This window comes from Euwallacea fornicatus, chromosome 12, assembly GCF_040115645.1.
Source record: "Euwallacea fornicatus isolate EFF26 chromosome 12, ASM4011564v1, whole genome shotgun sequence".
Taxonomy (NCBI): Eukaryota; Metazoa; Arthropoda; class Insecta; order Coleoptera; family Curculionidae; genus Euwallacea; species Euwallacea fornicatus.
This window is the reverse complement of record NC_089552.1, coordinates 682,335-754,423: the sequence shown is the minus strand read 5'-3', so window position 1 is coordinate 754,423 and position 72,089 is coordinate 682,335. Positions and strand designations below refer to the sequence as shown.

General features: G+C 46.2%; 1 protein-coding gene across 7 annotated transcripts; it reads left to right on the top strand.

Moving 5' to 3' along the window:
- The first annotated feature begins 18,010 nt into the window (after positions 1-18,010).
- On the top strand, positions 18,011-71,386 carry bi (bifid). Of its 7 annotated transcripts, none has more exons than XM_066288108.1 (11): positions 18,011-18,197; positions 24,138-24,628; positions 28,671-29,088; positions 29,199-29,359; positions 43,359-43,472; positions 45,102-45,255; positions 57,308-57,334; positions 63,613-63,759; positions 65,344-65,420; positions 67,407-67,600; positions 67,690-71,386. In XM_066288108.1, exons 3-11 carry the CDS (start codon positions 28,771-28,773, stop codon positions 68,424-68,426), a joined length of 1,929 nt encoding a protein of 642 aa, XP_066144205.1. In that variant the 5' UTR covers positions 18,011-18,197; positions 24,138-24,628; positions 28,671-28,770; the 3' UTR covers positions 68,427-71,386. The 7 variants fall into 7 exon arrangements, with proteins under 7 accessions (XP_066144205.1, XP_066144208.1, XP_066144203.1 ...); XM_066288106.1 differs by lacking the exon at positions 43,359-43,472 and adding an exon at positions 43,198-43,311 and having other exon boundaries at positions 18,012-18,197; XM_066288109.1 differs by lacking the exon at positions 43,359-43,472 and adding an exon at positions 43,198-43,311 and having other exon boundaries at positions 18,013-18,197; positions 67,413-67,600.
- The last annotated feature ends 703 nt before the right edge of the window (positions 71,387-72,089 follow it).

Sequence of the window (72,089 nt, the reverse complement as noted above, 5' to 3'; positions counted from 1 at the left end):
ACGAAAAGGTGTTTGTTTTTCTAAACGATACGTCTGCCTCGGCGGCGCGGCCAGGTACACGTTCTCGGACATTAGGGTACCCGAGTATCATGGTACCCCATTATTAGGGTTTGGAATTAGACAGATGTGAAGGATTCTGTTTACATAACAAGATGACAGTGAGGAATTGACGAGCCCTTGTGAGAAGATCATTTAATTTTGGAAAAAAGGGCCAGCTTGACGAGCTATTGGGGTTGGCGCGCAGCAGAGGGTCCAGAAGGATGATATAATTGAGCGATTATTGAGCACACAAACCACTGCTCAAATGCGCAACCGGAAAATGCCGAAACCCATTCGTATGCCCTAAGGGGCTAAAGTTCTCTCGATCGAGCAATTCCAAAGGACTGAGATGATGCGCTCACAGGTTTCGACTGGAATTGCGTACCGTCACAAACCGCAGATTCGGACAGCCCCGAAACAAAATGTCGAGAGGAGCCAGATCCGGCGATCTCGCCGGCCATTCTGCGTAAAGTAAGGCCACTTTCCAATTGGTAAAGCCAAACAAAGAGGAAGCTCTATCCTGCGCTGATACTGTTTGTGCCGCTGCATTTCGAACTCAAGCGAGTGCTCCTTTACTTCAATAAAACTTCCTCATTTTTATTCGAACGACAAAATCTCCGGAAGTGACGGAATGGCGCACGCATCGCACCCGGAAGCAAAAATCCGTCACAGCGGCGGCTGCTGCAATTGTCCAAAGGGAGATTTCCCCCTTCATGGGACAAATTTTTATGGTTTTCTACATTTCCAGAGACACAGATATACCGGGACCGATAAATCAACACGGACCGAAGCCCTGGAAAAGCGACCGCGACTCCATTTGACCGGTCCTCGTATCGGACCCTAACTCGGCCGCAGTTAAGGGAAAAACGCGCTGTAGGGTGGCAAAAATCACGGATGTGACTTGCAAAAAACACAAGTTAATGTACCGAAACCGTGGCTAATTGTTATTGGTTGTTAAAGCCACGTGACCCGATGAGGGATGACACCGGTACAGTGAATATTCGAAATTAATGGGAAAATTAGAGCGGACCGCGTTATTAATAGGTTTTTCGTATAAATCTCGTATTCATGATGGGAACGGGAAGTGAGTAATGTGCCCCAACGTTCCGTTGACAGTGAGAGTTAAACTTGTACGTTACACGGAGGACTAAAGTATTTAGTCGGTTTTTTGTTGCCCGATAGGAGGCGCCACATGGTATAGTCCACCTGCACTCGAATAGCCACAGTTTTTTTGCAGCTGACATTTTTTAATAAAAAGTTTTAATGAGTAATAAAAATAATACAAGTTGGGAGACACTCAGTGGGTCCCACAATTTTATTGCTGAAAAACATAAATATAAATAAAATAAAATACACATAAAATTCGGTTTTTAATAACCGCTGTCAGGTTTTTAAAATCCGCTCCCGATAAATCTTTTGATTTTGCCGTCATGGAGATGTGTCCATTGTTTCCCAAGTTTCGTTTTGCATGCATTGTTTTCTTGTCTATCGCCGTTCGAGGGATAAATTTCAGGGTTTATTTTATCAACTCGATAGCAAAAATTCGAAATATAAAGCTCGTTTTTTCATACCGACTGCCCTAAGAGCACGACTGCCGGATAAAAACGAGCGAAAAGTTACTCAAAAGTGAGGTACCAAGGAGCTGCGGCCATTTAGATTGCGCTACGTGCCGGCAGGCAGCGCCCCCTGTGCGTGGCGGCGGCGAGCAAATGCGTGAGACTCCCCCCGTCGACTTTCTCCGTATGCAAAATCCATCGGAATTCACGAATGTATTTTTGGGAGTCGGTGCCAACGAGCCACCTTTGACGGGCATTCGGGCACCGACACGTGGTACCTCTAATTCTAAAAAGTACCAGCAACCGTCCCCGGCACTCACTTCAATCCTCGCATCGAAACCTTTTTCTCACTCGATTTGCTGCGTCTCCGTGTAAGTTCTCTATCTCGGACGGGCTCAAAGGGCCTAAAATTACAAATACCTGCCTGCTACAAGACAGGTTCAATCAGATAGAAACGTACAGCGAGTCCCAAAAAAGGTAAAAGATACCGTTTCGAATTGTTTTACACGGCCCGCCAAAGTGTCCATCGATACGTAAAATTTTAATCTTTGGTGTTTTTAAATCACTTTTTGGGTTCTTAAGGTAGATGATACATCCAGATATCGTTCTTCGGCTATCAGTACGATTCTTACGGATGGGTGCTCCTCAGAGAAATTGATTAGCCGACGAAACCTGATGTGTGAATTGGGATTTTTGTTGTTTCCAAAAGTCACCAGGGAAAATGATGATTTTGTCGATTTCACCACTTCCATACGTTTCATCCCCAGTTGTGGGCCGAGTCTAAGGGAGATTGCAATTTTGATCGTTCTAAAGCGTCCACACACGTCATCGTCAGTTGTGCGCGTGTCTCAGACTAAGCTAAAGGAGACGATAATTTCGATGATTCTATAGCTCCCATGCCTCCGGCCACCCTTTGGCACCATTCGCGCCTGTCTCAGCTATAGAAATCCACCTGGTTCTACCATGCAGAATGCTAGCGGGGGCATCTGAAGCGAAGAATTCGAGAAATGTATCAGGCCCAAAACCTTAATCTAAAGGACACGGTGTTCTGTAATGTTTTACACGACACAAAACCCACGAGATAACCATCTGCCGAAAGTCTTTTGTCTCTGGTTTATAATTAAGAGTATGACAGTCCGAAAGTGTCCCGACCAAGATGGATCGCCAGCCGAGGGATGACGGCATTTTTCTCATTTTTTCTCTCGACTTCTATGAGGCCTGAGATACCCATCAAAGCACGAACGACGTGCACTTGTCATTTGCAAAACCGGGAAAATAAGGCGGCGGCCACCCATTTCCGCACCAATGCCTCTTTTCCGCACGTTAGATCCGAATGCCTTTTGATCGTTTCACTTTCAGGAGCCGTCACATCGGCAACCGTGCATGAAACGAGCCCTATTCCGTGCGAGGTTGCCGTCAAAGGTCTGGAGCTGAAAGGTCAACGAAGGGTCCAGAAGGGATCGGCAGTCGCCCTGGAAACCGAGATGCGTCTTTTCTTCGGCGATTTTTTCTGATGATGGACACAACGTCTTAGGCGAGCCCTAAGGGATGCGACGGGGATGTTCGGTGCAGTTGGGGTCCGGCCACGTATTCACGGACTGGAAAAGAGAACGTCGACTGTAGGAGAGATAAAAATGTGTCGTCCTGAGGGCCGGCTCTTGGACGTCCCGTCTAACTGCGAAGGTGCGGTCGAGGCGGGCAATCGTCAGTTTCTTTGTCAATTACGGAGGTGCTTCAGATAACTGTCCTCACTTCAGCTGTTGGTAAAGTCTTAGCTGCAGCTTGAAAGCACTTGATCTGCCAGCTGTCGCTGTCTAACTGGACATTAGAGAACTAGTCCTTAGATGGGTGCCGTTAACCTACAGTATCAATACGTTGAAGATTTTTTTGTTTAAGGGTTATGATTTGGATAATTTTTGCTTGATAGGCCCTTATAAATTAATTAATGTAAAACCATGGGCCAAAGTCAATGGTTTTACGGCCGGAGCTTGGACGCAGCCAAGGTGCGTTTACGTGAATAGGACCCCCTGTATATAAGCTGGTGGTGGCGTCGAAGGGCAATTAAATTATCTTTAAAACGACGTATCACGTCCCTACACCTAAATCGTCGTATTTCGCATACAAATGCAGTCTTGTTTATGATCGCCGCGCATAGGAATTTTTGTGCTTTTTGGCGAAGGCGCGCACAATGGCGGAAAAAAACTGAACACATGTGCGGCTTCAAGGAAGTGTGACGCATCAAAACATCTCTCCGCAAACCTAAAAACATCGATCGGGCCAAATCGTCATATTTCGCAAACAAATGCAGGTTTGTTTATGTTTTTTTTTTCCGTACGGCGTTACTTTGGCGTTTTTGCCGAAGGCGACCGCGGACCGTCACAATGATGGGAAAAATGCATTCGTTCGAGCGATCGGGCGCGTTCGTGCGCCCTCGCACCGAAGCTCTCTCGGTTTTGCTGCTGAACGTGAGGGCTCAGTAGCTTACCCCGCCAATGGCGTAGTCAACAAATTAAATCTTATGACAATGGTCGAAAGTAAATGCGTTACTCCGCATTACCTAGTAAATATGCACAGAACGCCCGCATACGCAACCGAATTTCCTTTAAAACGAGCGATCGTCAAGTTCCCACACCTTAGCCATCGCATTCCAAATTGCTCGTTCTCCATGAGCTATGTGGCGAAACTGCAACGAGGACTTGCCCAATGGAATGCGCCCTGACTTAGTAGACGCCTGGTCGAGGGGATGGAATTGGTTGGGAAACTGATGGACGCTTTTAGAAAGCGTTGCGAGCCTGTTAACCTGCTCGGACATGCCGGAATTGAAGTGTCCATGACAGAGTTTGCCGCACACGCATCATGAAAACGACCGAAATGTGCGTAACTGCAGCCCTTCTAGGGCCGGCCTTAGCAAGTCGGGCGCCCTGGGCGAAATTCTCAATACTCACCCACATTTCCAAGAAAACCCATTGACCAAGAAAGCCCACCGCAAAACCTCATCCCCGTCATAAAGTCGACAATGAGGTCTACCAATTATTCATCGAAATAATCCATGGGCGAATTAGTCAGGCTCTGTCTGGAACATTCATAACAAATCAACCCACTGCTCCTTTGCCTATATGCAGTGTCATAAATAACTAGAGACCCGACCTTTGTAACGTGGCACCTATACAATCCGAAGTCAAGCTTTTTGTTTACTTTACCTACTGCTGGGCAAATCCTGGAATTACTAAACCAGTGTCATAAAATTTGCTCTGTAAACACCTATTACAAATAAGGCGATAATAGCCGGTAATGGAGGTATCAGTTGCGAAAGTGGCTTTAGTGATAAAGGAATGTTTAGGGCCGGACAGGTTGCGGACAGGTAAAATATTTGTATAACCCAAATAAAAATTCCTACCGGGTCGAAAGGATATCATTGGGGCCACCGCAGATGCACGATTAATAGGAAAATTATTATCTCAATTACAGATCAATGACGGACTTCATCAGGGACCACGCAGCCATGCGGATCGGGAGGGCAACGGACCGCGACCCGGAGGGTGCCATCCCGGAGAAGAGTGCAAGACGCGACGGAAGACCCGAAGACGGACGCGTCGGGGACCGACCGGGAAGAAGAGGCATTTGATAAATCACGTCCCGACGACAGCCCTCCGGGGTTAACTCCCAAAAGTCGGGGTATAACCCGTTCGCTGCCGTAATCCTAGGTGCCCACGTCGGGGGAACTTTTCCGGTATTTGAATTTCATCGCCGCTTGCCGACAACCTGCAAGGGAGAATTTGACGAGAGGAGAGGCGTCCAGGAGGACAGAGGAGCGCCCGAGGAGCGAGAGAGCTTAGAGATAGCTCCCGAGGAGCGTCACCGATTCGCCCGTGGACACTCGCGAGAGTGAACTAGGGGCGAGTTTTCCCCGAGATACGGGCGGTCCGTGGTGATGGCGGGAAGCGTCAGTCCTGCTTGGTTGGAAAATGCCGCCAAGGAAGTTGGCGCGAGGAAAGCGATTTCCAATAAAACGTATCGATTTGACTTGTTCATTCTCGAGTCATTGGAGTCTCCACGAGCTTCGCCGGCTGACGAATTGACGAACTCAGAGCTTTGCGTAATCTCCGCAAATGGTGACCAATTTTCACGTGTTTAACGTTTAAAAATACTGCAGGCGATTCATCATTTTAATCAAACGTCAGAAGTGCATCTCCTTTTAATTACTGACTCAATGCAAACAAATACCACAAAGGCCAGCTGTCGGTCTCGAAACCGCAAAATTTATGTCAGACTATAAATTTTCCTCAGGACTAAAATATTTCATCACTCCTGAGCGTCCCATTCGACTGTTAAAGCTCTTAGAGCTGCTGGAGCCAGGAGCTTCCTTAAATCGCGGTCTCATCATTAATAAGCGAACTGCTTAAGCGGGAACGTTTCACGAATTTTGCGCTTAACGTCCGCCATACTGGCGAGAGCAAGTTGAGCGTCTTTATTAAAGAAATATCACTATTAATTGTCCCTTTCACCTCTAGGAGCTTCGAGGTTCACGGCCACATCTTTCGGTAATTTTTTACCAAAAACTGACAAATCCAACTGAACAGAGATAAATTCAAAAAATACCTTAATAGATTTTTAACGACCGAGAACCCCGTAGGACCTGAGGTCCTTCGTAGGCATAAATATGTTGCTTTAAGGTAAATCCTTTTAGGAGGAGTTTTCGCACGTGCATAGCGCAACGTCGCAACGTCATTTTTTCCGAAAACGTTTCTCCCCAACAGAAAACCGTGGAGACCCAGAACTTTTCCGCACCGCTCTCGAGCTCGCAACGTTGTTTCGTGGGCACGACGCGCGCCCATCAGGTGACAGGACAATTTCGGGCCTTGGCTCGTTCTCATAGTGCAACAAGTCACCAATCGAGTTTGCGACGTGAGTGCCCATTACCTAACGAGTTAATTTAACGGATATTAATAATCCTTACGGCGACCCACACGAGTGCGATAGAAACGCTTTCGCACATGTTGGATGCGACATTTTTCCTGTGAGCGGATGCGCGCTCTGGCCGCTCACTGTTCCTTGTGAACGGACATGGCCCAAATGCGGTGAAAAGGTGGAGGTTGGGGAGCGAAAGAAGCCCCACAGGTCTAATCTGGGTCTCCGGCTTTACTGCCGCTGCTCCCGTTGACCTTCTGGAAAATCTCCGAAATGCCCCCGGCCTGGTGTCCTGGCCGGGGGCCGTTAAAACCTCGAAATGGAAAAACTTTCCCCGATTCCGACACGGTCTCTGAGGGCTGCGTCGCCAGCGCCGAAGAGGAGTGAGAGGAGCTACGTCTCCTCCGCTAGCGTTCTGCTAGTGATTTCCGCGCTCTCCTCACCTGTGATGTCATGGTGGTGCGGATAGGTCTTTGATCCCCATTTACCGCTGATAATTCTACCATATATACATAATTAAGATAAGAAAAAGACTAGTTTTTGTAATGTTCAGCAAAGGGGTCTCAATTAAAAACAATGACTTCGTGCTTTGCTGAGGGGAACGGGGGTGCAAGGGGACTACACGGGAATGGACTGGGGAGCCTAGGCAGACCCCCTCGCTCTGCTCCTACCGCTTCTCTCTCGTTGCGTTTGCCACCCACGCGTTTGATACTTGAAGCATCATTTACAGAAGCATTTCCTGGCCGAATTAGGCTTCCGCGTTCCTGCATTTAGCCCTAACAGACAGAGGAGCGCAATAGAAGTTCCGTAGGCATTTATGAGGAAATATCGTGCAAATACTGTAAAATGTAACGCTGAATGGCCAAATGAAACCTGAATTGTATATTATTAAATTTTTGCGCTCGTCGCTCCCAAATTGGTACCAAATGACAATAATAAAAGAGGGGCGTGTCCGAGGTTTCGTGCACCACATAGACAACATCCTGGCATGCTACTTGCATGCTCTACAAGGTGTGCGATATCACCGGACGTCTAAAGCGAAATTCTCGGTTTAAAGAGATGTAATTCCTGAATCTGAATAATTCCTCCAAATGCGACGCAATGCAGCGAATTCATCTCTATAAACCAGTCTGCGCTCTTTAAGAGCGACTCGCTCGCCTCGGTTCGTCTTTTTTTGCAGCGCGGTGGCGCCACTTTCAACCTCTTTTTGACAGTTCTTTGCCGGCAATTATGCGGCCGCGATTCGGCTCGACATATGTAAACATATTGTATAAATTTTTGAACGGAGGCAGTTTTCGCATCGACCACAGGGGCCTCCGTTCCCTGCCCAAAAGAACGGGGACCGGAAAAGAAAAAAGGGCATCCTCGGCTTGAGCGGAGCCTGACGACGCCGCGGAGGCGCCAGGCGCCATTTTATCCGCATAATGACATCCTAAACGCTTTAATTACCGAAAAAGTCGTCGCAAAAAGGGGCCGCCCGAAGATGCAGATAAGGACTTAAACGTCGGTGGTTCCTAGTACCGCCGACAGCGGACTTTTTGCCGCTCGACTTCAGTGCCGTCTGCCTCGTTTGACGTTCTTCACGGGTTGTTGCTGAACATAACGGGGATCTGTGAGCGGGGAGAAGCAGATCATCAGTTTCAGTAAATACATCCGAAAATGCCAAGTTTGCGTATCTGGAGAACGAATCTGAACGCCCCATCTCTCGACGTAATAACCGTTCTCAGATGTCATTTCAACGACCAGCCCCGGCGGACGGAATCCATCGGGAGCTCATGGGTACGGGGCCGAATCGAAGGTGCGGCAGGTCTTGGAAGGTTCCGAGGAGGACCGGAAATTGTCCAGAGGCGCACGCGCAGCGAATCGTGCTCAGTTTTATTTATTTTTTTTTTCGTCGATCGAGTTCATCGATTGTCAATGTCAAATGAATGTCGGTTGGATGCGTCAGTTGCGTCGTTGCCAGGTTTCGATGGGCAGCAAATGAGTCTCGCTTGGAAGAATCGACAAACCGTTCCAACTAAGCGGCGTGTATGATTGACACGGATAAAGGTGGACAAAACATGAGATGTCTACTCAAAAACAGTACACGGTCACGGTTTCTCGCATCGTCATTGTCTCTCGACGTAATTACAGGCAATTTGAGGTTACGTTTCATGTCCGCACACTGGGAAAACGCCACTCTGTGGTGTTGGTGTCCATGCGTGCGTAAAAAAAGTTTACGTCTATTATTTACCCAAACATGTGTTTTCATTACAGAAATTTGTATGTACTTAGACTTATTAACTGGAATAAAATACTTAGTTAAGTATACACGTCGGAGCAGATAGCTCTCAATGGGGGACGTCCACAAAGATTGTTATGGAGTTTCGTCAAATTGTCGTCAAATTAGATGGCCCACATTCCGCCCATTGAAAAATATCAAGTTGCTTGTTTGCCGCCATTGTCCACCCCCAAGGAAAAGAATAAATAAGGGTTCAACAATGAATCGATTCTATTATCTCGGTCAACCGCCGTTTCTTTTTCATTTTTAAATAGAAATCCCTCTAATTAGGAAAACGATAATCCGCCATGTCAGACTTGGCCCTGCCTACTGCCTAAGGGCGACAAAAGGGACCCATCAGACACTAAATACCAAAAAATTACGTGATACTCGATATGTGCCTTTAATAAATTTGCCATTATTCTTCGATGTAAGGGTACACGACTGGTAGCTGCCATGATGCATTTTTATAGGGGAGGCCTGAGGTGAAACCAGACAGGATTTCGAGAAACGGACTTTCCCCGAATTTCGTCGAGTCGAAGCTGCAAACCTCTCGGATTCCTTGGACACCCTTGGCCAAAAGGTTCGTCTCCGAACGCCGAAAAAGCGCTTCAATCGACTTCCCATCGGCCCCGCCTTAGGGCTCTCGAAGTTACCCCACGCTCCCCTAGTTCAGACCCAGCTGTGCACATGGAAAACTGCACTTGGGACATTGATCACAACACAATACCTGGCACAATGCATTTACCTACCCCTCGAAGGGATTTTTTGTGCGTGTGTGCCTTCTCGCTTACAAGCCAATGAAACTAAATTCGCGAGAAATAGAGGGCGGCCATGTTGGTTAGGGGGTTGCGTGCGCTCAAGGGGCCAACTATCTGATGCCACACAAGGTGGGTAGATGTCGCTGTATAAATTACTGATAGAAAGACAAATATAATTATCCAATGGGAATTACAGGTTTTTTTCCGGAAAGTCAGAGGCACTGGGCTGTGTTAAAAATTAATCTGTTTGAATTTTTTATCATTGGGAAAAAGAGCGGCCTATAATTTACTGTTACATTAAGCGACAATTTGCAGCCGTAAGCGTTTCATACTGAAAAAAGTGCCGCGACGAAACTAGCAGGGGAAAAAAAACCAATTTACAGCTAATTTACCGATTTTTACCCGCCCAGGGGTATAATTTTTCTCGAGGCTTCAATTTGTTCCACGCGGCTTCCGGACGTACTGCGTGATTTGAAAGACAATGGAAGAATTAAATAACTCATGTAGAAGTGCCCCCAGGCGAAAACAGAACACTGGCAATGCTGCAGGTAATGGTAATTGACATCACAACTGCGAATGACAAGAGCAGTTGAGGTGCGTTGGTGGAAAAGTGCTCGCGCATCCGACCGCTGGCGGCGTCGTTTCTCGCCCGCTACCAGGGGTGTTTTGACGTTATTTCGTATTCTTGTTAAAGAAGAAGAAAAAAAAAAAAAAAAAAAAAAAGAAAGAAAGAAAGAAAAAATTGCTGCATGTTCAAAAGTTAATCTCCAAACACATTAATCGTGTCCATAAGTTCGATCGTGATTAATTTCAACAATTTCGCAGTGGGTACAAGAAATCGTCCGCACTTGATCTCGGTGCACTCGGTGTTCCCCAGAGCCGTTGGAGCGAAATAAATTTCGCTTACGTGGGTACAACACGAAATCTGAACGTCTAAACACGAAAATAGCGGCTTTCGAGATCGTATCGGAATTGTTATTTATCCTGCTGAAAACATATTGTTCCATTTGAACGCCATATATGTAAAATCACGCCGCTCTGTGTGGTTCTATTGATAAAATTATGGCTACCTACGCGCCATTTTGCATTATTTCGCCGGGCAATTACGCTCGTAAACGGGAAACAATAGGAAAACGCTTTTTCTTTTCTCGGAATTGGACCGCACATTATGCAAATTGTCTGCGCTAACAAACAAATTATATGTGTTTCGGTTGAGGCCATGAGGGTGTTAAAAAGGCACACTTCCTTCGTAACTGCCTTCAGATGCACGTACAAGTTTCCTATATGCGCCGAAATCGTCCTATTGAAAAATGTGGAGGAATTTACTGCAGTTCCACCTAGGGAACGCCTGTCACACAAGCGCCACCCAATGGTCCGCCTCGGGATTGAAGGACGGCTAGCGGAAATGACAAATTGGACTAGGCGTTTTCGTCCACGTCAACTTTGGTGCGTAACCGTCAAACCGTTACCGTCCTCCTTTGACTTCTCGCAGAGGAAGTTGGAAGAAGTCCATAACGGCACCTTCAGTGCGCGGGCATTCTGTAAGATTCGATTGCGTGAAAACTGCGACTGACGTTTCCGTTCGTATCCTACAACCCTCAAGTCCCAAGAAAGCATCGCTACCCTTTCGCATCCCTTCTTAAACCAATTAGACCACTCGAGGCATTTCAGCTCGAACGAGTCGGAGTATTCTCTAGCGATCAGTCCCATTATAGGCTTAGTTTTGAGAATTTGCCTCCACACTCTAACCTGATTGTTGTCCCATTGTCCCCCCTACAATGGGAATGAAGGAAACTGATGGCTACTACTGCGTAAGTATAGATTTCAAGGGACAGTAGGAAGATCGGTTTTTGTGACTGTACTTTCATTCTTCGCAATAAAAGAAGTAGAAACATTCAGACGTAAGAACGGGCCCGAAGAAAGGGCGGATTTCACAATTCGTTAGGGGTCTCTAGGAGCGATTGGGCTTCTTTCAGGTGTGTAATCGGGAAGTTGGCGAAATAGCCGAAAGACGTTTCGTTTCGTGATTGTGGAAGACTCGCGCTCAATGAAACTTTTTACTGCAAACCCGGAACCTCGGTGTTGCGAGTGCGAGTGCATCCCGTAATTTGAGTGAAAGGCGGAAGTACGTAGACTAGTTGGCACACGTCTCTCCTAAAACACGCCCCTCGGCTCAGCTGCCGGCCAACCGCACACCGTGAGTAGCGGTTCAGACTTGAGCTAAGCACAAACTGTCCTGGATATCAACCTCCTTTGATCTCTCGAAACCTGAAAAATACTCGAGTTCCCCTGTTGCTAGCGACGCGATACATTGCAATAACAACCATTTAAGAAGTCTTGCTATTAAGCCTGAATCAGTCGAGTTGTCACGGAAGTAAGCTAACCTAAAAATTAAATGTTCACATTCGTCACATGTTGCCTTTCACGCTTAATTGCCACTTTCTTGCAGTCACAAATATATGTTTAAATATAAAACAGGTGTAGTGACTCTGGGACTTTTCATTTATGGGAAGCTCGGCTCGCATGACGCGTCATCTTCGCGCACCTAAAAAAACTATTCTCATCGAGGACCGAAAGAGTGAGTTTTTTGACAGGCTCATCCAACGGGAAAACCATCCCGGGGCCCTCGGGCTGTTGCCTATGCGGCGAACCTTTCAGAGGTCCCAGGGATACAAAAGGAGCTAAAGTAATTCTGCGCATTTTTGCGTAATAAATTGTCGGGCGAGTTTGGGCCGGGCCGAACCGTTGGGCAAGAACGCGGCCTCCCCGATCGCCCGATACGAACCCTTCGGATCATTTTTTGCGGGGTCACTTGCAGTCGTTAGTTCGTAAAGCGGTAATGGAAGGTGAAGAATGCCGATGAAACAGGACGTTTACGTTGGGCGCCGTCGTTAGACAAAAACCCCGCATCTCGAGAATTCGGCCGTTACGGACACATGCTAGGACGAACTTTTTTGTCCCGGAACGCTTCGCGGGGTCACACCACGAAGTTTGTCTGCATCCATGAGTGACACCCCGTGTGTTTACGAGGGCGAATAACCTGGATGCCACCAGTGCCGGCTACCCGCCGATCCGAGCTGGAACGGCTGAGTCGCGTCGGACGGCGCCAAGAGTGGCGTTCCACCTTTTTTCCCGGGGGACTCCGTCGACTACCCCACACCAGCAACTTTGTCAGCAAGGACCGACAATAATGTAACAGCCGCTTACGTGTGTCACAGCATTGGGTATATGGAAAAAAGGAAAACACACACATATGTAAGTATACACGGTAAATTACACCGTATAATTCCATCCTCGACACAAAAGAAACAATCAAGGCCTAGCGTTTCTCTCTTTGCAAAAAAATCCTATGAAAACATGTGTATGCCTAACTTATTGTCTCTTTATATAATTAGCGTTAAATACGACCCGGTAGGTACATGAATTATAAAGTATGGACAATTATAGTACCGTTTTTCATTCTTACGGCTGACAATAGATGGGAGATGTGAAGAATCCTTGGACGACAGTCTTTCGATTCCGGCCTTAATTGAGGGTGTGTGTATGTCGTATGTTGCGATATTCCCATGAAAGTACCAAGTGCCACGACCCCGACAAAACCTCGATCGCCGCCATCTGCATAATAATAATAATAATAATAAAAAAACAAAAAAAAACAAAAAAAAAAAAAGAAGAACGTCAATCGCTTCCGCTTGGGGCGTGGGCCCTTCTTCGTGCGTGGTACCGCGGGGTAGACGGGGCTCGTGGAACGACCACGTTCTGGATTCCACACTTAATCGGGCGTGCACCCAAGTCGCAACCCGCGACGCTCGCCTGGAAGTACCAGGCACCACGGCACCACAACTTCGTCGCTGTCATCTGCATTGTAATAACTAAAAAAATATATATAAAAAAAAATTAAAAAAAAAATAAAAGAAAAAACGCCAATCGCTTCCAATTAGGGCATGAACCCTTTCCTCGCGCGGAATATCATAGGATTTGGCTTTGAATTGCTCTATATACAGAGCCTTTTCACCGCGACCGACACAGAAGACTCAAAGGGCCTGCCCGACCTTTTGTGATTCAGCGATAATTAGTGGAAATCTGATCATAGGCCGCGATTTACAATGGCGGCGGAAGGCTTTTCGGCGTTTACTAAGTAAGTAGATGTATGTCATTACAGTGTTGTCACGTTTACGGCACCGAGCTCGGTAGGTGAAAAATGCGAAATTTTTGGATTTTCGCCCCCCGGACGGCGGCGATTGTCGCTTGACGAAATGCCGGGGGGTCAACGGCGGTCGATTTCCCCTAAATTAATTGAGGGAATAGTAAATTTTTGACGATCGCGCTACGCCGCCGCGACGTTTCAAAAGCCGTTTTGATTTTATGGCCCTTTTGCCTGCATTTAATTAGCGATCTGTAAGCCGACAAGGTTACTTACGCACATTTTACACAGGCCAGGTTGAAAGAGTAATGCAACATTAGCGTTTTTTAGAGAATCAACTATTTCCTGCGATAGCGCAGTCCCTTCGTAATTACGATCTCCTGTCCGGCCCGTTGATCGTTGCGTCTGGAAGTTTCGTCGTTTCATATGTCCTTTACGGGACAGTCTTCATTAAGACGGAAGGAGCGTTGGAAAATTGGCAGGTTTCCACGGGACCGCTTGAAGCGGGCCGACAGCGCGCCGTGGAGAGCGTCCCTACGGATGATGATATAATCTTGCGCTGGCTTCAGCCCAAGGAATAATTGATTGAGAATACCACGCGGACGCCTTCGATCGCGAACCATTGCCACTACGCGGCTGTATGGGTCTAGACCCCATGTGCCCATGTGCAATATATCCCTAACACTGCGAAATTTATTACTGGGAAACGTTGCGTTTCGTGTTCATCTCAGCACAAACGTGGATTATACGCGATTTAAATGGATTTGTTTCATGCATGGTAGCTGTGTGAACACCGCTGAGATCGTCGACAGCTATCGACGATAGCGCTGGATGCCCGCCCGGGATAGGTTCCTAGCACGCGGGAAGGGTTCCCCTCTCTGGGCCGGAGGCGCAAGACAAGTCTTTATGTTACGGAGGATATTGGAGGATTTTTAGTCTTTTGATGTCGGAGGGAGCCTCCAGTCTCTGGGAATGCTCAGAATGCAGCAACCTCGCTTGTTTCCAACTCACCCAGGGGCCGTTTTTGTCCCCTCGAAGGCGGATTTTTATTGCGGTGCTCCGATTCTATGCGGTTCCTCATTCCTTCAATGCCCCTTGGAAATCCCCCTGCTCAAGCAGTTTGATTTACTTCTTCGACTACGTGTTCTCGCCGGAAAATTGTCCTGCGCCCGCCCCTGTTTTTAGTGGAAAAAAATGTTTATTTAACCGTTCCGCGAGAGCGCAGTAAATCGTTGGCGTGCCAGAAGGCTTCCGACAATTTTCACAAACTTCTTACGTTTCGGCCCAATCCGAGATTGCGCTCGGCACGCCCCTGTTTAACGCAGGATAACATTCTCCGTTGTGGAGAACCTGTAAAACCCTCACATGCACAAAATCATTGGCGTACCATCGCGTTTTAAGGTCCGGCAACTTTCCCAGTTAACGCGACTTCCATATGATTTGCTCGATTTTCGTCGATGCAGGACCGAGTTTGGAATTTTCCCCGAAACTTCAGCGGTTGTTAGCATGCAGACCGGGTTCGCCATTAGTTGCCTTCAATGAGGAGTTCGGTTACCTGTTGAGTGGGCACGTCGGCGAACGGTTGCACGGACGTCACTCCCTGCCCTTGGAGTGACGGGAGTGACGTCGGCGTGACGTCACGTTCACTTGACGTTGACGCCCGACGCGCGACGGTGAGTAAACAATTTGCGGACACCTATGTGACTAATGTGCCTCCAAATATCGAATTAAATTCACTCAAATTTCATTAAAATCTATGATTAAAGCGGAGCCCCAAACAAGCCCAATAAAATTATAAATTGCTCTAAATTGTTTCGACACACCGGACGAAATTGGCTTGACAGTTTCGAGTTAAGCTTAAGCATTTAACCGGCGAAAGGGGGCGAAATAAAAAACAAAGCACCACACATGCTCTTCTTCGGAACTGATTGAGTGTGGGAAGGTACTTGTTTATTAATTTAATCGTACAAGCTCATCCTATTGTGAGCACATCATGGCGACTTCCAGCTGAAGAGTCCCTTTGCAGCTTTGCATCGGGTTTCTCGATAAGGTTTCTTTATACTGCGTGCCCTTTTTAGCTAAAAACAGCGATGAGTGTATCCAGTTTTTCTTTGAATCAGTGCAAGTGATAACTTAATGCATTATTGAATGCGCTGCTCTTATCGGTAGTAGACATCGAGAAAAATTTAATTATAGACACGTTTTCCTTTAAGTGAAAAAGCACAGTCCTGAGGCCTGATTATGGAAACGCGTCTATTCTGAAGCGAGAGCCAACTTTTTAAATCACCTCGTCGTACCGGCATAATTAAAACCACTTTTTAATTGGATATCTTAATGGGAATCTTGATTAACTAGTCGAGGAACGAAAATGCAAAAATAATATTGCACTTAATTTATTAATGACCGCGATCGTACCGCGTCAACTAATGAACGAACCTGACCATTACCGACGTGCCATAATGAATGATGCATTGCGCACTGTCGTCAATATTTATGTATGCAAATGTGCACTATGTGCTCCCAATGGCAATTCAAATTCCCTCTGTTTGCATGTCCATACTAATTTTTTTTTTTTTTTAATCGCGATTGCAATATTCATCCAATTACTTTGGCACGTCGAAATCCCGAAACGTCCTCGCATCTCCCCATCCGGACCAAGTGTCCGCTTAAAGTCCCCGAATCCATCAACACGACAAAAGATGGGCGTGCTCCGCGTCGAGCCCGGAGTGGGGGGTGCCAAAAGGGCGGAGTAACCGCCTTCGGCTCGGGCGAACGTTGCCGAAGCGCATCCGAGGTGATATTTCAGACGCGATAGCAAAGGTAACTTGATTCTTTTAGCGGGTCTCGGGATGCGGATTTTCGCCTCTCTGTGGTCAGAGGAGGTAGTCCGGGGGCGAAGGTTCGGCCGTTGGAACTTGGGGCAGGCGAGGGCCCCTCTAACGCCTTCTGGGGCAATTAGGAAGTCTCGTAGATTAACATCTTCGAGTTAGATCTTTTTCGTCCTTAAGGGTGGAACGAATAGCGCCAAATGAGACTGCTTTTCAGGCTTCGTCCGATGAGGAATTGCGTTAAAGGGGTTGAAGTAAACGAACTCCCTGCGGACGGACGTTCATGGGAATCGTTTTCGTGTTTGCGCGCCCCAGTATTCTCGCCAGTCGGCGACGACCTGCATTTCTGAGGCTCAGAAAGTCCTTCGGAGGCTGCAACTGGGGAGTGCGGGAAAATTTCGATTTCTCCGGAAATGAGGCGGGGAGGGAATTCCAACAATGGTGGACGCGCGGAAAGTTGAGGAGTTCCACGAGGCGACATTAAACGCGCTCCAAGTGCAAAAACTTGAATTGAGCTTGATGAGCGATGTCTTTCGTGTCGAAACGAAAACGGGAAAACGCTTAAATTTTAAGTGACGCTTTCCCCGTTTGGTGCTGTTCCCACGCAGGCTCGTCTAGTTTAAGTCTCCTTTCCATTCTGAAGCTAAATAAATGGAGATAAAGTCATAAATTGTTATCGGCTCTAAAGCCACAATCTACAACTCGATGCTAAGCTTGTTCAAGTCTCGAAAATTTCGCAGAAGGTCGCCAGATTAAACGTTTTTGGAAGCTTGACTTTACACAAAGATAGAGCCGCCTGTTTACGCTGGATAAATATGTATTTAACGACGACATATAATTCAGTAATACAGTTCAAATATTTTAATATGTTGCTTCCACAAATATGCCCAACAGATTTAGATTTTATTATTGTTTCTGCTGCTTCGCGTTTGGGGCTTTTTTCAATTTCGCGCTGCCTTTTCAGAAAGAAACCGTTTGCCTCTAGGACTTCCGAACGTCGTCCGGTGCCCCAGTACAGAGATCTGCAAGAGCGATAGAAACTAACGGAGCTGCCAGAACCCTCCGCTGGCAACGGCCGCGGGGGCAAATGCCAAAATGCAACTTATGATTTTTCGCAGGGTTCCGTTGTCCCTGCATGCCAATCCATCACCATCGAGAATGCGAGTTCAGGTTAGTTCGGGTTAGCCCGTGCGAGTTGGCAGGCGTCCATCCCGTCTGACTGACCCGAAGTTCGTCGCGATTGGCTACGCCCTCGCCGAACGTCATCGGATGCTCCCAATGGTTCCCGTACGCGTAAATTCGTCCTCACGCTCACTTTGCGCTTACTTACACTTCTTCCAGCGGCGTCACGATTCCCCGCTACTGTCGACAACTGACTTGTGTGTCTTTCGAGGTCCTCGCCACGACTCTGTACAACCGCTCTAATTTTCCCTCGACCCCTGTATTCGCATAAACCATCAGAATCCCAGTCGTGATACATAAATTGCTGGCGCAGACTCTCGAAAATGCCTTTTTGGCAATTGAACTGAACTGCCCTTTAGAGCCGCTCGTTCAGTCGGTTTTCGCAAAAGGGCGCTTTGAGCCGGCGTTGCCTCGCGTCTCTTTCTAACCCCCCGGTTAAAGTGTAGCCATAGCCGCTATGCCGAAGCCTTAGTGGACGTTTTCAATGCTGCCAGGCAGTGGAAAAGTGAGACAGAGAAGGTATAGATTTGATTTTAAAAAAATTAAAAAAATAAAAAAATTGAAAAAATGTTAGATGGCAGTAAGTTTTTGCCTTGTCAGGGGCAGGGGGTGGGGTGAGTGACAAGTTTTTCACGTGCCGCTGTTTGTGTGTGTTCCTAAATGGGAAAAAAACCATTTTCTGTACGTAACTTAATAGCTCCGACGACGTTTAATATGGGAGCTAGTTTTAATATTTAGTAGAGAAGGCTCGCGTGACGTTTTTAATAGCTTTATTCGTGTCCTTATCTGGGATCTGGCCTGACGTGGTTAATAGTGTTGCGGGCGTAAAAGTGTACAATCTGGCCCACATTTTTAATTATCGCAAGCGACGATTTGACGTGCTCTTACATATTTATTGCTGCGTTAATTCCATAGCGCGTTTCCCTCCGCTGGATTGCCCCCCGGACGCCGCCAGCGGCGAGACGATCGCAGCCTCACTCGGACCTCAAATGAGGAATCACTCTCCGATATTGATTTCCAAAAGGTGGTTCGCTCTTTTCTTGTGATATTTGGAAAATGTATCGCTTAAAGCGCAAAAGCGGAATTTCACTCGGGTTATGGTGTTAAGGCCGGGTCCTTCGAGACACTACATACGTGGCCTTCGATTAAAGGGATTCGTACACCTTACGGGAATTTTCCATTTTCGCGATTATGCGCTGCGACGCAAGAGAGGACAAACCGCAACAAATAATGGACAAACGCCACCAATGGATGTTAACAAAAATCATTTTTGAAAATTGGCGAATTTCGCGAGTCGCAAGTGAGAGAAGTGATGTTGCCCGAATTTGGAACGCAGCTTTTCTCCTCGTTTTCTCGCAGATGTTAGTTCAACGTTCAATTTTCCTTAGGGAGCGCCGGTTAACGCGGACTTCATTGGGGCGCCGAAACCTCGAAGAAGTCTCCGGTTGTTTCCTGCGAAATCCGGAACGCAGCCGCCAACTCGCACGAATCCCGGCAAAATACTAAAATGGCGTTTTTTGCACTCCCCTTCTTCACCTTTTTTTTTTTTTTAATATTTAGAAACAGAGGTGGATTGGGGCGCCAAAACAGCCCCCCGGACTCTAATCGCTCCTCTCTGTTTGCCGCCGCCTTCTAGAGCGGCGAACCTAGAGGCGTCCGGTTAGGCGGAAATACATGTGTACATGGACCTACCGCCATCAGTGACGTGGAATCGGGGGGCTAGGGGCCTGAACATGAGCTCTGCCTTTATAAACAGATAATAATGCACTTCGCCCAAACTCGTGTATCGACTCCGGGTTTTTTACCGGCAAATTCCGTTTTTTGCGAGCACGACGAATTCTACGTGTTTTTTTTCTAGAGGGGCCCTTTTTTACGTGGAAATATCCAGGCGATCAATCTTCGCCTTTGGAATTGCAATATGCTTTAAACCGGAATAAAATCGCGGTTTTTACGCACTCCGTTGCCCGTCTACGCGGCTATTGATATTTCGGGGGGATTAGCAATTCTGGATGGGTTAAACGGCCGTGAGGACAGCAGCTTAAAGAATTCAAATGAGTCCAATGGAAATCTCAATTTCGCTCCTCAGCTTCCCTTTAGGAAATCCCGTTTATCTCCCCCCTCCCCTCTCTCTCTCTCCCCTCCTCTCACGGTCCTCGTTTAGAAAAATCTAAGTTTCTCTCTCTTTTAATTCTGCCGCTAAAACTCCACCAAAAAGGCACTACCAACGACCTTATGTTTAACGAGATTGAAACCCGACGAAATTACCAAGAAACGGCGCGCAAATTGAGTTCTGACGCCGATTTGAGATCTCCCTTGACCCATGGCGTCCGCAGGCCCCGGCCGCAACCTAAGTCTCGGCCCATCGCAAACTGACAGTCCTACGTGGAAAACTGTCAGTTTGAGCCCCGCTCGGACTTGGGTCCGGCTCCCGGAGGTTCCTGGACTGAATGGAAAAAATCCACTTAATCAGAGTACTTAAGTCGCCTCCACCGTTCGAGACTTTGATTCCTTTACAGACCTAAAACGTTTTATTATTCAAAGCCAGCTACCATGGGGACGAAAACGCTTTGTTCATGACCCACTAATATTATTTATTCAGTACCTATCTGGCCAATTAAACCGGACGAATTCTGCCATACGGACATGATGCGCATTCGAATGGAATCTCCGGTGGTCAGTACTGGAACACGAGTTTGATGCGATCAATCAGACTAACCATTTTGACCCAACCCAAGTCTAAAATGAGCATTCTAATAGCATCGCCATCTATGACGGATATCGGCTGGTAAATATGGCCATCGTTTACATTACTGACCATACGTTTTGCGTACTAGATAGCAACAAATGGCGGCCATGTGTGCACACACGCGCACATCATGCATACGCACAAAATACCTCTATCCATGGACAATAATGTAAAAGTTATTTAACAGAAAAGGCATCGTAATAATTATAATTATCATAGCTCGAGCAACCAACAGTTAAATCAACATTTACATAGGCATTTGGCGGTTTAAACCGCGCATTTGTTTAAAATGTGCTCGTGGAATTATGGGCTGAGCCTCAATTATACGGTTTTTCTTCTTTACAAGGCAATACTTGCCGCTTCTGCTCTACTGTTTAAAAATTATTTATTCATCCTGATGAAGGTGGTTTTATTGCCGTGGGGATACACAAAGGAGCCAGCGGTGCCGACTTTTAGTCGGCCAAAGAAAAAAAAATTAAAAAAAAAAAAAAAAAAGTCGGCAAAATGGGGTGCCGGCACTGGGGCAGGCTCGTCTCCGGCTGTCCAAATTTGGCCGATTTTTCCATGGAGAAAGGTGGGATTTTAGGGAATTCCGTTGGATCGACGCGCGCCCGAGCTTTTGCCCCCCAGCTTTGCGACATTTGCGCCGCTGCGCTCCTTAAATTACGGATTTCTGTGAATAAGCGTTAAGTTTAATTCAATTTGGTGGACACAAAGGTCAAATGTCTCGAATTAATAAACAAATAAAAACCGTTTGTTCGGGCTCATTTTAATTTAATAAGGTAAATTTGAGGAGAGTGGAAGAAATTAGATGAAAAGAATTTGCTCGATCCTAATGGTATTTTTCCCTTAATATTTCATCGTTTAATAGGGCCTGTTGCGTGCCGGTCGGAAATAAAAGAAACTAAATTAATAAAAACGCTCAAATTAAACGGGACATAAAAAATAATAATTTCTACGATAAAAACGCGTCTCTAATTGAGGGTTTTTCTTGGTCAGGAATTAATGAAGGATTAATGAATTTTTGATTTTCTCGGAACATGGAAGGGAAACCGTAAACGAAGCAAATGGGTGTTTTAATGGTGGCATTTCTTGCCACTTTTCTAACGCAATTACCTCAATTTCCACGAGGGGGAGAGGGGCTGGGTTTTTCCTCAATTCACGTCAGTTCCACATTCGTACCTTCATAGAAAAAAACTCTAAAAAAATACGACCTGACTTTCTCCTCGCTATGCTGACGATCACATGGTCCCAGTCCTCCTTCGATCCTAGCAGACGGTCCGACACGTTCCTCCCGGCGACCTCCTCGCCACATTTCTCCGCCGCTGCGCTCCTCTCCATACCAAAGTTGTCACAATGGAAGACTATCTGCCCGGAATCTATACAATGGGATAATTAGCATATAGGTAATAGGAAAAGCAGCTACTTTAATGCGAAGTAACCCACCGGGAAAAAATTCACTTTAAATGTATACTTTAAATGCGTACTTAAGATGTATCAATGAATTCCGATAAAAAGTAACGTAACAAAGATTTCGTCCAAAATCCAAGATGAAGGCACCTCCGGTCAAACCGGAAGTGCCGCCAATAGAACCCTGGCTCAGCCATAAAGCTGAGTCCCAATAGCCCCATTTCTCGATTCAGTTTCTTCTTCTAGCCAACATACTTTCGTTCATTGGGATTCGGTTATTCTATAGCACTCGCTTTCTACTAAACCCACAGTTTTCCCATTTAGGCCGAACGAAACTGTGACGGCAGTTGTGTGGTCGCCATCGATTTTCATTTAAAATACGCTTAGAAGCTGACGAGGAGCGGTCAGCACCACTTATTGAACAGTGACTAATCATCTGGTCGTTCAATTTCGATGATTTCCCTCAGGTTTCATATTCCGCTGATTTGGAACTATAGAAATTTGTTTGTTTTGCCGCGAAAATTTCCCACGAAAATATGATTTTTTAGAGTTTAAATTATGGCGATCGTCCGTGGGGCGACGGCCCAGGGCTGCACACCTAGAAAGACGACACACTCTCTTGGTCGGTGTCCTTTTCTTAGGGACGGAGAGGCGGTGGCTGAAAATTTCGCCCTGAGCGTCAGATTTGCCAGGGCCGGCCCTGGTGATTGTTAATCCTTAACCAGTCAAAATTACATTTCAATAAATTAAATCACAATTCGCGACTTTTTCTAGCTTTTACCAGACCGTTTCCCTTATAATAGTAACGAAGCAAGTGCCCCCCGTCAGGGGCTGAATACTCGCTAAGGCAATTCACAACACTTTTTCCGTGAAGACGAGGCAAGGCTTTGATGGGTTTTTCTCGTCAGCAATAATGAACAAAGTTCATTCGAAAGGCACCCAATAACTGAACTAGTTAGTACCATTTGTCTAACTTCACACCCTTGAGGAACAACGAAGTCTTCTTAAACATTTCGATGAAGGAGCAAAGGATTCAGTGAAACAACCTCTAACTGAACGCATACCGTTTTCCTGTCGAAATAGGGGAAACTAGTGAAATTTCACAAATTATGAGTACTATCTCTAGGTTAGTCAGCACTATATTTATTTGATTTCGCTTCCTGAACCAATAAAGATATTTTGAAATGCCCCGATGAGGGGTGGACGATTCGGAGCGGCAACTCAAGGCAGGTTTTCAGTGAAACTGGGAAAAACCATTAGAGTAATTCCGGGATAAGGAAGGAATCTGGCTTGATACACATGTGGTAGGTGTTTGACTAATCAGACTAATCAGCTCCACTTGCATTCGTCTCCTGAAACGTTAAATGGGAACCTCCGGAAGAGGGATGGAGGATTCCTCGATGTAACAACTCAAGGCGGGATTTATACGTTTCTGTAGAAATCTTTGAAACCGTTAGAGGTCTTCGAAAATAATCACTGAATAAATGTATTTAAAAAAATTCGAAATCCTGCCGTTTTGACTGGTCGTTTACTGGGTAAATTGCCTCCTCCTCCTTCTATCGCTGTTAAAACTCTCAAACAGGCATCAACCCAAAGGAATTGCGTTGCTCCGGTCTTAGGGTGGTCCACCACAATGTGGAAATGTAAAAAGTACCAAGAGTAAGACAATATCACTGGTGAAAATCGCCTACTCGCCAGTTGCACCGTTGATTGCACCAATAAAAGGGCCAGTTTTCCAGGTAAAATGCAATTTCTCGATCATCCAATAGCTTTGTCTTATATTTTGTAACAAACAATACTTTCCGGGCAGAAAGACCTTACAGCCCAAAGCTTATAGATAGACCCATAAACTCGTACATAACGAATAGGTTTTTCCCCAAATTGTCGTTACTCATACGTATCTACGTCAACGTCGGCGTAATAAAACCGTTTTTTCCAGAATTTGCGCTTCTAAACCTTATGCCTGCAAGTACTTCGTCGCCTCGTGCAGATATCGTCGCGCTTATCGCAACCTTCGCTATCCCACTATATCTAAATAATTTTGCATGGTACCTTCCGCAGCTCTGATGATACCGACTGATCGAAACCCGCATCCCTCTCGCTTCCCAACACTTAACCAATTCCCGTTAACCCGTGCTGTGCTGCTGGAGTCAGCCACCCACCTCCCAGAAGCGTCTCCTCCGCCAAAACGCCACCACGTTTCCGATCCGCCACCTCGCCTAGCACCTATCGAACCCCCGAGCGAGCGGGAAAAAAGCGGCTGCCAAACACCCCCCCGGGTAACCCTTCTATTTTCTTTGCAGCAGACACCATCGAAAAGACTAAAAATGTCCCCGACTGCCGCAGACAAGGACAAACAGACGAAGGCGTCGCAAGCCACACCCCCCGAGGCCTAACCCCGACGCTCCAACCCACCGAAAGTGTGAAAAGAGTGGGGGGATTGTCGCCCTCCTATTGGTCGCGGCGCGTCGGTGTCAAGTCGCCGGCCAATCGGAAAGCGTCGGGATCATTAACGCCGCTAAGTGTTGGCTTTGCGGGTTCTAGTCTATAGTTGTCCGTTGTTCGTTATACGGTTTAGGTGCGAAGTTACGCGCGGAAATTCTGCCCGGGCCAGTGCTCATTGTGATTGGCTCCAGAAGTATTTGGGAAGTCGGCCCGCGCGCGGAAATCGACTTTTCACACAGGTTTTAGTGCCGAAAGTTTGAGTTTGTCTTGTGACTGTGGTGGTTTTTGTAGCTGAACCGCGACATGTGCTGAACCGCTGTGATACTCCCCAGGGTCCAGAGATCGTCTCGTAAGTTCTAGTACCACTAAGTAGACCGAAATGTTAGTATAAGAAGGGCGTCGGAAGGCGAAACGCCATTTAGCGCGTTGCAATAAAGGAACGGTTACGGGCTTCAGTTGGCCGATTCCGGCGAAATCAAAAATTTTTTCAATCGTCATTCACTTGTTTCGGAAACGTAAATTCGCTATTGTCAGGGGAGGTGATGGAAATAAAACAGTTGATAGTCGCAAAGGAGCTAGAGCAGATTGGAAAACTCACCGCCTAGATCCATTCCGTCGGAAGTGCAAATCGGAGGGAAAACGCGCGTGGAATAAAACGGCGTTTCAGGGGCCATAGGAAAAATTCGTAACGTCCGAAAAGTGGATAATTACGCACCTAAATGAGCCCGAAAAGTAAAATTTACGAAACGGGAATTTCAAGTTCTACGTGAGATCGGGAAATTCGTGTCGCCAGTCTTCCGGACGAAACCGTTTGCTGGGAAAACAACGCTGAGACGCTGTAAGCATGATTTTTCTGAGCTGAAGGGCGGCAGACACAACGAGCATCGTATCTGTTGTTAAGAGGCTAATTGTTTTCAAATGTGGCAGTCAGAGTAACAGTTTAATACAAATATTGATACAATAAATTCAACGATCAGGCACGGAGCGAACAAATTTGTTTAAAACACAAATAAATCTAATATTTGCTATACCACCTACCAGAACGCGTGGTTTTTCTTCAATCTTACTCACTTTACTGCCTGCAGGGGCCCCATGCCACTAGGCCGATTTCATAACCGATCTACTGTCGATATCAAAACACACCGCAGTTTCGTCTTTTCGCAGATAAGTGTAAAATTAACCGAACCCTCAGTAGAGTAATATGGGCCGATGCCAATAGGCGGAAGAACCGAAATTTGGTTCAAAGCAGAGGCATTTAGAACGACCACTCACTCGACTCTATCCGTGCATTACATGCGTCCACCTACGGTGCGATGGTACACATTTTCGTTAATACGGGGTGTTTGCTAGGGCTAGGGAAAATTTCAGGGGTATTCTTTGAGTCGGGAAAGAGTAACGGAAAGCGGAAAATTTTCCCAAAGGATTCAGCAATCAGTTGGAAGAAAATTCGCGCGTTCTAACTGGCGATTTGCGTAGATTTTAAAGGTCTAATTCCATTAATTCAAATTTATTTCTCGTATTAAGTGGATTCCGACACGTGCAAGAGTTCGGATTGAATTTTCGACTCGAAAACTAAGCGAATTAAGTGAAGGTACTAAGGGAGAGAAAAGTCGAATTTTTGTGTACAATCCTCACAGACTGGCCCCGAGGCACGTCCCTGAGATAGCTCGACGAACTCTAATATGGCCAAAAGACGCCCCATCGCGTCACTATCAAACTTCGGAAATTTCAATCAAATCGGGTTTTTTAGGCAAGAGCGCAACACTGATTTTTCCACAAACTTCAACGCCCTCTACATGCGGGAATATCCCGTGAGATTCGCGGCGTGAATTTAGGAAAATTCCATTAACCGGAGTTTACTTGCCGGCGTCGAATGACCGCGAATTGGCCGGGAAAATGCACGTCGGTCATTGAGAACAAACAAAAAAAAATTTAACGAATTAACCTGAACTAACCCGAACCGGAGGAAAAGCGTGCGTTTTCTCATACGGCACTCGCGACGCCCTTCTGAGCCGAAACCGTTTTCGTGCGAGTGACACGCGAGAAATCCACATTTCCCCCGAGTAAGAGCGAACGGAGATGGTGAAAACCCCTGTGGCTATGCTTCGTCGTATCATACAAAATAAATATTATATCACCCATTCAGATTATGTAGCTCGCATGGTGATCTAATCTCGCCGAGATTAATAAGTAATTAAATATTCAAATATAAACGAATTTCATATTGATAATGAATGAAATTGAATGAAATCGCATGCGTATAGTTAAGTAAAAAATTTAAGTCATTCTGAAAGTGTTAGCATAAGGATTTTTCTATAGTGCCTTGCTCCAATCGCACCTATCACCACTGTATATGGTGACCAAGTAAGCGTAAGGCGTGTGGCTCGGTATCCTCGCTTAGATATTTAATTTTTTCACTAATTAATTCAGGCCTTACTCTAGTGCAGCTTGAGAGCCACCTGCAAATCCCTGAAATTTTCCCCGTTCTGCACGTCTCCGTGTGTCACCAGTTTAGATGGGACTTCGCGAAATAGAAACGCAAGATTTCCCCCAATTTCACACGAGGCCTATTTCACACAGCCTCACAGAGCGGGCCTGCTCCTATCAAAGTTCGGACATACCAGAAAAACGTTTAATTGCCATAACCTCACTAATGTGGCTCGGTGCGCTTGCGCCGAACAGCAACTTGTCACTAGTTTGCCGGAAAAATGCGTGTGAACTACCGGTAGTTCACTCGTTGGTGAAAAGGGTTATTGACGAACTTGTAAATCAGATTTGTGTCGGGCTGGTGGTTTCCTGCCCCGTCCGAACGGCACGGGCGATCTTCCTTGGGAAGGTGGAAACTTCAAGCACGTACAGAAATGAAATCATTCATGTGGGAATCGCTCTACTCCAGCTCACACCATCGAAAGACGAATAAAGGTGGAACTGCACACCATTCTCCGTTAAAATTAACTATAAATGCCATCTACTTAGGGCTTCGGGCGGAAAACCCTTGTTAACGTTTGGGTAGCAAGTCGGTCACCATCTTCAGAGTCTGTAACGGAAACCTTCCGTCCGAACCTTCTGAAGGACGAATGGTATTCTCAGCTGGCGGTTTTGACTGAGAATAGGGCGCAGCTATGTGTGACTCGAGTCTCTCAAAAAATATGGCAGAGAATAAACAATAAACGCACAGAAGATATTGCAGCATGAAAGCATGCGGGTTCTGTCATTTCCCCCCAACTTGTTAGCTGCAAGATCGGATCACTTTATGCCGGAGAATCTATTTTAACCATTTTCATCGGTTTCTACGAGAGCCCGCACACGTCCTTTTGGACCTCAACTGCTTCTATGCAAAGGCAACAAACCCCCACAAGTACCGACGGTTTCACCAAACTTACCTTCCATCCACCGCGAAGGAAACTCCTGAGAAAACCGTGCTTAGGAGTGTTAACGTTACGTTACGTTAAACGCACGCGCGGCTTGTAACTTCTAACTACACTTGTTGCTCTCTCTGACATTTTAATCTTGTAACTCACAGGCTGAGCAGTTTTTGCTGAAGCTGTAGCTCTTTGCAAATTGCAATTAGTGGTGCAAGCTGCAACGGTTACGGACAAGACCTTTGTGAAATAGGCCTGTCGGATATCAACAACAATTAAATGTCATTTATATACAAGGACGTGATTTATTACCGATATTAATAAAACCGCTTGAACGTGTTGATGAAGTTTTCGTTTTGCGGTGATTTCAGAGCTACTTGGAAACATACAGGGAGACGTGAAAATATCCAATAAATATCGGGGAAAGAACCACTGACCTCGGTGTCCGGCAGGAGCTGCCGGGAAGATCATTGGGAACAACGGCTAAAGTGAACGTGGACGAACACCGATTTATTTTGGCACTCCTCAGACAGGCACAAAGGGAAAATCTAACGGGTTCAGGTCTGGCCAACTTGCCGGCCACTTCGTGACACCACCCCTCCAAAATTCAAAACCAGTTGTAATTCGATAGTTTACCACGCAAAAAACACTGTTAATCTCCACGCGAATGATGGTGAAATGGTATGCCTTAAATACACAAGTGAAAAAATGGTTATCTTAAAAAACGGCCTTTGAATTTAAACGCTTTTCGCTAAAGGTATCATCTGCATGTATCTTTCATAGAACGAACGGTCATCTTACAGTCTTCGACGGGTAGCCATGAAAGCTTGACCGGGGGACACACAGTGTTCCTTACAAAGTGACCCAAAAAACTCTCTAAAAAGATAAAAAAAATTAAACCATGCCAAGGTTGGGAATTTTTTCTCCACCCTACGCGGGGAGCCACAATTCGTTTTTCGATTTTTTTTAATTTAGCTTACACACGTCAAAGTGGTTTTCATCCCAACAATTTTCTGTTGTGCATTCTAGGCCACCACCACCCCAACCAGCCAAACCCCTCCATCGAGAAGTCCTTTTTTATGGTCGGAACGAAGCGGTGGAGCAGCTCTACCGCTAAATCTCGGTCCCGATGCGTTTCGAAAGTGCGCTGGACACCCCCGAAGCCGTGAAGAAAATGGCCTACCACCCTTTCCTGCAGCTGCCACGTCAGACGGACTTCAGCGTCAGCTCGTTGCTTACTGCCACCGCCAACAACAACTCTTCAGGGGTAAACACGTCACCTGCGGGCCCGGGGGCGGCGGGGGCGTTCTTCCCCTCATTGCTGGCCCAGCAGGCAGCCGCCGGGCCCCACGGATGCTACCCTGGTACCTTGATACCGAAGATACCTCATCCGCATCACGCGCTTCCTGGACACCCCTATACTACTGCTGAAGACGTTCTGTTACAGGTGAGGGTCGAGATTTGGGAATGTAGAGGGTGGCGAGGAATAGTGCGAATTAGTTTTATAATAAGTTGTCGGATCGATTGAAAAGCCCTGAGCGTTGCATTTATGTCCAGGCCGTCCACAATCATCATTCAGCAATGGTGCGCCCCCTGCGCGCCATCCAGCCGGAAGACGACGGGGTCGTGGACGACCCCAAAGTGACCCTGGAGGGCAAGGATCTCTGGGAGAAGTTTCACAAGCTGGGAACGGAAATGGTGATTACCAAAAGTGGACGGTAAGTGTCCATTAATATTGTCAGCTATCGGCGCCGTAAAAGGGCAACACTACTTTTAATTCTTTTTTGCGTGATAATAATGAGCAACAGCGCTAATCCGGGGACAAGGAAAAACTGAGGCAACCTCATTTATTTATCGGACAATTTAGCGAAAAAACGACGATTATCGTTAACAGTGGCAAAAAAATAGATGTCGCTTTAAGTGAAACCGCAATTGGACAATCGCAGGTGGAAAAAGCTGGAGAAAAAAGTAAAAGCTTTCGGGCCTGGAAACGATGTTTGTCGTTAATAAACCATTAGAAATAATGAAAAACGTAAAACATTACTTTTCAATTTGGGTAATACAATTTTTCGGTGTAATACGGATGAATATCGACATCGAATTAAACGACCTTTTAATTCAGCTTTTGTAATGGCGTTTTTATTATTTATGACTCGTTCTCTCTCTGCGTGTGTGTGTGCCTGCTCATATTTACTTACAACGGTCGATAAAAAGAATTCGGGTCCGTTACAGTTACGTAAGGAGCCGAAACCGGAAAAAAATCGAGAGAAAAAACTGTCCGACACGGACGAGAAATGCCCCGGTAGCGGTAGGGACACGTTCACGTGGATCCCGATGGAACGCACCTAGAGGCGACAGCTGTCACCGGTGGTTTCGGCAGCGAGGTCTCCGCGCGTGCGCACCTGGAAATATCCCGGCTCCACTCCATCCCCATCTGTCAATTTCTCTTTAAACTTCTTTTTTTTCTTTTTTTTTTCTTTTTTTTTCTTTTTTTTTTATTAATAAAATCTTTTAGCGCGACGTTTAATCATAAAATGATGAAATCTGGCCGCTGAATTATTAAGCTTAGAAAAGTGTTTGATGTCGTATGCAAAATCGTGCATATATCTTCTTGCCATTTATGTAAATTGCTTGTTATTCCGAACATAAGTAAGAATTTGTTTCGAGCCGCCAACCGATTCGTATAATATCCCTTTAATCGGGGGGATTTATGATTATAAATATTATTAGAAGTCATGCGACATTTCGACCATTTAAGAAGGACCTGCACATTGCAATTACGCGTCACCTTCCTCATGATCATACGTTTTTTGCATGTTACTGAACTCAAACTTCGTACTTACGGCATTTGAGAGAGAGAGAGAGAGAGAGAGAGAGTACAGGGCCTAGTTCGTCTTCGACCATCTGCTTCGCTATCATTACTGCCATCGAACGTACATTCATCGTAGAAAAGCCACTTGGTATCCGTCTACAGCACTCAATCCCCCTTCCTTGCTAACTTCTGCCCTTTTTTTGCCACGAGGAAATACCTCTAAGGTCTGGTATTCTGCCAGCTCGGTAGGGTGGGACGCCCATCCACTAAAAACCTCCGGATTACTCATAGCCCAATCCTACCGCGATCCGGAATTAGGGCCGACCTCAGGATGTCTGGAACCTTGGGCAAAATTTTGAATCAGCGCCCCGCACTCCCAAAAAAATCTTCGACAGGAAAGTCCGCCACCCTGAGCTGCCCCCCCCCCCCCCCTGGACCGGTAGTACCCGGAACTCTCTCTGGAGAATAATCGGTCGGAGTCGGGGGCCTAATATGTCTCGAATGTCTTGTCCTTCATTTGGGAACTTTGTATTATTTCTCGTTCAACTATTGCTGTAACATTGGGCATCCAGCAAAGTGCATTCCAGACGACCTTTTCCTTTGACCATTGTAGAAGCGGCGTTGCCATCTATTCTATTTATGTATCGCTTAAAACTCCCGTGGCGGCCGAGTCCTTGCTAAGCTCGTGTGTTTGCAGAAGGCCCAGGTACCCATGCCCGATCGTCCCTGCATTGAGCCCTTCGGCCCCGTTAAAAGCGGCAAAAGCGGGCTCCAAGTATAGTTTCAAATAAGCTGCACATTTTCACGGCGCTACTTGATCCACTCAGATCATGGTGCCATGGCTGTTCGGCTCGGTGGTACCACTGCTGCTGCTGCTAGGAAGGACGGGCATGATTCGCACTTCCCAATGGAAAGTGCCTCGGAGGTGCAATCGGTAACTGACAGGAGGGAGGAATGAACAACTTCGTGATGAAGATGTGCCCTTAGATACCGAAATTGCCCCTCAGCCCAAACACTCAATAAAAATTCCTATTTAAGCATAGCTCTTTGAGTACGCCTCAAATAATTCTTATGAAAGTGCGCAATTTTTGCGCCCAATTGGAACACATTCCTGTAAAGCCCGAGAGCCGAAAATGAAAAGAAACACCCCACCCTGTCCCCAAAGCAGGGGAGAAATGCGTACATATGTAAATACATAATATAGAGAAATACAGAAGCAATTTTAGGTTGATCTAATTTAATCTCCTCAAAGAGGGCCACTCGGGCTCCAAACGGAGTTCGGCCGTAATATGGAGATGACCCTCACGAGTGTATCCTTACGACTTCAAGGAGAAGCATTTGTCCGTAAACGATTACGGACTTTGAGTTGCCGCGTTTCCATTTCTCCCGTATATTTCCCCGGAGGCAGTCTTGGAAATGGATATCGAGGTATGTTTAATATGGAAACTGATGAGATGCAAGGCTAAACAGCGGTGTATTACGGAGGACTGAAAATTATAAGCGATTTCGAAGACATGAGGCGCACAGTCAAGACACCGAAAAGGGGAAATCTAAGTCGGACCATCGGGGATAATTTGGAACGCAGCGAACGCTTCGATCTATCTCGACAGCCTGGATGAGTCACGATGGTTATTTTATGTCACAACGCCGCACATGGCCACATGACAGTCACGTGAAGTCCCATCGAGACGTCCATTGGAAGTTAGGCTAAAGTAACAAATGACAGAAGCGCTGTTGCCATTTTATGGTGATAATGCAATTTTGGAAAATCATGCGTTGTGCCGTTATTTCGGTTTAGAGCTGAGCAGAAAAATTCTCGTCATTGTCTGGGGCCAAGAAATGTACGGAGTGTTTCGCAAGGGAAGCGTTTCGTGGAGGGGGGGGGATAGAATCGGGGAGTTTTTCTCAAAATCTAAGCGCAAACTGATGGTTTATGACCCACCCGGTGTCTGGCTAGGGCGAGTTGTAGCCTGTTCGAGTTAAGGGTTTGGGGGGCCGACTCTGGAAGATTCCAGTTTTCGGTATTTAGAGTCAGCAATTTGTCCCGATCCTGCACGAACGAATGACGAGTGGATTTCCCGAACTTATTTGGAAAAACGCCTCTACTCTTTGTCTCTTTGAGCCAACCACACCTTGGCGCGGCCAGGGCCCCTGGGGTTCACTTAAGATGTGAGAAAATTTGTTAAACGAAAGAGTTTCGCAGCATCGCAGCGCTAAAACGCTTCTATGGTTTTTTTTTTCGCTCTCTTCGCTAAAGCTTCAGCCTCATTGCCACGTAACGAGACGTGGCGAATTCCATCTTTTGGCTTTTTCAAACACTTTCCGAAGGCACCACCACTGGAGCGTTAATAATTCCCCCAGATTAAATATTATATTTCACCGGCGGCCCACTCATGACCGCTCATAACAAAATATCGCTTATATAATCAGGTTCGCGTTCGACCGGTCTTAATCTCCCCCCGCCTTTGCCCCCCCGGGTACCTGGGTCGGAACAACAGGCGCTAACACGGGCGACTGTTGTCTCGACCTAACCGACAAAAAAGACAGATAATAATATGTTGCGTCGAGGAGGAACTCCCCCCTAAAACAAATACCCGACCATGGTACTTCTTTTTTGGTAATGAGCTGGCAATAAAGCAGAGACCACGCTGCCGGCTCCGCTTCGCGCCGGTGGAGGCCCTCTTGCGGGTCCCACGTCTTCGTGGGGGAAATGGGGCTATTGTGGAGACCCGGCAACGCGCGACTGTTGAGTCTTATAGGCACTTAAAACGTATTGCCATAAGGTATAATTTTGTCTTTATCACGTTCGCAGTGAGGTAGGTACAATCGTCCAAGCCAGATCTTCACCTTGTTGCTGTCCCAATGAAGCGATCGCACGCATTTGTATGCAAATCTTAACGATCACCGTTCTGTTCTCATCATTCTCGACGCTTCGAAGCAAATGAGGGGACATCGACTATTAAACCTTTTTCCCAACAATAATTGTTTTGATAAAATATTGTTGTGCCCATTAGTACGAAGAACAAAGCGATAATTGGCCTCTGCTGATGACTACGAGGCCTCTGATTGTCATTGATCTGGGCGACTTCGTGAGTTTTTTTAATGGTACCCTCGTTAGAGTGAGTACCGAGTTGTTTTCCGCTGAAGGCAGGTGAACTCATTGAGAAATTATACACATCGGGCTTCTGCCGTAATTATGGATTTAAGCGCTTTATCAAAAATGAGCTCGAAAGGCTTTCGAGGGGGATTTTGTTCGTTTATTAATTTCTCTTCACGCTAAGGCGGGATAGGCGCCACGTTGCATAAGTCGAAGATTAATAATCTGTGTAGCTGCAACAACCTGAATCTACGGAGCGCAGCTTCGATTGAAGTCGTCCCGCGCGTCAGGTCTGTTTACCCAGGGGGACGTCGTGGCCGGGAGGGTCATCTGGGTCTTGTAACGATTTTTGGGAGGACGTCGCTTTTTTGGCAGGCCCCTCCGCGAGGCCGAGGGCTTTCGGAGGCCTCTCTTCGGACGCGGAGAGACAAACCAAAAACAAACGAACTCCAGCAGTTCGCGCTGGTCCAACGTGGTGGAATTTCCAACAGCGAAAATTCCATTTGGACGGAGCTAGGAGAACGCACCCTCCCGCTGATAGTTGCGCTTGGCCGGTTGGAGGTTTTTGGTGTTTCGCTCGAAATTTGGGACACCGATGAAGACCATCTCGGACGTTCTAACCGTCTGCGCGTGCGCACCGCCGGGGTCCCCAGATTTCCGTCCGAAGTTTGTGTTTTTCTTCCAAATGCCCTTCGAGGAAACGGTGGCGGGGAGTCTGTGTCCGGGCACAAATCCTGCGTATTTTTTTTTTTTTTTCATATTAAAATTCACCTCTTGCAGCTCGTCTTCGTACAAACATTTTTTTTAATATTCCACGCCGCGTATCGACATCTATAACATTTGTCGTGTTGACTGCGAATCGCTCAACGGCATGATCGCGCTCTTCTATCCTGTTCACGTCGCTTCGATCATTAATTATTGCGTAATATCATCACGTTTTTTAGCTAAATCATATTTAAATGGTCGTTACTGTACGCCGCGCCATTCCGCATACGTTTACGTGTCGATTTGAAATTTATTTGTTTTCGTCATCCCAGCGGTGCGAGCTGTGCCCGAGAGATCGTCCCTTAAGAGTCGACCACAGGAGCCAGATTCGAAGGATCCGGTGGTGGTTGCTCCGCACACCCTGCGAGCCCGAAATGGGTTCGAATGGAAGTTGGCTCGGGTCTTTTTCCTCGGCGAGTCGTTTATCGTTGTTGCGGGAACGAAGTCCGAATCGAACGCGAATCGTTCCCCTCGGACCTCACCTTCTGGTGCTACGTAGAGGATCTCGACAAAATGGCGGCCGCGAAAGTGCCCGTCCATTGCGGCGATCAAGGCGATCTCGTGTTATTACTGTGTTAACCGTTTTCTGCCCGTTAAATGTTCGATCTTGTCTATGGCCCCTTTTGATTTACTTTCCAGCCCGATGTCGGTACACCTCATTTTTTCCCCGAACGAAACCGTGTCTTCTCACGTTTAGCTCCTACAAGGCAGCGGTTGAAGAGTTATTCAAGCGGAATCCGGGCTGCAGTTTCATACTGAAATCTAACCTATTAATAATTTATTATATTCCATAAATTATGCGTGTTTTGTAATAAATTTGCACCATGTTTTACCGTGTGCACTAATTGCCAACATTAAATTATTCCCATTTGCTTAAACTGTGCCGTCAGCTTAGGTTTCCACGCGGCTAAATTATGATATCATGAAAGGTTCCGTTTCGGATTGTTTGCGTATGAGTCGTACGTAGAAAAAAGAGAAAGAAAAATGTAATCACCATCATCCCTGAATCGAGATCATAATAATCACTATATCGCCTCCACGGACAACATTCTGACAGCTAAATTAATTCATTCCCCACTGCGGTAATCACCATTTTTAACCTTCAAGGCCCTTACTTAAACCTTATTTGCTTTATGATATATGACTTCCTACCTCTTCTCACATAATCATATAGACAGGTGGTTAACCTATTCCAGCCTTGTGAAGACCACACATATTTAGGTAATTTTCTCGTTTCTTCGACGGCAATTTAGTAAACATTAAGGATGAACGAACACGTACGTTTTTGTAACTTCAGAACGTTAGAACGAACTTCGGATGTAGGGCATGCGGGAGCGTCGTTGCATACGTAAACGAAACGTTGGATGACTAAATCTAAATTTCAAAAAGGGACGGGGAGGCATCGAAATGGGAGCATCCGAGGTATCACACTGAATTTAATCCTCTTAGAAAACGGCGGAGTATAAAGGGCGTCTTAATTCATCGGCCCGAAATCCTTTTACCGACGAAAATTTAGACGAAATCGTTTGATGCCTCAGTGGGGCTATATGCGTGATTCGGGGGCAGATGTGGCATATACAGGACGTTTTCGTTCCGGCGTAATTTATGCCCATAAGCGGAAACTTTCGTCGCGTATTAACCGATCTCGCCGGTCCACAGGTTAGTTTCGGTTTGATTGAGATCCCGCACATCGAATGCGTCCATCAATGTTTTTTTTTTTTTTTTTTTTCAATGTCTCCGCGTCCATCCGATGGTGCCGATTTCCCGAACGCGCCCAGTATCCGAGACGCCTTTGACAATTGCGCCCGGGTACGGGGTACAGATTTGGACGAGGATCGGCACCACTGCGGCAAGGCCGGGTACCACCAGTACCTGTAACCACCGATGACTTTCGATAATTGACTTCCGAAGCGGGCGGCCAGTCCCATGCTGGGCACAGGCGCCACTCGGTAGTTTAACGTAAAACAAACACAATCCCGTAGGGCCCTACCTGCGTTTATATGCCTATCTATTTCTTCGACTCACCGAGATATGATTTATAACGGCTCGGTTATACGATTTTTCGACTCTTCTCATCTGATACCCGAGGTAATTACCGCATTTTTCGGTCCGGCACGGACTTTCGATCGTCGGGACTGACCACGAGGTGCGCGCCCTTCGGCCCTCGCAAGGGATAAATGATACTTTTTGGGGAGGAAGAAGAAGAAGTAGAAAAAAAAAAAAACAAGCGATTAAGTCGCGTTAGGTAAACTTTGTACAGCAAGTTATTCTCTTAGGTGCACGTATCACGTTTTTAATCTCCGGAACAAAGGGCGGCTGACGAGAGCGCCACGTAATTTTGACGATGAAAGGGGCGTAAAAATCCCTAAAAACTTAAGCAGTGGAGAATATCGCTCGGCGGTGGAGAGCACTTTTCGAACCTGAAGGTGACGCAAAAATGTTGCCAAGGGCCTTTTGTCGCACGACCCTAAAAGAGAGTGGCGGAAATTGACCTAAAAACCTTGAGAGCAGGGCGAATGGCGGACGAGATCTTATTTCGAAAACTAGAAAAACCACTTCCTGGTGCAAATAAAACGAGAAGGGCACAATAACGTCCCGGGGTGTAGGCTTCGATGTGTATAGAACCACCCTTAAAAATATAATCTTTCACCCCGCTTTCGCTGTATGATAGATCGTCGACGTAGACAGCTGCCCTAAAATTTTTAGGGGGTGATCGCCATCGTTCTGTCTATTATTTGTGCAAGAGCTCACGCGATTTTCGGCCTTACGGCCGCAGTGGTTGGGAACGCCGATTCATCATTAAAAAATACCATCGCACCGAAATCGACAGTTTCATCTGATGGTTCCTGCACAGCCCATAAACAACCGGACCGGTGATTAAATATCGAAACTCCTTATTAGCCCCGCCGTATTTTAACAAACTTCCTCGATGTCTTGATTCGACCAATAAATTATATGGTAGATGGCGCTTCGCATTATAACCGACTATCACCGCGACTCAGCGGCGGGGCTTAAGGGATGTTCCCCCCTCCCGCGCGCCGGTCGAAATTCGTGGAGAAAATTTGAGGAAAACCTCGGCGTTTTTCCTCAAACCGGTGAATCACTGCCGAGCTCGCTTTTAAGCTTACATGACTCAAACGTTAATTAATCGCGGGGCGAACGTCACATGTCGGAATACCAAGAAGTCGCGTACAGCAGGTTTATCGAGTCCATGCGTTGAATATCCGAACATTTTAATCATATTTTGCTCTTTTCTTAGCATTATTATTCATCACAAATCACGTTATCTTCGGCTGTTAAGAAATCCAGACATAGGAAACATCCCAAAAGGTCGTAAAGTCAAAGATCAATTTTTTGTTATCTCTTACTACACGATGTTCCAATGTTACAGCTGCTTTTTGAGATTAAAACAGTTATCGCCGCAGTTCCTTAATTATAACGACTAGCCTTATCAGCCGTATAAAGCCTTTCTGTCCGCGTTTGACAAATTTAGGGATTAAGGCCGTTGCATAACGGTTCTTTATGGGTTGTCGCTGTGGCTTGTTATCGACGCGGTTAATTTTCCACTTGAAAATTATTGTATAATTTGAAAAAAATTACAAGACAGAAACATAATAGTTTACGACGAGATAAACGGTTACCGAGTAGAGATTATTTTTCCTGGAAGCGTCCGTAGCGGTTAGCTGGAGGCGCCATCTCACGGAATGCACGGCTAATAAGCAGTTACAAAAGGCGTTTTTCTCACCTTCGCCATGCAACCCATCATTTAGGCAGCTCCTCTGTAAACATGGTAATTTCCGAATCAGGTATAGAGTGGCCCTAGTCACGGATAACAACCATCTCTTCTGCACTCTCATATGTGGCCTTTTAAAAGTGTTTCAACACGACACCTGGTAAAGTGTCTACCACTATCTCAAAGGATGTGTTGACATTTAGTTGACCTAGGTAACATAATAACAATAAAATACCACTTTCCGCTGCCTTTCAACCGGTAATTAGCAACACTAATTGTGGTTTTTGTAGATGGTGATACGTGCTTTTAGTCTGAATTGTTCTACTTGTTTGTTTCGAATATTTCCAATGGAATTACCTCTGGCTGGTGATTTCGCGTGCCGCACAGCCCGGCAAAAATTTGGCCGCCGCGCCTCCGACTCTGCGCAGCCCGTAATTGCTTCTTTTCCGGTCCAGCTTCGATCGCGGAGAAGGGCGCTTTCCACGAGATCGATTCCGCGTCGATTCGCGGGACTTCTTGGGGCTCCGAGAGGAGCAATTCGTTGAGACGTCAACTGGTCGGTTTGGGCGTAATCATTCCTCCCCCGTTGGTTCGGAGGTGGGTTTCGAGTAGGTCGGGAACCCTGGAGAATCGCTTACAAAAACGTGTGAGAACTCGCCGCCAAAGCGTCCGAGATTAGAGGTGTTTGGGATGCTCAGAAGAGCCCCCGCATCGTGTCCCCATTGAGCTAAGCTGCTGGCCAGTTCGATTTCCCGAGCGAGCAGACGAGTCCCATTTCTTCAGTCTCTCTCACCGTTCGCTCCTCCCTCCCGGTTCCTTACGGTTGTCCCTTTCGGTTCCCGTTGTCAGCCTGTCAGTAGACGTTCGTCAGACCATTGGCGAATCAAGAATTCAGGGGCTATTAGGTGCCGATGAGGACCCAATTAGGGGAAAATTAGGTGCTAAAGGCGATTCGCGCGTGTGTGGCACTTTTTAGAAATTACCACCATCGCAGTGCAGCAAATTGCCGCTTCTAGCGGTCCTCCTTGGCTCAATCGCTTCCAGCTAGAGTCGCTCGCACACCTAACCAGGGGCGTGTGGAGCCCCATAAAAACCTCTCCATAGGTGTGTGTGCACATTAAAAACCAATAGACAGCATTGTAACACGTATTATAAACAAACAGAATTTATTGTTAGCGCCTATATGTCCATTCATCTTGCGTGCGCAGAAGTAATTAAACTAATGAACGGGGGCCCCACTTCTTTTGTTATTGCTGATGGTAAACTCGTGCATATCATACAATTTGTATATCCATGTTCCTTGGATAACGGACGTACAGGGAGGGATAAAAAAAGGTTGCCCAATAGATTGAGAGGCTAATGACTGCGTGAAACGTTATTTAAATGAGCGTCATTATCATATAAATTCGCTCTTGTTGCTCGATATTATAATGATAATAATGAATTCAGCCTCGAAATTGGGTTTGCATTTAATTTCTCGAAAAAACCTCCATCGATACCTCTTTGCAAGGCCGCCAGTAGTGGGAGCTCGGAGTGTACTCGCATTCAGCTACTTAGATCGAAATTTTTGCGTCGGGGTGTAGAATTAAGCATATAGAAAGGGTGGCGATAATTAGCCCTCTCCTGTGCGTAAGTTGCGAGCATTTCCCCTCCGCCTTTTCACCGGGGTTAAATCTCTTAAAAACATCCCTACTGAAACTTTTTTCAGTAGGGTGTGAGGCTGGTTTTGTCGCTACGAGTTTGAACTTGAGTTTAGTAGGATTTTACATGAAGTCATAGGAACGTTAAGCAAAGGTACAATAGCTGAATAGGTGAAAGAGGCGTTTGGAACGTTAAAACCACCGAGCATGAATTTGTCACGGAAAGTTCGCTCAACCGCGGCACCCGTAGTCAGATCAATTTCGACTGAACCCGACGTCGACGTGTCCGTTTCCGACGATCGCCGTCAACTTTTCCCCGATCAGCCCCTGGCCGGCCTCAGCCTCCCTTCGCGTGTCACGTGGTAAGGTCCAGTCCTGGAGCTCGGAGGGAGTGTCGGAAATCTCGTTCTCGCAAACGGCGCCTATAGAAATGACAAAATGAGGGCAGCAACGCGGATTAGGAGACGCTCCCGCAGGAGCTCACCCTCCACTTGCCGGGCGCAGCTCCATGCGTCCTCTTGAATCTCGCGCTGATCTCTACACATCCCTTCGTCCTAATTCGGGCCGCGGACCTCCGACGATCTTCCTCCGCCGCTCATTAACACCAGTGAGGACGCGAATGAGGCCTATCACGTCCCCCGTAGTTAATAATCTAACGGGGCAAGATCTGGCGAGCGTGCCGGTCAACGCGAGTCTCCATCGTTCGAACCGAATCTGTCGGCAAATAGTTTTTTGGATTGTATGAATTTTAGAGGGGCGACATTGTTGCTTTTGAGCCGCGATTGGTGATTGCGACGCCCTGACCGCCCGCGGACTGACCTACACAGCGAACGACGTGCAAGTTCTTATTGAGGCTGACGGCAGTCGCTGAAAATCAAATTTGACTTGAGGATTGGTAGTCATGGAGACAATTGGCATTTCAGGTTGGCCGAAAGGGCATTGCCGCGTGTACTAAATTTCACATTAATCGTTATTCAATACCCATTTTCTGTCTGATCTCCTTTCTTAACGACTATTCGAAAATACCTTACGCATATCTAATATATGGCAGCATTGACATTGGCTTTTTCAGCATTTAAATAGGGCTATTTACTGCATTTTTACTGCTGCCACATTTAGATATATGTTCTGGCATTTAGTTGACCTAGCTAGACATCGATAGCAAATAATAGCAATACATTTTTTACAATGACTAATAATTAAGATATTTTACACAAGTACATACAGGGTGGCCCAGCGCGCGGATCTCGCGTCGCGCGTTCGGTCCCGCTGCTCTCGTCGTTCGCTCCAGCCGCACAGCGCGTCCCCCGACTCGACCGATCATGGCGAAATTCAATAGGGTCCGGGTCTGATTTCTGGTCTGGCAGCATTTTTATTTTCGTTCGAATGGCGGAGACCTGCGTACACTGCGGTGACGATAAAAATGCTCGCCGCTAATCTTAATGCTGTTGCGTAGATGTTGACAGGGTAATTGCGCCACAACCATGTTCGTATTGTTCCAGTCGAACCAATAATAACCACTGATAACGGGTAGTAGGTGCAATCGTGCGACGTTTAAGTACCTCGAAATGGATGGAGGTAGGTCACTTACCACTCCATTAAAAGCCGCAACATAATAATAATTTTAAGGCATACCAACTTGGCCTTCGCACGGGTGATCGGGCAGTACTTCAACGTATAACTGAATTTCGGTAAGATGCAGTAAGTTACGGTTAGTACCAAAAGTATTGGGACGAACGCCAGAGGGTTGCAAAATGAGGTATTTCTCGATTGAAAGTTGTCAAACGAACACGGATTCCTTTGGTGATAACGCCTCAGCCCGCCGACGATAGGGACTTGCAGTTAAAGTTGTCAAATGCTTAACGGTAAAAATTTGCGATCAACGAATGATCAACACGGGAACCTTCCAATGATCCAAAAATGTCGGGATGATTCTGTCACATGCGCTTAGAACGACTCATAATGCCCTTGATATCAACAATCTGATTTTAACAAATGAAGTTTTTTCCATCTCGGTGGTGCCATGCTAAGTAGTGCCATTCAGTTTTCACATTGATTACAGCACGGGGTGCGGTAAAAACGCTAGTTTCGATTTAAGACAATCGGTGGTGTACCACTGGGAAAAAGGCTGATTCTATTGCAAAATTGCTTCCACATTAAAACCGAGTAAAAGTGGAGGGGGTAACATTGTTTTACGATATAATAATAATGAAGACAGGGGGGGCTTCAGCCCACGAGCTGGCCGTCCACAACTGTTGAAGCGCAGGGACCAAAGTCTCGTCATGCGAAAAATTAAAGAAAATTCCAAAATTCGTGCTCCAAAACTCAAAATTTTACTAGACCAACACACCCAGGAAAAGGTACCTCTTCGGACAATCCACCGACGCGTCCATTCTCACGGCGACCATGGTAGAATGGCACGCGAAAAACCATGGCCGGATCGACGGAACAAGAAAATGCGGCTAGAATTCGCGTCCAGTTACGTCTCAAAAGAAAATGACCACCGGTCAGATGTAACTTTCTGTGATGAGTTCAATTTTAACATTTTCGGCTCTGGTGGGCGTCCGAGAGCGTGGAGAAAGAGAAACGAAGCGTTGGTAACGGAGGATCTACGTCGGACTCTCGAGCATGGTGGAGGGTCTGCCATGGCTTGGGGATGCACGTCTTGGGTTTTTCAAAGCAAAATCTTAAATGTAGTGCTGAAAATGTGAACATTTTAAACGCGTTCAAGTTCTGCCAAGACAATCCCCCGCAAATAGGGAGTCACTAAATTACTACCCTTGTAAGCAAACATTGCAACAAAATGGCATAAATTGAATGGGGAGTTTCTACGAAAAAATTCTCTTTTCAATGCCATGGCAGTTAGAAGCGTTTTCGGACAAGAAGGTGGCCGTTCTGATTATCGAACACATCTGTGCTTCCCCTATAGAAGTACGAGACCTGAATCGCCCCAATATTTCCCGATCAACGAAGCCTTACCATGTTAAATATTTATTCGTTGGTGATTTAGAACAACGTAAAAAAAAATTGTTTATTTCTCGCTTTTCAACGGAAAATATCTGATTTTGTCAACGTTCACCCTCCGTCCCCCCGGTGCTTCTGGTGCCGACCGCGGACGGAACGTGGGAACTGCGGTAGCTCGGCACCGATCGGAAACGCTCAGAAGAACCGCTCGGGCGAGTTCGGCACGAAACCTGAAGATATCGAGCCGCACGCAGGCGCCATGAAAAATCTTCGCTCTTCTCCATCTTTCAATTCTCCGTTCGGAGGGGGGAAAACGGCTCGGGAGAACCGTCGCCCGAACTTGCGAAGGTCCAATTCCTCCTCGTTTTGCCAGAAAAGCGACCTTGAAATTACCCCACGTAGCTGAAGGTCCACGCACGAGCCTCCGACCGGGAGGACGACAGGCCCATACCATGGGCGCTGGGCATGGTCAGGAAGACCATATTATTCTAAAATAGTTTGTCAAAAGCTCCAAATTAAAAGTAGTGTGTTGCGGTTTTTTGCAGGCAAATGTTTCCCCAAATGAAATTCCGCGTGTCCGGCCTGGACCTGAAGGCCAAGTACATCCTATTGCTGGACATTGTAGCCGCGGACGACTACCGCTACAAGTTCCACAACAGGTAGATAGCGATTTCCATAGATTTTAATGCAGATGAAATTGTTACAGGCGCATGTTTCCTGCTTATAAAGTCCGGGTCTCGGGTTTAGACAAAAAGTCCAAATATATACTTCTGATGGACATCGTGGCGGCTGATGACTGCCGATATAAGTTTCACAACAGGTTAGATGATTATGTTTCCTATCTCCCTTTATTTCGTATGTTTATGTTTATTCTTGGTGTTCAGTTTCCCTCTCTATCCCGGATGGTTCTTTTTTCACTTTTTTTTTTCGGCCGCTTTGTTAAGTACTAAACCCGAAGTGTTAGAGAGCGAAACAAGGTGCCTTCGGGCGTTTTCGTTTGAAAATATCCGGACAATACAGAAAGCGCGATCTGTTTTCAAAGGAAACGCCCGAGAGGGTTTTCGAAAGCACGAAGCATGCGTTTTGTAGTTTGTTGAGGTCATTTTAACTGTGTTTACCTTTTAAGTGAAGTCGTAATATGCGTCAGATGCTCAGTGAGAACGGTAATTTATCATCCCACGCAAAATGCCCCCGCGCGAAAACGAACGGCCTCCGAACTTTCCAGATTTAAACCCATCGACTTCTGGACACTTCTGAGTGCCACAGTGGTCCCGTCCACAGCGCAGGTCCCAGCATACGTACGTCGTTCACTTAGACTCGTGTCGAGGTGTACCTTTGCATTGGGGAGTGCCACCCACCGCAATATCCCGTGGCACGGTCCAGCCTTGCTACGGCGGACTTAACTTGATACGTCCCTGTCGAATTCATCGTTGCACTTTGTGCGGAAATTGACCGGTGCTCCGCTTTGATTTTGTCGCTTCTGTGAAATTTATCCTGCTCTCAAAGTTATCAGGAGTTCGGAAAACCTCTGGAGGCACAAAAATTCTGGTTCGGGTAACTTTGTCAGAAGAATTATTTCCCTGGAAACGACGAAATGAAAAGTTGGATTCTTGATTTTCGCAAAAATTTCGAAGGAGCAGCGCTTGGATTTATTTCGTGTTCAAATAAGAAATTGAAGTAATAAATTCTAAGTAAAAATGGAATATCGCAGGACTGACAAGCCGGTGAGGGAGCTTGCGTCTTGGAACTCGCCCACGGATCTCCTTTTTGCGAACGTTTCAGTTACTGACGGTGTTTCCCGCAGCGAAAATGAAGCGTCAATGATAATGAGTACCTTTAGGGACCACTCGAGGTAGGTTTCTCTCAATACCCCTTAACGCTAATTCAAGAGACAATAAAAATAACGTTAACGGGCGTTGGGTTAGAACTGCATAATATAAGCACACGTTAGAGTTTTTTCGTTTTTTCAACGGTTTCAATGGCAATTGTTACAATTCACGTCATTCGACCAAAGCTTTTTTGCTTTGGTTCAAGCCGCTTCACCGTATCATTGAGTACGACCAAAGGTCTACGATAATTTAGCCGCTACAGCCCCACTTGGCGACCTTTTCCTTTCACAAATTACTAATTTACGAATGTCAGTAATAGTTATGTTTTATGAGCTAGATTTATAGGTGTAAATTGGTCACCAAACGTTCGATTTTTTTCAATCAATTAACCCAATTATTCATAATTTCTCATTACGTTGCCATTTCCAAGTCTGTGTCTCACTGAGCTATCTACGGCATCGGGTTTTCCACGGACCACATGGTGTTTGCAAACCATTTTGCCACCAAATTGTACACGTAATGGTCCACAAACTTAGGATTTTAGGTCTTTTTAACAATTATTAATAAGGCATGACATTTGCACAAGCCGTAAGAGGGTACTAACAAAGAGGTTATTTTAGCCGATGGATGGTGGCCGGCAAGGCGGACCCAGAAATGCCTAAAAGAATGTACATCCACCCGGACTCGCCCTCGACGGGGGAGCAATGGATGCAGAAAGTGGTCAGTTTCCACAAACTGAAGCTGACGAACAACATTTCGGATAAACATGGATTTGTAAGTAGCAATTTTCCGATTATTCACGCAACGTTCCGAATTTCCTGAATAAATTCTAAACCTCATTTTGCCTTCTGTTGCTTGATCTGAGGTAGAAATCTATAGAGAAACAATTCTCACCGCATTCGCCGGCGATGATGACGATGATGATGATGCCACCGCAGAAACATCCCCCGCTAACGGTGACATTACCATATTTAAATATTTAAATATAGGAAATATGTAGAGGGTAGGGGGGGCGTCCCAATCACATTATGCATGATAGTGGAGCCGAACGCAACTCGCGGGGGAGGGTCGGCGCCCTCTTTTTAAAGGGATCGACGACGACGCGGCGTCCTTTGGGGCTCTCCGCGTATACGTACGTGTAGACGAAAACGATCTTTAATCTGGAGATGCGTGTCCCGTTTAACCTGTGTTTACCGAAGGCCCAGAAATCTCCGTTCGGTTGCGTGGACTCGACTCTTCCCGCCGTGCAAAAGCAATCTTTATTGCGAGGAACCTGGATAACGCACCAGAGCCGGCAACCAGGCGGAAGTCATCTGTTTTTTGTGTCATGCAGTATGGGCAAATTGCCCCGCGGCGTTGCCAGATTGCAGATTTATGTAATCGCTCAGATGTAAAGTTGCGTTTGAGGATTCAAGTTAGTCGAACGCGAAAAGAATCTTAAAGTGAAAAAATCGGCTTTCTTGGCAATGCGAGCACGTTAACCGTAACAAGACGCGTTGCGGCCTCATTGCTGGGAAATGTTAAAAATTGTGATGGTGAGATTTGGGCGGTTGGTGCCCGAGGGAGACCTCCACAGCGTGCGCTTTCGAACGGGCGGAAATATTTCTTCGGACAAAAATTGTGACGCGGCTAAGTTCGTTTCTCCTTCGGTACTTGTCCCGTGTGCGGGCACGTCTGGAGGTGTCCAAAATCGGCGCTGACGCAATGGATTTTGGACAGTTTGAGCTTCTTTTCAACGGGATTATTTTCGGGCGTTAAGAGGTGTGTTAAAACGGAATAAATTTTCATGGTCCGTCCCTGGTAATTTTTTACGTCTGTCCGACCTTTCCCTGCAGACAGACCCAGGCATATGCATAATATATGCCCGGTAACATGTCTTATTCAACATTCGCGCTCCGCCCCAAGGCGTGACACGTAATTCGCTTATGTTGTGCCCTTTTGCCGAGCCGAGGCCCTTTTGATGTCACTCTGTCTACCTTCAGACACACGCGGACGCGTTCTGCTCGTTTCGGCCATGTGATTTTAGCTTCCATTATTCCACCAATAAGGAAATAGTTCTATCGTGGCTTGCTCTTTTAATTGTGCAGAAATTACTGCAATTTTATTGTTCCTGGGCGGCAGTAAATCAGAAATTTTACGTGCAGGGTCATGCCCCCCTAAACCTTAATGTCTGCTAAAAGGTTCAAACTTACTGAAAACGTCCCCGTTAAATCATATTTTCTTGGCTTTATGCGCCGGCGGACTAATAATTTAGTGGTTTATGGCGGTTTTTACTTTTACCGGAACGAAGACATTCATTCTAGTATTAAATTAGTTTCTATTTACTTCGAATTCGTGGCCCGAGAAGGTGAACCGAAATCGTGGTTTTTGTTAGTTTTAAATGGAATGTCACGTGTTGACAAGAAATCCAGAAACCCGATCCAGGAGCGATCAAGAAATTGCATGTTGGAAGTAAAGATTGCAGACCCGTTCACGTCTTCCGGACGGGGCCAATACCTTCGTGTTCGATCGGGCATCGTCGGAAGGATCATCACGAATGTCAACAATAGCTGTTTCTGGCCAAATCGAGGGGACGCTGATAAATTCTCCCGAACTGGAGAAACAGACGTTACACTTCTGCCCCGGTTAATAATCATGGCGATCGAATGGTCCTGCAAATGGCAACAAGGCGTGGTTCTTTTGTCTCGTGGCGTAGCACGGACAGCACGGAAAAGTGCGTTCGGATCTTGGAAACGTGACGTAATTGTCAACTATGCAATGTTGCCGATGTCCCGATTTTTTTACGTTCGGACGTTTGCGCCCAATTTACGGACTAGAACTGACGGACCCCGTTGTCTCTCCCTCGTCGAACCGTTCGCATTGCTCGCACTGCGGGCATTTTCCTTGGGTTTCGGCTAAATCCTGCTACGTTCTCAACCGGCGAATGCAGTCAAACATTATTAACAAATTTAGCTCCAAATAATCCAAATTAACGCCCCGAAAGAGAATGAAGTTAAACTGTAATTATCGCTACTGCGGGTTAATTTGCTATTTGTTCTTTGCCACTTGGTGTTTATCAATAAAAGGCAGAATAAAATCCGGCGAATAAAAATTGCCCAATAGGCTTTCGACATTAATTAACAGCTGCGCCGATAGTAAATAATAAATAATTAAAACAAACAAAGAGAGCTGGTTATTTATAGGCGAGTGTTTTCGCTTTATTCGGAACATGTTCAAACGATTTAGCTCGGCCGATAAAAATGCAAAATTAATTGCTTATTCTAATTAAATGCGATAATTATTGACACTATCGCCGGTTATTTTTACATTTCCTTCGATTATTATAAACATTCCGTATTAACATCCACTGCATGAAAAATTATTATTGTTATGGCTTAGAAGACGTCAGCCGCACTGATGGCCGGTAAATTATTAAGGTCGACAAATTTGCAAATCATCGGTAATAAATTGACAATCAACAGTTTCCCACAGGGTTCGCTAATCGTACCGTAAACGAGTGAATGGGTACCTTCGACTGCTTGTGCGACTGGTGGCGCCATCGATCATCGCGCGCCGAACCACGCCTAAAGCTGTCTGCTAAACAAACATATAATTATGTATATGAACCTCTGTTTATGGCCAAGACCTGTGATTACCGCTCAATGCCTTTATGCCCTGTTCACAGGGCCACCTTGTTGATCACCAAAATTGATATCGACTTAGAACAAGTGGAGAAAGTCATTGGTGTAGATCGCCGGGGGCCGATTTCGAATCGGGCAAGCAGACATTAAATTCACCCTATATAGGGATGGAGTTAGGTGTTTTGGAATATACACATTTTGATGATTAGCGGGGATACAGAGTTTCTAGAGCTTGGGGAATTGAGCCGCGTCCGCTCCATTCGGCCGGAATTAGCTAGCACTGACATCAGCGCTGATTCTTCCGAATACGCACGATCGGACACGAACGCACCGTCGGAGTCTGGAATGTGCAAACTGGTTCGCTAATCCGTTATTCCTAATGTCTGGTTTCTGGATGTTAGACGGGCCCCGCGAAGAAATTGTGCTCATCTGACCCAGATGAAATTGACGGGCGGCAGCCCATATTTCACATCATTTTCTTCCTCCAGAAGCAGCCGGCCATAAATCATGGAGACATTCCTAGCTAAAGTGCAAAAAATCAATTTATTCTTGTTACTGAAAATGGTTTTTTTGCACTATTACGGTTGTTGGTCGACTCACGTCATGTCGGGCGCAGATATAACTTTATTGCCCGCTGATTTCCTTCTTAATCAAGTTAGTGGACATTCGTGCCGATGAACATTAGTGACATGCTAGTGCCTACCAGGATTCTGGCTGTGTGGGTCCCTGAAGGTTAATAAATCGTAAACTGCAAAATTGTCGGGACACACAGAAGCTTCGCGCTACTTAACAATCGGAGCATCATAACGGCTTTCCGGATGATACGATTTTTAACGTACGGCCCTGACCGCAGTTGGTGATCCATAGGTGCGTTCGATGAGGAGGATCCGAGTTCGGGGCGCCGCTCAAAACCTCTCTAAGTTCGAACCTCCTTAGGAGGATACCGGCACCATAAATAGAATCAACAAAGCCTCGCAGTGTTGAGAAATCGAATACCGAAGACACATACTCATCCTGAGTGGGTGCCGACTATTCAATCTAAGTAGAAAGCGGTGTTCCTCTATCTAAATTACTTTCTTTATCTGTTTTTAGCTACCGTGCTGCCACTCTTTGGGTGGCGACTCATATAAATGGACAATAATGTCCTTTTAACACTTGATAAGCTTCGACGGCCGCTAAAATATTGGGCATCGTAGACGTACACAACAATCTCACCCGAATGTTTTATTTTGTTTGTGTGAATGCGAACTTCACCTTCCTAATCAAATAAAGTTCCCATGGGCGGCAGACAAAATCTTCGTGGTGTATATTTACAAGCCGTCCTTAAGCCCGTTAAACAGATCCTACCTTTATCCCGTGCCCAAAAGGTACCGCCACTTTGTGTTGTGGTTCGTCTCATTATTACCTACACAATGCCACGATGGGTACTTACATAGGATTAAGCGGCTTGTGGTAGCCCTATCTCGAGTACCCCGAACGGTACCCCATTATCTGTCCTTCAGCGTCTCTTTGTTCCCGGTGACAGCCCAACTTTAGGGCCGTTTGATGTGTTATTTATTAGACTCCTCATGACACTGTGTGCTAGCTAATGAAACACCTGCCAAATTTGCCAAAATTGTTAAAAAAGTGCACCTGCTAATTGTAAATTCTAGAAAACCAAACAAAGTTTAGGTTTCAGGTTGATTATGATTGGAGGTGTCCTTGTCCCGCGGTTCGGGCAGTGCTTTGGGGCCATTAAAAAATGAAATATGGATGTTTAATTGGGCATAACAACTAGGTATTGGGTTAGGCGGCGAAGGCGCCCCGTCTTCACGTCGTTAGATGCAGCTAGGCAGGCCCGTACTGGCGCTTTTTAATAGTTAAACGCCACAATCAATGCCGCAATAGAAATATTTCATCTTGAGGAGTTTGCGAGGAAAAATCGAAAGTTTTGGCATGATTTCAAGAGCGGCGAGACGTCACAGACGCTCGCTAAATTTCATGAAAGATTAAGTCGACGGGTATTTACTTGGAAGGTTGTTCAGAGAACTCCGACTGACTCGACTGCACCCCCCACGGAAACGTCATAACACCGGATTAAGGTGCAAATGTCTTAACGTCGCACTTTGGCGCGCGAATTCGAATGTGCGCAACAAGGAGCGAAGTAAGGTTTTGACAAATGTTAGATAATCCGGCAACAGCCCCCGTAAATCGGTTGATTTCAGGATGGTCCGATTTGCTTGCAATTCCGTATGCAAACATGTGGCAACGCGGTAGTGGAACATTTTCTTTGTGACCAATCGGATCACCGCGACAAATCCGCAAAATAACCAAAATCCGCACGTGAGACCACGTGAATCAGCCATGAGACAAAACAAAGGCGTAGTATTGCGATTTCCTCACGTTTGATTCAGTTTTCCCGAAAGTGGTTTAACTTTTGTCCCTCGCGAGGGACACTAATTCCTAGATGTAAGCACGTATATAGCTATTTAAAAATGTATCAGATCCGTACTGGCTGCGAGGCAGACTAAATATCGAAGTTTCGTCGGAGACCGAAATTTACTGCCACGTTTTCCTGGAAAAGTCTCATCGCATGCCGAGGAAAATGTCTTCCATATAATTTCCCGCATTTCGGCGCTACGCCCTTCGCTCCCTAACCGCTTTAAGCTCGTTTTCCTTTGCCGAAGGACTTGAAAGTTTAACGCTAACCGTGTCTGCGGGCGAATTGTAGTTTGCTCCATTCTCGCCCTTGCGGGCACCCGACACTGGGCCGCTTTTCGGGGCCCTAAGGTAATTTTCTAGTGTTAATACAACATTGAAATGGCCAGTAATGTTCTTAGGTGTTTGCTTTATGTGGTATTGTCACGCCAGAAAGGTATAAAATATGGGCCAGACACGCCAAGCTCACTCGGGGGGGAAATGTCGCGGGTGTCGGAATAACGAAAACAATCGTGCTTTCGCCTTTTGGAGGCGAAACGAGGAAATTATTTTCGTTCCTACGTCACGTCATTGAACTGGACCAATCAAATCGAAACAGAGATATGTGCGGCCCGTCAGAACTGTCAGGAACGTCAAAAATGCCGGCCAATCGGCATACGCACGTCTCGGTCGCGATGCGACTACCGAAATTCGGAGACGGGGCCCATTGTTCCCCGCTCTCGGGGGACAAAAACTTTTCCGAAAATAATTTATGGACACTTCTGGGAACTTGGCCATACGGCCAGTTGATTTCTGTCGCGACGAAGATGCCACGCAAATATTTGCACTACTACTAACGGGGGGACAAACACGGAGGGTACGACACTGCGAACTGGACCTAGGGGGTTGTTTTGATTATTACCCCGATTTCGGCGAGAAAAAGCGTTATAGAAAAATCAACCGGATCTAAGATAGATTCGAAAAATTCGGGAACGCCGCGGTTCTTCGCTACCACGTCACTGGCAGCCAAGCAATGCGCGCTGTTGCGACTTCCTCCAAATTCACCCATAGGCATTGATTAATGGCCCTAAATCACTTTTCGCAATGATCCCCGTAACAGGCCTATATATCCGAAGACAAATGATAATTTGAAGTTTCCGTGCTTTTTTTCTTTTAACACAAACGACTCAAAGTTTTCTCACGGCTGACCCATTACTCACACGATTCACCTTTTAAATCGTGTTTTTCGCCTCGAAATTGGTCATTTCCATCAACGTGGCGTGTCCGCAACATATTTTTCCGAACCAGTAAATACTCCTTTCGCATTACACTCTTTTTGTTCACATTAACCAACAAGACACCAATAGGGCATTCACAAAAGTGACCACTTCTCCAAATTGGATAGAAATGAGCTGAAATAATCTGTCCCTTGATGAGCTACATACCTTATCGCCCACCAATATTCTAGCTGACTTGCCCTATCAATCACCCAGTTGTTTTATGTGATGGCCCGAAGAGCTCTTATTAATTAGTCCAATAAAGCCAGAATTAATGATATGAATCTGCAAAGGAACAGGCTATATTTATAACACTTCCCGCGGGCATTAAATGAACACTTCAACAGAGGAAACGAGAAATCAGTGCAAAGTGCCACATGGGGAGACTCTTGTTAAAACTACTGCAATTTCGCTCCCATTGCAAGTTTCCTTTGTCGCACAGCGAACGCAAAAACTCTCCGATCCAGTGGTTCGATGGTATCAAAAAAACCATCGTTAACTCGACCAAACCTTCCCGAAACACACGAATAAATAACCATAAACGTATTGTTTTAAATTAATTTTATTCATAAAGATCAGCCCCGCTTTGTCAGACGCTGGCTCTATGGACTTACCAGAGGCGTAGACTGGAGGCGAGACTAATCACCGTGGTGACTTGTGCTAGCACCCGCATCGTTCACTCAAAAGTACAGAGCGCTGGCACCGTCGCGGTCGACGTCGCCCTCCTGTCATTGGCTGGCAGTAGATTTCCTGAAGACAAAAGGGAAGCGCGCTGTTGCCGGAATTATAGGAAATTCCGAGTGGTGGTACGCCCCTGAATTAGGCTTATGCATATAATAAGAAGGGCCTTTTGGAAACGGAGCCAATAAAAAACACAAAACCTGACGGAGTAAGATTTGTAGAGGCGCCTAACTTTCTCATTTGCTATGCGGAGTTTTCGGTGTATGCATGCAGGACCGGAACAAGTGGAATGATAATTCTGGGCCTTATTAATTCAGTAGTAGCGCCACCCTTAGCTGGGGCTAGTGAAAGGGAAAATCCTTGGATTCGGCAATGAAAAGGAATTTTTTCCAGATTATTTTAGTTGGATCGTTAATGGGACTCGAAAGACGGGTCGAACTGGACTTGCCCCGTGGATATTCCGGCAAATTGGGTATTGCTGAAGACTCCGCGGACCTTGAGCGGTTCGGCATGGACCGGTGGTATTTCTTCGTTTCATGTTTTCAATATCGCGCGTCGTTCGTCATTTCAATGTCAATTTTTTCCCCAGTCGAAAGCGAAGGTGCGAGGAATCAGAGCAGAAATTCGGACCTCTTTTACACGCCTTCTCCTGTTAGAAATGGCCTGTACGGTCGTGCTCTCTCCACGGAACGCCTTGTATGAATATCAATCTTCGCAGCGCTTGATCCCTACAAATTCCCTGAACGTTCTTGGTCGATTGAGTGGCTCGATTGAGCCGTCGTCGGGCGTGTACCTCCTTGATCTCGTCAGAGGCGACTCTGGCTAGCGAGGAAAAATTTACCGATTTTAGTTTAGTGATCAAAACGGACTCCATTTACAACGGAAGAAATACCTGTGATTCACTTATATACAGGGTAATAGGTGGAAAAATTCTTCCGCAGTTTTCGGGCTTCGCGAAGATGGGGAGCTAGCGGAGGTAGCGCAGCTTGGTGGTCCAGCCCGAAGCTGTATTTTGTCTGTTTAATGGGAATTTTATGCTGTTCGTCTATTAGAGCTGTCGTTATTAGATTCTACACGTCTCCTTTCATATTAAACCACATAATTTCCTATCTTGAACGCTGAAAAGTGCTTTTTAGCTCGCGGACGATAAGCGCGCCCACTTACTGCTACCGATTTCGTGCCTCAATCTCAACGGGGATATTACTTTGAAAAAAATTTTCGTGGGCAGTCTCACGATTCCCGAAAAACCACGCCCATTTCATCGTGCCTGCCCGAGAAACAAATGCGGAAACAAAAGGAACCTCGACGATTTTCGAAATTTACGAGACAAAAGATCATCGAGGGCTAAAACTGAAGGCACCAAATGGGGTGATAAAAAACGCACCAGCGCCACTCTGGCGGGGGGTAGTTTTTGGCCGGTACCGCCTGGGTAGTCGGTACCCAGAAAAAAAGGTGACATTTTAGTTCTTGAGATGGTTTATGGGGCATTTGGGCGACTTTTACGTTCGACGACAGGTTGCAGCAGTAATTCCTTGTTCATCTACCTGGGCGGCGGTATATAGAGACAATAGACCGACGTAAATCGTCCTACTGTCGAGCGATCGTTGTTGACACGGCCCTAAGACGTGCACACAAAGTGTTAAAAACGTCAAAAAGCCAAACAAACAACGCGTTTGTTAATAAGCCGTCAAACTGGAAGCCGCCATCTAGCGGCCTCGCGGCCAACAATTAACCATCTTTTTAAACGTTCATTAACAGAAACACAATTTTTCATTTAGTTTTTTGTCACAGAACAAACGAAAATCGAAGTAGGCCGGAGCTTTAATACGAGATCAAATATTTGTCCATGGCTGCCTTTGACTCGGGACCGCCATGTTTGCAGAACATTCTTTTGTTTACCCAATAATCAATTTGGAAGCTGCTGAAGAGCTCACCGACTTTGGTCGATGTTCCGCTGTTTTAGTGGCGATTTGTACAAGAGCCGCTCAAGTGGTGCGTTCGCGGAAATTCGCCATAAGTCACAAGAGCGAAGAAAATACACATGAAATGTGTTCGTACCACTCCATGTACTATATGTACCGGTCTTCGCTTAATTAAATGCTATTCCGCCAGTGGCGCACCTCAGGGAACTTCGCTTCAGGTTGCACCGTAAAGTGCGCATTTTCGTGCGAGGAAAAGGAGGAAATTTCCATCCTCCTAACGAGGGGGACAAGGACCGACAGACGAACCTTACAAAGTTCATAAAATGCGGTTATATCACAGGTTTATTGCTGCGTGATGTAGTCTGGACACTGCCAGAAAAGGCGATGATGCTGTGTAACAAATTCGTTTTACAGCGTCGATCGTAAAACTTGTTGTTATCTGCGCCATTGTTCTGGATCCGAGCCGCTGCGCCGTCCACGTTGCAGCTCGACCACAATTCTCGGTTTGGCTTAGAGACGTCCGATAGGATCGACGCACCATATCGACACGCAAGTAGGGAGGAGAGGAAAACTGATGGCGAATTCGGGCGTCCGTGCGACGCGGCAACATGGCCGACTGTCTTTGTCTTTTCGCGATGGTAAAACGTTTGACGGACGCGGATAGCTGTCGCCGGCCACATTTCCGTACTCGGTACGCGCCGGTTCGGGCGCCCGAATCCGCAATAAATCGGCCAGGGCTAACGCGGAATTTCCCACCCAAAAATAATCAAAGGTTCTGAACCTGCTAAGAACGGATTTCACACAATGGGTGACCCGAAACAGTGTGATTCTCGCAATCGACCTTTTCGGACCCTTAAAGACGAACCTCCGGAGAAGTCCTAATTTCGACGAACGACGTAAAAACGCAATTCGAGCAGCGCAATTGACAGGAGGCACCTTGTGAGTACCCCTCACTTGCGTGCTCGTAAAAAATTCTTAATTGCTTTGTTCCTCAAAACTTCCTCTTCAAAGGCCTGCTTTCAGACCCTGGGAAAAGGGATATTGAAATGGTTGCTTAAGGGTTAAGGCCTACTTAAGGAATCTTAAGTCCATCGGAACAAGAGAACAAACGCCTATCGCCTCCTTGGAGCAAATCTAGTCGACAGGATCTTGCACACCCCGCCTTAAGAACTCTTCGCCTAAAGGCGAGAATCGACAGAAATCGGTCCGGCTTTGACTTTACGGGCCGATGGAGCAAAAATTTATCGGCTAACAAAAAACTGTCTTTCAGGACACACTAGGATGGGCACGCATTAGGCTGATGGGGCATCTCCACGAAGACCGGTGCGTCGATATCTTGGTAAACAACGAGAGCCGTGAACCACTAACTCGGACATAACTAGAGGTCCGAATTGGGCCGGGAAACGTCTCCATTTTGATATGCGACAGAGGCGCATTCCGTCTCTGTCTTATCGAGGTCCAAATCAATATAAATCCGTAATAAGCAATTAGGAAGGCATCCCGATTTTTTAGAGCCGCCGTAAATGTGTTTTTTAATTATTTTTGGACCACCACGGTCGGGCTATAAAATTTTACATTTCGGCGCTTTCCTTTGGTTTTAAATCTCGCGATAGGGATTAATTCGTGCCAGGAACGGACTCTGGCGACCATTGGGACCTATTTCACGGAATTTCCGACCAAGGCGCGGCCCTACCCGTGGAACGGGTGCACAAAAATAATCGGGGAGGTGACGAAAAGCGGTAACACTGGCAACGTCAAACTGAACGAGGTAGCTGTGAATGAACGATGTGTGCCCTCCGTAAATGGTGTTGATTGCTTGCGCAATGAGGGCTCGTACCCTGCCATTCTACGCCTGTTAAATTAGCCCGAGCACGAAGTTAGTTCAGTGATTTTTAACGTACGAAAAAGTCAGTTTTAGGAACACTGGAAACCACGGCAACGTCAGACACAAAAATCGCAGGTGCGCGCGCAACGGCCACGGCCGTCAGACAGAAGAACCGCGTGCTGTTGCCAGTTTTTAGATTTTAGCGTAAAACTACGAAAAATCTTAACGTCGAAGGTGACCTGAGACACCTTTTTTTTGGTTTAAAAATGTCAATTGTATGAATAACATTAATTATTTTGCACCACTTTGTGCCCCAACGTTCCGGCTAATGGAAGAGAGGCGCTCTGTAATGAGCACATTTAAACGTGATGGACGTACGCAAAGTCCTTCTCATTGTCCAGTACATTTCTTTGTCGTTCCAACTTTGTGAAAGCACAACAGTTTTCAAATGCGGTCCTGTAACGAGCGGTATTTCGCTTTTGATCAAGCAGCTGATTTGAAGAGCACTTTTATTTCCTCGCCCTGTCTGGTATCAATAAATTCGTAAAAAATGAGGTTATGACATTTACTGCTTCTCATTAAATACTGAAACAATTATTTAAAAACTAATATGCCCACATTCATTCCGGGTTTATAGGCGCTTGATCATAAAGTGGCAGAATGGCGATCTTTCCTGCGCCGATGCTACTTCCTTTGTCATTTTTAATTAAACTTGAAACTGTGCTTCACGGTCTTAAGATGCGCCCTGGGCGCGATATATTTCATTCGCATCCTCCTTAGTCCGCCCCAGATCAACGAAGGAAACTGGCAGAACGAACCGACCCGAACGCGGCTTCGGACGGCGTCGGTTCAAGGTGCGACCGAGCTCACTTTTTAATTAAAAGACGCGACCGGACTGGCCCGGTTTGCGTTTGAGCTTGTGTGAAAAACTGAATGTATCGAAAAGTCAAGTAGTTGCGCCGCTTCGGAAATAGATCCCCCTGAACTGTTGGAGTTGTAATAGACCATGTTGTTCCCCAACCCCTTGATCAATAATATCTAGTAGGATACCACTTAAGTATGTTGTCAGTATGCATTTCTAAACTACATCTTTTTTATTTTCAGTTAAAAGAAAAGTCCATAGATTTCCTGGTACGTACCCTTTCACCTATTTATGTTAGCTTGTAAATTTGTAGTGATTCTTAAAGGACATCCTACTAGGTATTTAGATCGAATTTTATCTAGATCCAGTCCTGTGCACTTGTAGTTAGTAGGTATTTGTTTTTTGCTGTCTTTAGCGCATCGACAACAAGTAAAACCCGAGCAAAATCCTATCAGCACACAAATTCGATTAAAACGAAACCCCTAGATTACTTTTCCCCAGTTAAAACCCGAGGAATCTCAGTGAAAATCCAGTCGACCTTCGAACCCCCGGTAATTATCCTGCAGAATTCCGACGTCACTTGTCAAATATTTAACAGTTAACAATGGGGTGAGCAATTAAGGGCCGAAGCAGCAGTCGTGTTGTTTTAAGGGAAATATTTTTAAATGCGAGTTTAATTAGCTATAGATTAGTCTATCCTGGTTAAAGGTAATTTGTTTTTGGAACAAGTTAAGTGGTTTGGAGAGCAAGTATTCAGGGCACTGACTACCTGGGCGATCAAGACTTTGGAGGGACGGTTCGTTCTCGCCACCGGCGTCTCGATTATCGCGCAAAATATGGTTAATTTAGCAGAGTTTCAAAGCGGGCACATCCGTTCCTTGGATACCCTGAGAAGCGTAAAGAACGTTCATTTCGAACGTCCCCGACGTACAACAAATCATTGATTTGACAAATGTCAAGTCAAACCGGATAGACAGATGACAGATGTCGTTTGTCCGCTGACGAAATTTGCCTCCTGAGGTTAGTCCTGGCTAATGGCGGTCTAGTTGCCCTACGCGGGCTACCTCCTCAAAACTTCTCTTTCCGGAGGAGAGTATGCTGTCTCGTGAAGCCCCCCCGAAACGCAGCCAGTCACCGCGATACGCAACTCACCTGCTTCGTTAGTTGCGAGCTGGTCTCGTCGCACCGGCCCCCCTCGGCACGGCCGGCCTCGCCTGCGTCCCCGGGGAGGCGAATACTTAGGAGAAGCTACAGGGTCTCTGCGGGCTAGGCTCCCTTCGGTCCCTTCCGCGTTCCCTAGTCATTCCCTAGCAGAGCAACTTGTCGCGAGTGGTTCGGGAGTCGACCTCCCCTCAGAGCTGCCTCCTCCCGCCAGTCCCGTCGCTTCTCCCCGGTCAAATCCCGTACGGCACGGCCGCCTCCTCCCCCTTTGGTTCCCCGATGGAAGGCGCTTCTGGATTCAGAAATGGACGGAAAATGGCCGCCGAGAATTTTAATCGAGCTTCGCGTACCTGCCGTCGAAGATCGTCTGCTGACAAAGCTTTTCGATAATTATCCTTTGTTCGACTGACACTGCCCCAATATGTCTATTACGTGCGCGTTCGTTAAATAGACCAGCATTCCACGTGGCCATATCGAATGGTCATCTAAAACTGTTTCTCCTGTAAAACCAAAGCAACCAGGCGATAAGTATCTGAAGGTAGTATCGAAAACCCCGGTCATTTCGCTTAATAGATTGTCGAGGCCTGTTTACCTATCGGAGGTCTGTGACAAATCATTTCTTTATTCAAATTGACAGGTGTATGACGAGGCGATTTTTAATTGATAGCTAATCATTTCGGTTTGGGACTCGGTTGATCAATGACGTGTCATTAAAAACTGACTCTGGCCCATTGTGCTCCGGCCCCGGTACTATTTCAGATATTTTGAGCTTATCGAACAGGATCTCGATCTATAGCCGGACAACGAGCGTAATTATTTTTAATATTGTAATGTGTTAAAGGCGCCGATTCAGACACATACGTGGCAAAAAAGGAAAACGACAGACGTTGATTTATGTGAGCAGCAGCAATTTCTTTATCTTTGACAGATGTTGAAACGCGCAGAGTTATGGTCGGAGATGAGGAATGCGAAAAAACGCGAAAACGTCTGATTTGGTTAATATTATGTAGTCTAATGCTGACCGATCGGGCTGCCCGCCGGGGGGGGGGGGGGGGGCATCTCCAAGGAACTGCGGCGAGAACGAAAATAAGACCTTAAAGGGCGTCGGTTGTTCGTAGGAACTAATCTCGTTTACCCCCAGCTTAAGTACACGGGAACGTGTACCATAATGCGGGGTTTACATGGGAATTATCACCTTTGCATCTGTAAGTTTTCATGCAACAAATTAGAGCAAAAGGCGCAAAGCCATACAAGATAAACGCGAGCTGAAGGGAAACGTTGAGGCGTAACGTGGAAAGGGAACAAAGTCGTTTCCTGGACAGAACGACGCGATCCCCGCAACGAGACCACGGAACTCCGCCATCTTCCTTCCCGATGAGTGACGCCGCGGGCCTCGCGGTTACGTCACCGAACGCCGACTCGCACGGCTCACGGTCACGTCACCGGGGAGTGAAATCTACCCATGAAAATACCGATGGTTTTGATTTAAAGAGGCACAATCGCGCCCGCAACGAGACAAATAATACAAATTATGTAAATATCTCGGCAGTTAAAATTTCGAGGGTTCATTCGGGTAGCGCTTAAAGTTTCACGTGGGAGCGTCCTTCTACTTGGAGGCAATTACTATCGATTAAACGCTAATTAAATAAAACACTAAAGCACCCATTTCGACCACTGGCCGACGCAGCCAGTCACAATCGGTCATTTGGAATAAAATAGAGTATACTCATCATGAGCCTTTGTCGGTTGACCCCAAGATCATCGATCCATCTCATTAAGTCACAGTTATACGTGTTGTTTACATATCAAGCCGATATCTCTTATTAAAATTATTATGATGCTCTCCACGGTCGATTTAGCGTCGGAAAGACATTTCCGATGTCATATTTATAACTTTTTCTTGTGTTTGGCGGCAACAGAGGTCATTATTTCGATTTTTCTGCCCCCGGGTGTATTACAATTATTTTAACGATCTTGTGGTGTTTGTAATGTCGGCCATCATCCTCGAGATAAGACTCGTTTCGGATAATGAAGTCGTCCTTACTCTGGCGCAAATTGACCGGCAGTCATCAATCCCGGTACTGCTCAATACGCAGATTTCTTCATGTTTCAGCAACGTTCTCGAATTAATTGATCGCCACTTTTTGCGCACGAATTCAGGACGTTCTTGGAGAAATCAACGTTCAATTATGTGGACGAATCGTAACGACGATCCGCCCCTTCGCAGTGCTCACCCTGTACGACCAAGTACCGCCCTGAGCTTCTGATCATGTACGTATGTACTTAGTCGCGGGGCATCCGAAGAGTTTTCAGCCGCAAGTGCGAGAGGCGAAAGCAACCCCTTCAAGGTCCTCTGAGAGGCCCAATCTCTCCCTTCTCACCTCATAGCAGACGTCTGGACGTCGTCAAATTTCCTCTTACCGAGAATTTACTCCTGGACGCTGCCCAAAGTCCGTGGACGCGGATTCCGAATCAAAGTATGTCCGTCCGGCTTTCGGTTACTTCAAAACTATTTAGCTCCCCAACGTGCTTCCCCCCTTTGACTGACGGTCATACTAATTCGACCGTCCCGAATAAGCAGAGCAACTCTCGCGGTTCCCTTGTACGACCGACGTGTCCCCTCCTGGACGGTTCCACTGCCCCCGAGACTGTCACTGTACTTTGTCTGGATTCGGACCGCAGCGGTTCGATTTGGAACGGCCGGAGTCTCCCTTTCGGACTCGAAACTTTTTCGAAACTGGACTGACAGAATTAATTTTCGAACTCTGACAGCGAGGGTGCCGCGTTCGGACCTCGGTCGACGGCGTTTGTCGCCGTTCATTACGCTCCTAGTGCGATAAAGCAAATAGAGCTGGAATCGTCCTAGATCGCAGCAAGTAATAAGTGCCTGCTGCGTAACTGACAATGTCCGAACCAATGGCGATGAAGGTGATTCCACAACAGGTGATTAAGGTATTCCAGAGGTATTTTAATTTTGACATAAAAGATAAATTATTAGCAAATTAACGTGAAGCCGCACATAAAACTTTGTATTATAATGCGTACGTAATGAGATTTTATTCGGCTCATCCATTTATGGACTCTCTCGGCACATACGGTCATAAACTGATTCATCTCGTAAAACACTAAATTACGCACTCATTACGTAAATAACAATTACGCATCCGGTATTTTTTTTGTTTTTTTTTTTTTTTTTAAATCTGTCACCGTTTTTAGACGTTCGCCGGCGTCGGGTGGTGCCGTCGGTGCGTCCCCGTGCGCGGCATTTTTTTCACGAACAAGTGAAACTTTTTCGCCCTCGCGGGGCTTATTACGAAAGCCAATCAAAAATCGATATAGTCATCACGCATTAATTCGTCGTTCTAAAAGGAAAAAGGAAGAAAAAAACGGCCGTACCGTAAATTAAAAATCCGCGATCCTCCTCGCGTACCGGATCTAATGCCGCCCGATTCTCGATTTTCTCGTTAATATATCGTCATTCTTTACGACGTCCGAAAGGACTTCAAAACGGCCGCTCGGCAATGCTCGTCGAATACAAAAATCATACGGTATTATCGATATTATTTATACATCTATAAAAATCGCCACACGGTGTGAGGTTCGAAATATTAAAATTACTTTCGTAAAAATAATTAGCGAGTCTCGTCAACGATCGGCAGAGTCAGTTAACCTCAAATCGTGCATAATTTTCGCGTTTATATGCGAAATGTTGTGCCTTTTCGTCCTATGTGCCGAGCCGCTCTAGTCGCTTCTCCGTCCAGCCCTCGGACCCTGCCTCTACCGTCCTTCTCTCCCGTTCCAACGCATGCCCTAATTGGACATTAGAACAAACATTCGGTATAACGACGATCATTACCCTTAAGCCCCGGCGACTACTTAAACCCCATAAACCGGCTATCTTCGTCTTGATCTTCACACCATAAAATTCGGACATTCCATCGAAAAACATCAAAGCTACCCGGGTGGCCCCTACCGTTGCCCTTTCGAACTAAAAGCAGCGAACTCCAGGTTAATAGGATGTAAAGTCTTTTTTCAGCTACCGTTGAGATAAGAGTACAATCGGCCAACAGCACTGACCGGCGTCCGATCTCGGGACGGAGAGTCCGATATCCAGCCGGGTGCTTGTGAGCTTTTAACCGCAATTGCTTATTAGGCCGGTCGTAGTGATAATACAGTACTTAAAAAGTGTTGAAAAGTTAAGTAATTTTAATGATGCGGCAACTTTGAGAGAGAGGGCACTGATAGTACCTGATCGTAGGTATAGGCGGTTTCAGTTGCTTAGCATACCGGGTGTCCCGAACGAGAAGCGAGGCGGCGCCGGGGGCATCAGCTTAAAGTCAAATGGCTCTTTCGAGGGAATTGCGAAGGTTCTATCTTGAGGCGGTTAGAAGCGGGGTAACGGGAGCCCAGGAGGAATTCCGTAGCGAGCTGAAAACCGCGCTCGTCGGAGACCACCTATACCGCTCTGCGTTCTCCACCCTGTAGCACATTCGAGCCACAATCTCTCGGCCAGATTATTCCCAGAAAGGAGGGAATAAAAATTTTACTGGAATAGTTTATTCGCCGTTGGGACGGCTGAAAATTGTTTCGAATCAAGAATCGAGATTTTTATCACTCGCGCCGATGACAGAAATGCGGTTTTATGCCTCTTTAATGATCCGACCTCTATGAGCCAATAAAATCCTTTCATGACGGTATTTACAGGTTTTTTTCGAAATTCATTAGAGGCGGATTTTAATTCACTTTTTAGGCCTGTCTTAGTGGATTACCCTTCGGGATCTAAATTCATTATGTGGGGCAGCTGGCTCTTCAAGCTCGGACCGACCTAATTTAATGCATATTTACTATATGGAATTAAAGTGCCTAAAAACCTTAACAAGCGATGATATTATACCGCATTATGCATGCTAATAATAACTTTAAAAAAAGTCGCTAGACTACTTAACGACCGGCCCTCGTATAGGTGTCTCGCAATCGTGGTGCGTATGCGGTGAACTCCAGCGGTAGTTTTTGACAATTTTTTGCGCACGCCACTGAATTTGGTACATAGCACTCTTGGACACCCAAATTTTCGCACGAAGCGTGCGGAAATCGGGGCCGTACCCGGCACCTTCAGAAAGATACGGAACGTAGCTAGGCAGTGAAGATCGGCCAAAGCTACTACGGTACTACACCGAATTCGGCACAAACTGCTAGTTAAGTGTAACGAATCGGGCGATTTCGGACGGGAATTTGTCCGGGACTGCTTCGCCTATGCAGGCCCGCCGTAGAACACTTACTGGGGTACTCGCGCCCCCCGTTGCGCAAGAGAACCACTGTACATCGGGAAAAATATCATGTCGGTTGGTACTTCGCGGCGTTTACTAAAACAATCTCTTTTTTGCAGACGATACTAAATTCGATGCACAAATACCAGCCGAGGTTCCACCTGGTGAGGGCGAACGACATATTGAAACTGCCCTATTCGACGTTCAGGACCTACGTGTTCAAAGAAACTGAATTCATTGCGGTGACCGCCTACCAGAACGAAAAGGTAAGTTTGCACTTCTCTAAGTGGCCAGCTTTTCACTGAATACTGTCCAAGTTAAGAGGTTTGTGCCTGGTAATTGCAAGAAGATGGACAATAAAGACGAGTGAATGACTGTTATTATCTGCCTCACAACTTACTTACCTGACAAAAAGTCTTAGTACGGCTATGTTCCGCTGACATCAGCGCCACTTCCGAGAACAAACGTTTTTCTATCTCCGTTTAACATCGTCTAATTATCGTACGACATAGATACTGTCGTGCTGTAATCTGTACCAAACGGTGTCGTGGCGCGGTACCTTTCAACTTTTTCTCGCAGTCTGCATTTTTTCGGTCACTTCCTAGAACTAATTAGGAGTCGTTATTCCAACAATGTTCAGAGAGAGAGACAGAGAGTTATGGGACGTTTAAGACTGTTTAAAGGGCAATTAAGTCCACGGATGAAAGCTCAGAGTGACAGAGTACACGCAGCTAACGTCCATAGGTGGCGCACCGTCGACCTATTGCATAATGCTTGTCGTAATTAGGGCTTTATCTCGGTTTTCATTCGTGTGTGTCGGAATATTTGGACGAATTCGTGGGTGGTGGAGCGTTCCTCGACTCGTTTTCCCAGTGAGCCCTGGTACGGCCCTGGCGCTTCGGTCGGTTTGACACTAAGCTTCAGATCAGGACGTTCTTTCTCCTTCGAACGCTCCGCCTTCGTTTTCGGAAGAAACCTACGGAGAAATATATATATATAGTAAATAATTTTTTTGCCGGGCAGAGTTTTTCGCAACGGAGTCCCTCTCCTCTCAGAACGTCCTCCGACTAGCCTGTCCGCTATGCCGTAGTCCCCTTCCAAGGTCTCTTCGAGGAATATTCATTCAACGGATCCCGCATAGCCGGATATCCACCAGTTCGAAACGGACGAGCATGTAACGAACCTTATTACTCCCGGTGGAGAAGTTTGGGCCGCCGGCGGCGACGGCGACGCGGTTTTCCACCAGGGATGGTGGCGTTTTTCCTCCCCGAATGGATTTTACGAGCGTCGCAATGCGCAATCGCCCAATCTCCGCCGACACTTCGACCTGATCCGGGGCGGCGCGAGAAAAATTTCGCAAGCAAATGATTTTTTTCTTGCGCTCCACGGTTTATCAGTTTGTTTCCGGTAAACGGGCATCCTACAGACGTGGCTTTGCAGTTTAACTACCCAATAAATCGCCCATAACCGTACAGGTGCAAAAGCTGCTTGCAGAGTGACAAACCATTATGTTGCATATTTATAAATTCAGCGTAGAGACCCATTAGGAGGTACACAATGGGCCATATATTATTTACAAAGGCAATACGTAGCGCAAATTAAAAATTAAAAAGAATCACACGAGTTGTATAATGAGCTGTAAAAGGTTGTAATAAAGTCAACAAGGATTGAATTAAAATTCTTCGACGAGTTGTTGCGCGGTGTAGAAGGAAATGCCGCATTTTTAGGTGCTTTTTTGCGCCAGCAGCATCATATAGAATTGCAAATATGTCACAGATTGATTGGTGCAGATAATAAACCACTTTCGAGTCGCCATGCCGAGTCAATTGAACGTGTTCGCTCTGTTTCAGATTACCCAACTAAAAATCGACAATAACCCATTTGCCAAAGGATTCAGGGACACGGGAGCGGGGAAGCGGGAAAAGAAGTAAGTATCTAATGTTTCTATATTAGGGAACGCTCAGTGTAGCCATACCAAAGCCGATTTCCCTTTAGGGATGAGGCAATATATTTAAACAGCATTAGCCATCTCATTGTCTCGTATTAGGGGGTCAAAAAAGCGCCTTGTAATTTTAAGGTCAGGCTTTTAACGCATTAGTGCCCTTCGGGTTTAATACGAGGGACAATTTTATCAGACACCAGAAGGGTGGGTTTTTTATAGCTTAATTTGCGGCCGTTTGTTATTTAGTCGCGTCTTCAGCTACGCTGAAAACTTCGTCCTTATGGAATTCGAACCTCTCGCCAACCAGGAAATTGCAAAAAGTTCTGCGTTTCGACGTGAAAAGCCGTAAGCTGGATTCTCGAGCTCGGATTAGCCCGGTTTTCGGTCCAGTCCCGGAAAGCATTATTCTCCCTAATGAGTTTGTAAAAAGTTCTCGCGCTGCCTGCTTGAATAAGTCTCTGGTGCGTCCGAAGTACGGATCGCTGCGCCTTCAAAAGTCAGATAAACTAAATTAAGTTAAAAAGGGCCGAAACCTGCATGCAGATCGGTTGGAACTAGTCGAGTTTAGAAGGTACCGAGGAATAGCCATCCTCGGGTCTCCTCGGCCGTTGTCGGAGGAATTGCTACACGCGGCAGCGCTCGCCGAGACGGGGAAACTGACGCGGGCGCGGGCGAATTCGACCTATATCTGGGAAATACATCGTACGCAGTACTCACGAGCGTCAAACGTTTTCTTGGAATGTCGGATCGGATTTTTTCAAATTTCGAAACGGCACATCGCCGAGCTCCCAATTGCGCAACTGCGTTCCAATCTGACCGACTTTCATCTCTTGCGATCACCAAGATTCACGCCGTTGAGCTCGAGAAACGGACGCTGCGTACCATACGTTCGCGTAAAATACCAACTTGATGGAAGATCGTTTCGAAGGGATTATTCACGTTCACCGCCATCTCTGGGGGCCCTTCGATGGTAGTCGGCAATCGAGGAGCGAAGAAGTGTCCGCACTTAGACCTTCCAAAATGGCCCTTCGATGTTCCCGACAGTGAAAGCAAAAATTTGATCTCGCTTCTCGGAAGACACGAGACGAAGTCTGGTGCCCTAACAGGGGGGTGGATATTTAAATTAGAGACCACAACCCCGCGAGGATCGTTTCAAATTAACCCCGGCATTTGCTTAAGGTCGCGGCGAAACTCTAGGGCCCCGAAAAGGGCACGGGACGTGTCCTAAGCACCGCGTTGAATATCTTATTCATACACCACAGGTCGCTAAGAACACCAGGGAAATGTGGATACGTATATTTCGGCCTTAACAAAGCTGAAACAAGTGCACATTAGAAATTCTAATGCGAAATCGATAGAGGGGGCAGAGCGGGAGCGTCGACCCCGAATTCGGGTTCTTTATTTTTCAATTTAAGACGTCTTAATCGCGTTATCAATCGGGGTAGTGTGTAGTTTGGGCAAATGTTGGCCGACAGGTCCGACCCCTCCGGACGATTGATTGCCGCACTTTGTTCTTTAGGACGGAAGCTGATTCCAGGGCAAACATGGAAAAATAAGCGAAAAACTGCCCCCGGAGCTGTGGGGTGACTCATTCCGAATCTAAATAATTAGTTGTGTCGCGTCGTCTGCTCACTTATCTATCATTTGCATTACGCACTCTTAAAGGTTACCAGAGCGCAATCATCTCGGTGGTTGGTTAATTGAGCCTCTGATATAAATCGCCACCCTTTTGTCCCGACTCGGCTTTACGGGACAGTTGTACTTTCCCGCACTAGTGCGTTCGCCGGCTGCACGAAGACTCGAAACAACTGTTTTCCCTTCGTGCGCGGCGGCGACGTGCGTTAATCGCGAGTCGACGTCCAAGACGTCAGGATCCGTACTTTTTTTTTTTGGTGTGGCCACCCTGTATAATTTTTTTATTTGTTTTTTTTACCTGAACTCCTCATTTTATAGGGCTATTTCTAAAAATTGTTACAGACAAGCCATGTTGGCGCAACGGCATTCCGACGAGAAAATTTCCCATCCCCTTCCGGCGCGCATGTCCGCTGATAGCAGTACGGTGTCCAAAACGGACGATGGAGAATTGGACGTGGTAGGCACGGCGGACAGTCCTCGGCCTAGTTTGAACGCGTCTACCCCAGTTGCGTCCAGCGTCAGTCATAGCGGTAAGTTATCCGTCAGTCTCTCGTCGATTTATTCCTCCGTGGCTACCGCTTTAGGGAGAATTTGATCATCGTAAATTTGTTGATTTCAGGTGCAGAAGACGACTCCATTCGACGACGCCTCCACGACGACAGCGGCTCCGAATCCTCGTGCAGCGAATCTCCTGGAAGTACCGCGTTTCGCCCTCGCCCCTCCTCGCCCAAAGACTCTGCAGCCGGCCCCTCGAGTTCGAGCGGAGAGTATCCTTCGCCCAACATCAGTGTGGGACCTCCAATTCATCCACCCCCTCATTTACTGCCGTACTTCTACCCCCCGGGTATCTACCCCGGCGCCGCCGCCCACAACCCGTTTGGTCCCTCGCTGAACTTATTTACGGGCGGTCACTCTCCTGCGGGGATGAACCCCAGTTTACTGTTCAACGCTCAGCTGGCCCTCGCCGCCCAGCATCCCGCCCTGTTCAGTCACTACCAGAATTTGGCCCATCCAAACCCCCACCATTTGTCGCCCACGTCTCCCATTCACAACCACCTGAAGGGGGGACACAGATTTACACCCTACACCTTGCCTACAAGTACCGCTGGAGGGGGGATGGGGAGCGCGTTCGAAACGGTGACTCCCAGTTCACACACGCGCAGTTTGAGCAACTCCCCGAATAGTACTAAAATAAGGGGCGCATCGCTGTCGCCCCCTTTAAGAGCGAGCACAGTGTCGCCCAAACCTGAGACCGCGAGTTCTCCTAGTGATTTGAAGAGTATAGAGAAGATGGTGAATGGACTGGATGTGAAGCATAGTAGCGAACTTACCGGGGACGGTGCGGGTGATAAATAATAGTCGGTGCTAAAGGGGTGAGCGTATCATTTTGTGTCGTTTCTTTGCCGTACTTCGTGAGGAGCCTTATTAGGGGATGCTGGTTCCTAGGGTAGCAAGGAAGAAGGCTCTTTATCCGGGATGTGTTTGCAATATTAGGCAATAGAGTGTGCTTTCACTAGAGGCGGTCGCATGGTGATGGAGGCCTCATTGATACTGTTTCCTAAAAATGAAAGTTTTATGGGCGTAAGTGTGTTTTGCGTGTACAGTGGGGGGAAAACTTTTCAGTCCCACAACGGCATGTCCACTGGTAAAGTACCTATATGATAAGTAAATGATAATTCAATGGTGTGCTTAGTTAAGCAATTCCACCGTTAGTCACGAATAGGATTGTGAGCACGGAAAAACCTAGATTCCTCGTTCGACTTCGCTCAGCTCCAACCAGCGTGCGGTAAAGCGTCACTTTCCGTACTCGCTCAAGTGCGAATTCGTCGAAATCTCAGTGGTTAGTCGGTGTCAGCAATCGACTTTGACGGTAAACTTTCCGAAGCCACGTGAGACGCGTCTTGGTCTCGGACTCATTCTAGAGGCCGAAACTAGGAACGAGAGTTTAATTGCTTCTACGAGGCCAAGAAGACGACATTGCGCAAGTCTCGGTCTCGCCAAGCTACCGGACAGAGACTTCCTATAATTTTCCAACGATTTTTTCATTTTAAATGTGATCATGGTAACCTGAAAAAACACGAACTGGAGAGATTGACTGAAGTGTGGATTAATGGGAATTTACGTTGATCATTGTCTCATGCGTACAACAACAATGACAACAATTAATTTTGCTGTTATTGTTGTGTGTGTGTGTGTGTTGTGTAAGAAACCTAACAAACAATGAATGGAAATTGGGATATGTACTGGGGGCATTTGTTACAGGCCTTGTGCTTTTTGAGGTACAGGATGTGGAAAAAATTCCATTTGGAGATCCCCCCGTAAGTTGATGTTTTTTCAGCGACGGTTTATGTTGCTACGAAGTTCAGGTTAGTTCGGGTTAGTGAGCTACGAGCTTCAGGTATTTCGAGTTGTCCCGTCCGGAGGTTTCAGGAAAGGGGATGAATTTTTATCGTTATTTTTATTTATTTCATCATTTATTGTCAATGACCGAACCAAGCAGTTCGGAGGGAAATGATCAATTTCACTGAATTCTACCTCACAAAATCTCCCGAATAGCGTTTTTTAATTTTCCAAATTTTTCGTCCGCTTTAGCAAAAATTATATGAAGTTGGCGAAAACCGCATCCTTCTACTCTCACTAATGAGAGAGAGAGAGAGAGCTACACGGCAGAGACAACGAGACGAAAAATGATACCCAGTGTCCGTGCGACGATACAAAAATGTTTTCCTCGATTTCGGATATCTCGTAATTTTCAAATTACACGAACTTTTTCCTGATTTTCCACGAAATTCGCGACCCCCACCGCGGACAACCACCGACCAACTGGTGTCACTTGCCACCGGCCACGTTGAATTATCATTTCACTTCAGCGTATCTTTGAATTTGCCGATTCACTTTCGGACATCATTCGGAATTCCGAGCAAAAGTGAGTGTATGTCCCTTTTAGCCCCGCTGCACCTGCATTTCCCGATAAAAATTTCCTTTTTTTAGCCTCTGAGCTGTGCCCATTGGAACACATTTTCCTGACTTTATTATAATACATAGAGTGCAATAGTACGTAATAAACAAAATTTTCGATTTTCAGAGCTGTAAATTTTAAACGCCCTGTATAATACTTGCAGAAACTCCCACCTGGAACGTATAATATTGTATTTACCTATATCGTTAAGGCGCTTCTATCAAGACGATTGTTAAGCTTATAAAGCCAGAGTACAAACATTTATACATAACTATTAGGTAGGGAAAGTAATGGTTCATGTATTCGTTGGTGCTTATTTACACTCTCAATTAGCGGCAGGCCTCAAATATACTGGGTGAGTCAACGTAAACGAAAGGTTTTACCAGTTGCCTCTCTGTATATTCTCGTTCCGGGCAGTTTGACCTGTAGTAACGTTTTCGTTTTGTTCGACAAGTAATTTGACTATGTAGACTGTGTTAGTTTCCTTGCGTTTCTGTGGAGTTTACATTGCAGAGATCATAGTACAGAATGTTCCTTTTGATAAGTCGTAAATGATAATAATAATTAAAACTTTGTATATTTATTATTATTATTATTATTATTATTATTAGTTCTAATAGGAAGATATTTTTTGTACATAGTGTTTTTATGTTGAAAACCCTGTAAGAAATTGTATATTGACGCTGAGAGAAATTGTACCATACCTACCGCAAATCATATAGTATTTCTGTTTTGCCAAAGACAGATGTTGAATATAAATAAAGGCAAGTTGGACGAGGCTCTGGTGTCCAGAACACGATTGCATAGGCAGATTGGAGGTATAACGAATGTCTCGATAAATTTTCGCCTCAAAAGGCCGAGGAGCCGAGGAAAATTTCACATCGGAGAAAATGATCGATGTCGGAAAGATTTATCGATATCAATCGAGATTCGGCGTCCGTTGTGCGTCCTCGGCAAGCTTCGAAGTGTCCAAACACGCATGCGTCGCGAGGCGAAAATTTACCGAGGCCGGTCCCATATGGACGTCCTCATGCACCGCGAGCATTTAGTACGAATTCGCTACATCTCTGATTCCGGGCGACTGATTTCTTTGTTAACAAAACCCACCGAAAGCATCTCAAGTCGTAGCTCCTCGTTTTATTTGTTGACTGTAGGTATACATCCCCTTATAACTTAAAAAAAAAAAGATACTTTTACGATATTATCCCTGTATATCTAATAGAAAACCCCGCTGAAATTTGTAATTTATTCAAAGTGTATCAAACAAGTAGAAAAGAGAGACGAAATAAACAAAAAATGTGAATTGTCGCTGTGTATATGTCATTTACTTTTAAGAAATAAAGAAATTAATACCTAATCGAAGCAAGTTTTATTCCTCTCTGTATCGACGGGCCATAAATGAGTCCACAGTCGAGTAGATACGAGATAAATGTCCATTAGGAAAAAGGCCAATTGGCTCACGCACACTCGCATCGAATACAGGGTGTCGCATTCGGAATAAATGGGCCGAGTTTAATTTGCAGCGCTTATTAATTATTTTTTCCGGGCAATTTGATTTGTGATTTAAAGAGGGGAGACCACTCTCCATGCCGACAAGCGAGAGAGATTTTTTTTTAGGTGCCTAATTACATTAAGCAGCATTAGCTCAATTACCCCTAATAATCTTGCATCGCGAAGGAAAAGACTTCGAAAGTATCATTACCTTGTTAAGTCCGTTAGAAGACAATCAGTCCCCGAGCGGGCCCCTAAAAATTAATTCAGACGATCTAAATTAGAAAAACATGCTTCAGTAAAAATGTTTAATGCGAGTCTTATAAGAAAGGGCAGGAGGTCCTGTTGAACCTCGGCAGACGGTTTTTGCATCGGCGGCCGCGTCTCGTCGACGCCACTGCTCCTCGTAGACGACGTCTGCGCGGGAAACTTACGTACGGCCAGTTCGGCCAGCTACGCGCACCTTCGGCCGCCCCAAACCGGTAGTGGGCACAATAACCGAGAGATGACCTGCGCGGGCGAGAAAATGACATTTCCATCAAATTTTCCGCGTTGGCGTTGACTGGACC

Excerpts from the sequence above, each read along its gene's own strand:
- bi (XM_066288108.1), top strand. The coding sequence starts at position 28,771 with ATGCGTTTCGAAAGTGCGCTGGACACCCCCGAAGCCGTGAAGAAAATG. Across the intron at positions 29,360-43,358 it reads GTGATTACCAAAAGTGGACG|GCGCATGTTTCCTGCTTATA; the intron begins GTAAGTGTCCAT and ends AAATTGTTACAG. Across the intron at positions 57,335-63,612 it reads AAAAGTCCATAGATTTCCTG|ACGATACTAAATTCGATGCA; the intron begins GTACGTACCCTT and ends TCTTTTTTGCAG.